This window comes from Myripristis murdjan, chromosome 21 (assembly GCF_902150065.1).
Source record: "Myripristis murdjan chromosome 21, fMyrMur1.1, whole genome shotgun sequence".
In the NCBI taxonomy this organism is placed as follows: domain Eukaryota; kingdom Metazoa; phylum Chordata; class Actinopteri; order Holocentriformes; family Holocentridae; genus Myripristis; species Myripristis murdjan.
The window spans coordinates 4,597,096-4,669,184 of record NC_044000.1 but is presented as its reverse complement, the minus strand read 5'-3'; the positions used below and the strand labels follow the sequence as shown (position 1 = coordinate 4,669,184).

At 40.9% G+C, this 72,089-nt stretch overlaps 2 protein-coding genes across 4 annotated transcripts; one reads left to right on the top strand and one right to left on the bottom strand.

Moving 5' to 3' along the window:
• Positions 1-12,555: 12,555 nt before the first annotated feature.
• Positions 12,556-36,114, bottom strand: itgb2 (integrin, beta 2). Of its 2 annotated transcripts, none has more exons than XM_030081533.1 (16): positions 36,075-36,114; positions 25,891-25,942; positions 24,658-24,746; positions 22,271-22,472; positions 21,859-22,029; positions 21,498-21,739; positions 18,527-18,685; positions 17,906-18,001; positions 17,689-17,778; positions 17,399-17,536; positions 15,638-15,828; positions 15,283-15,515; positions 14,563-14,782; positions 13,475-13,689; positions 13,202-13,368; positions 12,556-12,822 (listed from the first exon to the last, which is right to left on the bottom strand). In XM_030081533.1, exons 2-16 carry the CDS (start codon positions 25,937-25,939, stop codon positions 12,757-12,759), a joined length of 2,328 nt encoding a protein of 775 aa, XP_029937393.1. In that variant the 5' UTR covers positions 25,940-25,942; positions 36,075-36,114; the 3' UTR covers positions 12,556-12,756. The 2 variants fall into 2 exon arrangements, with proteins under 2 accessions (XP_029937393.1, XP_029937392.1); XM_030081532.1 differs by lacking the exon at positions 36,075-36,114 and adding an exon at positions 30,920-30,979.
• Positions 36,115-41,242: 5,128 nt separating this feature from the next.
• gatd3 (glutamine amidotransferase class 1 domain containing 3) lies at positions 41,243-47,294 on the top strand. 2 transcript variants are annotated; one of them, XM_030081091.1, is made up of 7 exons: positions 41,243-41,602; positions 42,413-42,465; positions 43,068-43,178; positions 43,809-43,928; positions 44,121-44,213; positions 44,888-45,044; positions 46,150-47,294. In XM_030081091.1, the coding sequence occupies exons 1-7, from the start codon at positions 41,489-41,491 to the stop codon at positions 46,276-46,278; spliced, it is 777 nt and encodes a 258-aa protein (XP_029936951.1). In that variant the 5' UTR covers positions 41,243-41,488; the 3' UTR covers positions 46,279-47,294. The 2 variants fall into 2 exon arrangements, with proteins under 2 accessions (XP_029936951.1, XP_029936952.1); XM_030081092.1 differs by having other exon boundaries at positions 41,245-41,457.
• Positions 47,295-72,089: the final 24,795 nt, after the last annotated feature.

Below are 72,089 nucleotides of genomic sequence, written 5' to 3'. Positions count from 1 at the left end.
AAACCTTTAGGATGACTACAGTAGTGTCAGTGTTTCTGAAAAGAGAGAGAGAGAGAGAGAGAGAGAGAGAGAGAGAGAGAATTTTTCACCAAAGCGAAGAAGAACAAAAAAAAAAACACATTACAGTAAAGTAATGCAAGATACAATAGGTTCATAATCACAAAGGGAGCATATTTGCCTTAGAATACACATTCAGGCCTTTCACAGAGAACCTCACCCACTGTGACAATGCACAACCACATTTCCACCTAAACATTAATTCCTTTAGTTGTGCATTTTAAAGAGGATTATTTGTGAGTTTAGTTTGCTTGTTTGTTTGTTTTTATTGAGGCTGTGCACACTCTTTAAAACAAACAGATCCAATACTTCTTGAATTTGGGATAAAGAAAAAATGCACCACAAAGTTCACAGCTGAAGATGCGTTGATTATTAAAAAAAAAAAAATTCTCAAGGGATAAAACTACATTACAATCTAGTTCTGCTCTACATTCAGGCATTTTGCAATGTTTCAGTGTTTGGTTAAGTGTTTCGAAAGTGCTATCTAAAATATAAGAGCTTTACACGGTGTCTTTGAGGTAAAGTTTTGTTTTGTTAATTTAAGTTAAAACCATGGTGCTTAAAATAGACTTTCATATTAATTATTACACTTATTACACTAGCAGTTCTTGAACCTTTTTCCTACTGCATGCTTTGCCATCAAAGGGAGAGAAGTCCAAGCCATCATTTCATCATTTAACCCTAAAGGGGAAAAAAAAAAAAAAAAAAAAAAAAAAAAAAAAAAAAAAAAAAACTCAGCCAGTCCTGACTCCTGTGTTCAGTGCATTCCTCCACTACACAAACTTTCAAAGACTTAGCAGGTACAGAGATAATGTCCTGTTTGTGCTTGTTTGTGCGTTTCTTCTGTTTCTTTTTGTAGGATTAATCTAAAAGCAATTTGCACGGGCATTCTAATCTGTAAATTACAAATTTGGTGCTGCATTTGGCAAATTACCCTTTGCACACATTTAATGACTACAGATGTCAGTGGGAGTTTGGGTCTTGGTGATATTAGAGCAGTGATTGCAGTGTCCACGTGGATATGTGTCTTTCAGCTTGGACAGCTAGGTGGTCTTCGCTGGAGCAGATAAATGACTGTTTCCAGCACACATCTGTATGAAAACGTACGTGCTGCTCACTGAAAATCGATTCATTAGTGTGTCATTTTTGCAGTGTTTCAATGTCATGAGATTTAGATGCTTCAGATGCCGTATTTTGTGCCAAAGAAAAATTTGTGAAACTTGGGGTCTTCCCTTTGCAAAGGTATTATTTTTTAGGTTATCATAAAGAAGACAGGCCTTAAATCCACTACAAGTCTCACTGCAAATGCTTACCACCTTAAAGTCTTGATTGTTGAAGCCGTCGTCCTCATAACAGATAAGGCACAGGCACTGAACCTGTCCCACAGGAATATCGTTAGTGACACTGGAGTGGAGGCTGTCAGTCTGTCCTTAAGATGAAATTTCAGTCAGTAACCTTCACATAAAAAAAGTTTGTTCTGCCAGCCTGCAGGTCCAGCCTGCATGGAAGAGGATGTGTGAAGCTGGGCCATTGGAGGAAGGCTGCCCAGACATCTGCTGTGAAGGGAGACTTGGATGTGGATCCTTAGACAGATGAAGCAGCATCTGGTCTTGTAGACTGCTGCAAAAGTTGGTGGAGGAATTCTGTGCATCTCTGCCAAAGAACTGTATTCTTGTCAGAGCAGTTTACCCCCTGTTTCTCCTGCTATAGTGGAGTGACAGGAGGAGAGGGGGAAGCTCCCCTCTTTAAAGGGATAATTCACCCATGTTATTATTATTATTATTATTATCATTATTATTATTTTAATTATTTCCCTCCACCCCTAGCTGTTCTGTAGGACAGTAGTGGTGCTATCTTCCTCTCATTGTTACTGAGAGCTGGATACTGGCTGGATACTCCAAATGCTAACCGTTAGCCTCCTGCTATTCAGGTGGACTTCCCCCCAGCTAACTTGTCTGTCTTAATCCACTCTAATTGTTGAATGAAAGTGTAGGTGAAATAATATATTTTTTTAATAGGTGAACTATCCCTTTAAACTTAACTTTAAATTAAGATAACTTTTACTTTCAAATTCCCCTGTGTCTCTGTAAATCTCATGTACATTAACAAGGTCAGCACCCATCCTGTTACTGATGTGCCAACAATGTCAAACAGAAGGTCACATCGCATCACTGGGCCACGCAGGGTTTTATTACCACCCAGCAGCACAACACAATGTCATTTCATGGCAAGCAGTTGTTGATTTTCACTGATGTCTAGGTCAAATGAATGAGTGATGGGGGGTGGGGGATTTTATCTCTAAGCTCAGTAAGGGGAATAGCAGCCTGTATCCATCATGAAAATGTTGGTTTGTTGCCTAATCTTTTTCACAGTGGACAACAGAAAGACCCAGTCGGCTTGAATCTATTTTCTGACAGTATCAAAATCTAAAAAAACAAAAATCTAAAAAGTCCATGTGCTTCTCTTTGTCCGATAGCCACAGTTTTAATTGCAAGACAAAAACTTTTGACATGTTGAACATGTGTAGGTGCATGTGTGTGTGTGTCAGAGGGCAGAAGTGTTGTATGGTTTTATTTGTAGTGTCTATGCATGCTTTTGTTTTTGTATTTATGCATGATTTTATTTGGATTTGGTTTTATATGCATCTGTTTTTTATCCTTAATTTTATTTGCATGGTGCATGATTTTTAGACACACTTCTGGCCTTAATTGGCACTTGATTTGAGATGGTTGGCACGTGTCGTGTCTGAGACTGACAGCTTGGACAGCCACTGAAGAAGGGGAAGGAGGCTCGCGGTAGCCAATCAGTGCCGGAGAGGTGGGCCTCTATGAGGGACGAAAAATGACAAAACAATAAATAAATGAATAAATAAATAAATACGCATATAAATATATAAATGCATAAATAATTAAATTAATAAATATTTCTACATTTATTTATTTATTTATTTCTGTTTTTATTCATGCATTTATTTATTTATTTGTGTATTTATACATTTATGCATGTATTTATTTATTTATTTTTACATTTATTTATTTATTTATTTATTCATTTCTACATTTATTTATTCATTTATTTATTTATATATTTATTTTTACATTTATTTATTTATACTTTTATTTATTTCTACATTTATTCATTTATTTATTCCTTCTTTTATTTCTACATTTATTTATTTATTTCTACATTTATTTATTTATTTCTACATTTATTTATTTATTCCTACATTTATTTCTGTATTTCTGCATTTCCACATTTATTTATTTCTGTATTTCTGTGTCGTATGTTAATAAGGTGGGCGGTTCTTACATTAGTCTTAAGCACGATTGGTTTGTGGGTGTGATCCTATCCACTGCTACTACCTGGACTGGCAGTAGCAGTGGATAGCAGTGGACTAGCTAGCTGCTAGGGCATTAACAACGCCAGACTTTTCCATGTCGTCGACGTTATGTCGACCCGTCAACACCGGGAGATTTTTGGGGGGGCCTAGCGGGGCTCTAACCGGAGGGAGGGAGGGGTTGTAGTGGAGCACCGACCGGGCGACCGGGGGGGGTGAGGAGGCTGTAGTGGAGCGCCGACCGTGTGTGTAGTCGGACTACTGGAAGTAGTCGGTGGGTGCATGATTTACCACATCATTCGCCAGTGACCTTAAATCACTGACGATGGCTCTCAAAACGCTTTCCATTGCGTTTTACACAGTAGCTAGTAGGGCATTAATGTAAACATCGACCCGTCGAAAGTCGAAGAAACACCCACACACACACCCCCACACACACGGTCGGCGCTCCACTACAGCCTCCTCACCCCCCGGTCGCCCGGTCGGCGCTCGTCTACGACCCCTCCCTCCCTCCGGTTAGAGCCCCGCTAGCCCCCCAAAAATCTCCCGGTGTTGACGGGTCGACGTAACGTCGACGACATGGAAAAGTCTGGCGTTGTTAATGCCCTAGCACCTAGCTAGTCCACTGCGATCCACTGCTACTGCCAGTCCAGGTAGTAGCAGTGGATAGGATCACACCCACAAACCAATCGTGCTTAAGACTAATGTAAGAACCACCCACCTTATTAACATACGACACAGAAATACAGAAATAAATAAATGTGGAAATGTAGAAATACAGAAATAAATGTAGGAATAAATAAATAAATGTAGAAATAAATAAATAAATGTAGAAATGAATAAATAAATGTAGAAATAAATAAATAAATGTAGAAATAAAAGAAGGAATAAATAAATGAATAAATGTAGAAATAAATAAAAGTATAAATAAATAAATGTAAAAATAAATATATAAATAAATAAATGAATAAATAAATGTAGAAATGAATAAATAAATAAATAAATAAATGTAAAAATAAATAAATAAATACATGCATAAATGTATAAATACACAAATAAATAAATAAATGCATGAATAAAAACAGAAATAAATAAATAAATAAATGTAGAAATATTTATTAATTTAATTATTTATGCATTTATATATTTATATGCGTATTTATTTATTTATTCATTTATTTATTGTTTTGTCATTTTTCGTCCCTCATAGGCCTCACCTGCGGGGCGGCAGGAATTAAAGGCCCCGGCAGGAAAGGACAAAGGGAGGCCCCGGGGACGAGGGAAGCGGCTGGAGCAGCCAGGCGGCCGGACCGGGCCAGGCCAGGCCGGGCCGGGCCGGGCCGAGTCAAGAATCGCGGCAGGGCGACCGGCGCAGGACGAGACCGGCCAGAGCGGCGAGAGTCGCGGGGAGATGCGGCATGAAGGAGCGAGGCACTCGACCGGAGTTGGGGGGAGTGGCGTGCAACAACCGCAGAGTTGACGCGGGGTTTCCCCGGACCAGGAGCGGCCGGTGGAGGAAAAGACCGGGCTGCAGTAGTGTCCGCCAACGCCAGTTCACTCCGGCCTGGGTCGCAAGTCTGGGACTGCGGCCCAGGAAATACGTGAGTAGTTGTTGGCGGCATGAAGTACTGGAAGTGGCTGTGTGCACGTACTCTATTGCCTTAAGGGCAAAGACTCGCCGGTGTCTCTTGTCTCCGCAGGGTATGTCGCCACCGCCAGGACCGTGATTGTTGCGGGGCACGGGTCCGCCGGAAGCCTGCAGGACGGAGCGGGCGGGTGCGACGGCGCCATGGCTCCACTATTTTGTGTGGACTCGGAACTGGAAGATCTCCTTTTTAAAAGAATGGGTTTGGACTAAAAAAGAAATTAACCCATTTCCTGTAAATAAACCCCTTCCTTTGTATTTTATTTGTCTCTTTTGGTTATTTTAAAACTCTGCTCTCCTGATTTAAAGAACCTGTTTTTAGAGTCCTAGGCTCTTTAACCCTAGGTGGCGTTGTCACCCTTCTTTTTAGGTTTTATCCTTTTTAAGTTATTTATTTAGTTTTTATAGTTGTTTTAGGCCCCGGACGGCCACCCGGGTGTGACATGTGTGTGTGGTCTGGCACTTCTATCATTGTGAGAACCAGTTTGAGTTTTAGATCCTCAGAGTCGGGCCATGAGTAATTTTGGCTTTTCATCATTTCAGCGTGGGCTGGGATCAGGGGTCAGAGTTAAGGTTAGAGTCTTCAATTTACAGTTAGTAGTTGGGTTTGGGTTAAGTTTAGAGGTTGGGTTAGGGTAGGGTTGTGGTTAGTGGTAATAGTCAGTGAAGGCTTTGCGTTAGAGGTTTCGACAGAAAGTTTAAACAGTTTGCATCTGATAATAATTCAGTTTTTATTTTGCTCCATCAATCATTAATGGAGTAAGATATTCCTTTCCTTAGAACAGAGATGTATTTATGTCTTTAACAGGCGATAAAACCATCCAAATGCTACAGCCTATTACTCTGTAGTCATACTGCAGTGATCATGAAATCTCATTGGTAAATTAATAAAGCATTGCTGATTTCTTCTGCACACTTATATAAAAATAACATACATAGGCTACATAAAAATAACATTACCTGTTTAGCTCTGAATGATGGAGGGGGAGCACTGTCCTTTCACAAACACATGACCTCCAAGATAAGACAATCCATCCTACTTGCCATATTAATGGACCATGTACCCCTCAGTCCATCAGATGGCCTCAACAATAAACATCCACCAGCTCCATTCTCTGTGCCTAAGCACATGCCTAAGATTCAGTAACTCTCTGACATTTATTTACATAAGAAAATGTGTGTCCAATCAGCAAATTGTAAATCAGTCCAGTCTGTGGTTCATATTCCACTCAGGTCCTCTCTCCTCTCTGGAACTGTCCAGTCTCAAGCCTTTCTTAACTTTCTCTTTTGACCGTGCTCTCTCCCAATTTCCCCTGACTCACAAAACAGGGAATCTGCTTGACCTTATCTTCCCCAGACCTGCTTGGCTCCCAACCCTGCTGTCAGCCCTCTTACCTTATCTGATTACTTTGTATCCTTCTCCCTTCCCATCTCAACTGCTCCCCCTTTCCTCTCTAGACCTCACCTGCCTACTTACCATGGGAACAGCTCAATCCTCTCCACCTACTCCTGTTTGTCTCAACCTCTGTGTAACCCATTGTAGGTACTCTACCGTCCCCACCTCAGGATATCCACCTGAGCAACAGGTAATGAGCCTGAGGTTTTTTCCTTAGACTACAGGAGCTTTGGGCCGATCTAACCCTGATTCAGCCCTACCAACAACTGTAGGAGAAGTCTTGTTCGGCACAGATTATATGTTAATGTGAGGAGTTTAAAGATCCAATCTTACACCTGCTGTAATGGTGTGTATGTCATTATTTTCAAATCTTGTAGTGTATGCAAGTTTGAGATTAGAGTGATCTGTGGACGTTCTCCTTATGTGCATGATGCAGCCTGATTTAAAAATGGGTTGGGATTTTAAGTTAAGTTAGCTTAAGTTAACTAAGTTGGGACACTTAGTTTGCCTGCCTGAGCCCTCCGAGCAGGGAGAGCCACAGCTGAGGGTCAGAACAGCAAAGGCCTGGCCACCTTTATTGACAAGTTGAGATTTTAGAACCACAAAATCACCCTGCCAGAGGATCTCAAGCAGCAATTAGGCTCACAGGGAGTTTGCTGATCACAGATATGAGCAGGACTCTGACCATTCAGGCTTTAAAAACAAGCAGTAATATCTTAAGATCAATTCTAAAACTCACAGGTAGCCAGTGAAGGGCAGCACTGATTGGTATAATGTGGTCACTTCTCTTAGTGCATTTTAAAAGCCTGGCAGCAGCATTTTGTATCCAGTGTAGTCTTTGGATGTCTCACTTGCTGATATCAGAATAATGTGCATTGCAGTAATCAAGTCTGGAGGAGACTGTAAAGGTAAGGAAAGAACGTATCTCAGTTAACTGTGTCAGTTGGGCAAAGCAGGACTGCAACGCTTTGGTCACCTGACCATCAAAAGACAACTGAGTCAAAAATTACACCAAGGTTGTGGGCCTCAGTTACAGCCGACCTCTGGGTGCTTTATTAGGTAAGGATTAGTAGAGAAATTGTTAATGCTGCCAGTGCTGGGACTGAAGGGGGTAATAGCAATTATTTCTGTTTTGGATTCATTCAACTGCAGGACGTTTTAGGACATCCAATTTTTAATTTCTGCAAGGTAGGCTATAATACAAGAAACAATGGTGGTAACAGCCTTTAGCAGGGCATACAACTGAGTGTCATCTGCATAGCAATGAATCAGTGCCATGTCTATGCATGATTTGCCCTAGGGGTAGTACGTTAACAGAAAATGACCCATTTTGACAGATAAAACCAATCCAAAGCCACATGACTAATGCCAACATGATTCTACAGATGGCTAATTAAGACATCATGATTCACTATGTCAAAAGCTGGGCTGGGAGCACGGGGTACCTGCCAGCGTCCACTGTGAGCAGTAAGTCATTGGTGACCTTAACTAGAGCAGTCTCAGTACTGTATTGGGAGCAGAAACCAGACTGGAATTCATAAATATGATTGTTGTTCACAATAGAATTGAGTTGAGAGGAGGCAGTTTTCTCTAAAATCTTTGGCTGCTTTTAATTCAGAGGGTAAAATGACAATAGACAGAGAGCAGTGGAGATTCTGCCAGGTGGATGGAAGCACAGGCAGAAACCCCAAATTTCTCTATCCAATAAAAATGTAAGTCCAAGGATATAGAGTAGCATTGTCAAGGCTTGGCCAAGCTAAGAGATTTTTGCTTTATTTGAGGCATCTCCCATAATTTAATGCCTAGTCTAGTCAGGTCATAGTGGAAGAGAAGCAGATTTCAAATGTTCCTAGGTAATTCTTGATAGTTTCTCTTTTGAATCTATTGTTTTCAGAGAGATGCACAGTGATGACATTTTCTGTTACTTCCCATATGCTGCCATTTGAATACAATGATTTTTGTATGTATGTTTTGTATGTATGTATTTTGCATTTCTGCTTTATTGGATGGTAACAGTAGAGAGAAACAGGACCAGGCCTTTGTACAGTAGTCTTTGTACAAGTTTTTCTCTGCGTTTGTTTTTTCTAAAGACAAACAGAGAAAATATAAAATAATGAAATGCAACACAAGCTCAAGGCAGTTTGTACAATAGCCATACAATTTAATTGAGACATTCATGCCAAATCAAGACAAATTACCTTTTTTGTTCATATGGACATGAATTTGTGTCCATGTAGACAAATTTTCTTTTAGTGGCTAAATTTCGGGAGATTTAGCCAACAGAAGAACTTGGGTAAGGTCAGGAAAGGCTAATGGTTAAAATTAGAGAAATGTTTGTGGTCATGGTTAAATTTAAGAAAAGGTCATGTTTAACATAGGAAATACTGATGAATTTATTTATTCAGCTTCACAACTACACTGAAATGCAGCTGTACCATTGTCCTCTAAAGTAGTGTTGCATTTTTTAACTTAACCTTTGCCTGGATTATCCCCCTGTAGGAGAACACAGCAATAAATGCTCAAGTTTCATAATCACCATTAAATATTACACGAGCCCAGTAGCCAATAAGGTAAGAATGGCATTCTGTTCAATCTGTGGTTCCTGCTCCTGTTATGACCTTGTGCATCCTCTCAACACCTGGGTCTCCTTGGCCTTCAGACTGTGTTGCTGCTCTGTGTTTGGACGTGATTGCATTCATGTGCATTGTTTCTCTTTCCTACACTTTTAAATCAGATGTGAAAGAAACCTTTTAGAGGGACCTTGAATCTTTTGTGTTGTTTCAAAGAGCTTTTTTTTCTTTTTTTTTCTTATGATTACACATGCAGACACACACATGCATGCACACACACCATTGTGTGTGTGCGCTATTGTACAATGGGAGTGGGGGGTGTGGGGGTGGGGTTGGTATGGGCTCGCAACTACCTGAGCATAAAGACATTCTCTGCAGATGTGTTTTCTATTCATCAGGTACTGTGCTTGTGCTTCTGCATACCTTTGTGCTGAAGAATGAAAGTACAGGGACTTTCTTTCGCTGCACTTCAAAGAGAACTGAAGACAGCAGAGACAGAAGAGAAGAGAGAGACTCAAATACATTAGCCATCTCTCACACTGACTACGCTCTGTGTACATCTGTTCAGGAATAGCTTTTCCTATACTGCCATCTTCTGGTTCACCATGAAACAGTTTCAGGAACATACTCATGGTGTCAGACAATTCAGGCAACTTGTATTCAGACAGTTTGATCTAGAGTGATTTTAAAATTTGCCATATATATATATATATGTATATATATATATATATATATATATATATATACTGTTTTTCTTAATTAACTTTTACAAATTTATCTAAAATAAGGCTAGATTGATTATTGATTAAAGGCCTGGATGGCCACCAACTTTCTACTATTAAATTCAGAAAAAAAAAACTGTTATAACTATACTGTTAATAACTGTTAAAGTTATCATGTTCGGCCCTAAATACCTTAGGGAATCAGTTTCTAATGACATAGCTACTCTGGATGGCATTACCTTGGCCTCCAGTTCCACGGTAAGGAACCTCTGAGTCATTTTCGATGCGGATTTGTCCTGTAACTCCCATATTAAGCAGATCTCTAAAACTGCCTTTTTTTCACTTGCGTAATATCTCAAAAGTCCAGCATATTTTGTCTCAGAGTGATGCAGAAAAATTAATCCACGCCTTTGTTACCTCTAGGTTAGACTACTGTAACTCCTGCTTGCTGTACCAGCAAGTCGTTAAAGACTCTCCAGCTGGTCCAGAACGCTGCTGCACGTGTGCTGACTAGAACTAGGAGAAGAGATCATATTACTCCAATATTGGCTTCTTTACATTGGCTACCTGTAGAATCTAGAATAGAATTTAAAACTCTTCTCCTCACCTATAAAGCTCTTAATGGGCAGGCACCATCTTATCTGAAAGAGCTCATACTCCCCTATCACCCTGCCAGAGCACTGTGCTTCCAAAATGCAGGTTTATTGGTGGTTCCCAAAATTTCTAAAACTAGAACGGGAGCTTATAGTTAGGGTCGGCCCAGGTTGCCCTGGACCAGCCCTTAGTTATGCTGCTGTAGGCCTAGACTGTCGGGGGACTCCATATCATGCTCTGAGCACTTTCCTCTTTTCTAATCTTCCTCTTCCCTCTTCCTTTCTTCCTCCTCCTCTCCTCCTCTATACCCCCCCTCCTTTTCACTCAGTGCATGTTATTGTTCCAGAGTCCTCTGCCCCTTTGCTTTCGTTGTGCTTTCTGTGTCTTGTCTAGGTCATACTGTCCTGCTCATCCTGGAAGGTCATCCAGCTGCAGACCAGAAGGCTAGATGCTGCGTGTCACTTCCATCTAGACTACCTGTTCAGGATCCCCTGCTGTTTCTGTTGTTGTCTGCTGTCCCAGTTTGTCCTTATCTCCCTGTCTCTGTCTCTTTGTCTCTCTCTCTCTCCCCTCTCCACCCAACCAGTAGAGGTAGATGATCGCCTGCCCTGAGTCTGGTTCTACCTGACGGTTCTTCCCGTTAAAACAGAGTTTTACCTTGCCACTGTCGCCAAGAGCATGCTCAGGAGGGAATCTGTTGGGTTCAGTGGCGGTTCTGCCTATGTTGCCGCTCTAGGCGAAATTACTGGCTTGCGCCCTTTCATGTTACTACTCCAACCGGGGCAGCATCAGTCGGCATCAGGCGAGACAGCACTGGCCGGCATTAAGCCGCTCACCTGTCAGATCCGGCAGACCAGACCGGGTGGGCGCGGTACCGGCTGGTGCCGTGGCCGGCCCGCCGGCCCGCCTGATGCCGACTGATGGTACTGATGGCATGTGCGGGTCAATACAGTAGTCTAGAAAACTGGCGATTTTTTTTTCTCGTGCGCCCCCAAGTAGATTGCGCCCTGGGCGGTTGCCCACACTGCCCATAGCAAAAACCGTCTCTGGTTGGGTTTCTTTGTTTTCCTTTCTACTGTAATTCGTAGAGTGTGGTCTTTACCTGCTCTACCTGTAAAGCGTCATGAGATAACTTTTGTTGTGATTTGACGCTATATAAATAAAGATTGATTGATTGTTTGATTGATTGATTATTTACAGAGTGACTGAACAAACTGCCATGGATTTCTGGCTGAAAATTGTATATGGATGGACCAAATGGCAGTACTGTATATTTTCACTGTAAAAGGTTTATTAGTAAAATAACAATAATTTACTGACAATAATTACCCAACAAGATTCACACCACATTACCATTTTCAGACAGACCAGTTTCATGGACATTGCAAAGCTGGTGTCTGCAGTGACATTCCTGCTCCAGTGCACAGCTGCATTTTATGTCAGGTAGACTTTGCAATTTCAACTGGGACTCTAACATTTAAATTATGGCATGGCTAATTACCTCTGACAAGGTCATTACTCTCTGGTTTTCTTTCCCTCCTGTTTTTCTACACATTTACAGATTGACAGGCATCTCTCTGAGCAACCCGCAAGTGTATTTTCTAAGCAGCATTTACTTTACTGGCACAGGAGTGAGTCAAATCATACTCCACTGGAAAGTTCCCTACTGCAGGTTTAAGGATGTGCGTGCGGCATGAAGAGAAAGTCTTATAAATTAAAAAGAAAACAAACAAACAAACAAAAAAAGATCTCGGATGACTTTGCATTGCATTGTATTGCGTTTGTATTGTATTGCACTGACACCCGTGCACAGATTGACAGTAATGTATTTATTTTCACTGAAAAAATCTCATGACATGCCTTGGAAATACACTGCAACAGTGCTGAGTGCTGATAATGGCAACAAGCAAAAAGTGTAATTTATATATTGTGTTATTATACACAAATATAATGAATATCACATATAGGAAAAACATGAAGGCAGTGCATCAATATATTATTTTCCATAAACAATACTAATAACCAAAGTAAGTAAGTAGACATTATTTACAGATAAAAATCAGTGATCAGGGCATGTGTTGAAGCTCAAGTATGCCAAGAACAAACAAATAAACCAAAAACAAAAAAATCAATAACAATAAAAACAATGATAACAAAATCAGTAACAATATATATATATATATATATATATATATATATATATATATTTTTTTTTTTTTTTTTTTTTTTTTTTTTTTTTAAGTGTGATCTCTGGACAATATAGGGATAAAACAGTAACATTTTCTCCTCTTACACAGACCGGCATTAAAACATATATTCTCTTGCATGTGCAAACACAAGCATATTACAGACAGAATGCAAATGTATTTAACTGAGCTCTTTCCACAAGTACTCAGTATTGCATGCAAATCTGGGACAGATTGCAATGAGAGGGATCATTCTCCAGTGAAGGTTGGATTGGTCACAGTGGTGGTGGCTTTCTCAAACAGCGGGTTGTCAGCCTGTTAACAGAGAGAAACCAAATTTTCATTAGTTTACATCATCAACACCCCCAGTTAATATAATTAAACATCATCAACCATTTGGCAAAAAAAAAAAAAAAAAATGACCCAATCAGAGGTAACCAAGGAACAGTATTCCACCTATGCTGAATTTTTGCATATCATGTTCCAAAAGAATCCAAAATCTTATTAAGGTGTAGTTTTTTTTGTAGATTTTTTCCCCATAAATTTTATATGAATATGTGAAATGAGTTTGCTCATTGGTATTAGCATTAGATATTATTCTACCCTTAAATGGAACTAACTTCTCTTTGAATCAGACTTGCCAACCTTGAGAGCCCAGAGATAGTGAGATTTTTAAAAAAGAAAGTGGGCTCACCTCTGCCCACTTGGATTTCTTCTTCTCACTTTCAAACTTCCTGAACTCTTTCAGGTCATTCATGTAGATCAGGCCTTTGATGAGTAACAGTATCAGGAGGCCAATGAGAGCCACACCAGCGATGGAGCCACCAATTATGGCGTAAATGTTTGGCAACTCTGGACATTCTGCAACAACAAAAGATAGACAAAGACACCATTTGTTCATATATTTTTTTTTGGAGCAGGCTTGTACAATATTTTGCATTTCTTCTGTATTTCTTCATCAGCTCACCTCTGCTTTCTAGGATCTCAGCTGTGTAGTTATCCACTCCAAGCTGCTGCTCCAGCTTAAATCTCATCCAGCAACCCTCGGAGTCCTTCTGCTGGCATGTCTTTTTTGTCTGGGGGAATGAGCTTACCATGTTGTGCGTAAAAATGCTCTTGCAAGCTTCTGTACAGTTCTTAGCAAAGGGGCCTGTCCCAAAACCAAGGCACTCAATGCATTTACTGAAAAACAAGATTGACATGGTGAATTACATCATATAAGTTTCTAGATCTCAGGACGGGTCAACTGTGTTATTTTCAGTCCCGTGTGCTATTCATTTGCAGTCCCAAGTTGAGCATATAAGCTGAAAACTTAGCGTCAAAAAGTGACTCAAGCATTTGATATTAAGGTGCAGATTTAAAGGGATAACTCACTCATATTGAAAAAAAATTATTTCACTTAAACAGCTGCCAGTAGGTTCAATGAAGATATCTAAACTTTTCGTGAATGTCAGAAAGAGAAGAGAGTTGTGCTGCTTTGGCTACTGGCTGGAAACTGCACTGAACGTCCACATTACTCATGCTGGGGAGAGCAGAGATGGATGTGGAGAGGCTGATCTTTACAGCAGAGAAGCGTCCACTTCTCTTTGATGTTTCCATCAAAAGGAACTTAAAAAAGAGGCATAGGTGGAAGACAGGTGAGCACTCATTTTTGTCAGGTAAAAGATGGGAAAATAGCGCAAAAAAAGCAAACTCCCACTCTGCAAGATGAGCGGGGCCGGTTTTTGTGACTATCACGCTGTTGTGTCAGATCGTGGTGGGACACTTGTCACTAGCATCACGTTAAACTGGGAGCGGCCATAACAGCTTTTGCAGCATCCAGCAAGTATCAGTGACAATTAGGGGAACATAGGACCACTACCGTCCTACATAACAACAAATAAAATAATACGTTTTTTTTTTTTTTTTTTCCAAAAATGGGTTAACTATCCCTTTAACAAGGAGTAAATTTAACTCAGGATGTCACCATTGCTTTGTTTTTCATGCGTATTTAACAAAAAGTAAAGGAAAAGGTTAAGCTGGCATTCATAAGAACTCGTCAGTCAGCTGCCTCACCGTTTGGTCTGGCAGGAGTCCGGGCAGCCAATGCATGTCTCACAGTAGGGAGGCTGGTATCCATCATTACACTCACACTGGTTACACTTGCAGACACCTCTGCCAAAGCACACGGTGTTGTCATCGGTGCGACACTGCTCATCTGACTTCTTACACTGACAGGCTGAGCCCTCATATCCGGCATTGCATTTACATTCGCCGCAGCGGCACTTGCCATTTCCTTGAAATTGAGAGGGATGAAAAGTAATGTTAATAGTGATGTTAGATCAATCAGCTACAGCTACATAAAAACGACACTGCAGGCTTTAGAGACCAGTCATGTTTTCTACTCTTCTCACATTTTGTTTATTAGTCATTAACAAGTAAATAAACTATTCAATAATGCTGTTTTTATCAATTATTTCACAATTTAACGCAGTACTGTTTCACAGAGTTTTCCCTACCAATTAACAGGCAAGGTAGGTCATCATGAGCTGCTAACATTAAATTAATTTCATCAGTAAGGGTTACAATAGATAATTTGTCATATGGTTTACACACAATTTCAGATCATTTTTCACTTTGACAAGAACACCGTTCTAGGAGAACCCTAAATTTCTGTTAGTTCTAGGCAAACAAAATAGTCAAATTTAACAATGGTCATATGGAATGGTCCTACAAAATCTAAGCTATTGACCTCAATCTGAAAATGGTGCCCTTGAAAGTATCGAAAAACTGTACCTCCACAGAGCTGATTCTGGTACTTCTCACAGTGTTCATCGTCACACTCGCAGTATTCGCCATAATAATTGGCGCCGCCCGGCATGGCATGGCACACGCACCTGCCACACACACAGTCTCCTCGACCTTCACATATAGTACCACCGTCCCTCTGGCAAGATGCCTTTAGAGCCCGTTCGTCCCTGTCACCAATGGAGCATCCACAGGTCTGACCCACAAAGCCTGGATTACATCTGAATAAAAAAAAAAAGACAGAGGTGGCAATACAAGCAAAACATAGCCGACAAAGTGTCAAGTCTATGATAATGTAAAATGCTACAGATAAAGCTGCCATCTATGTCACTCTCAGGCTTACCTGCAAGTACCACAGATGACTTGGCCTGTACCATTACAGTATGGGTGGCTGTTGTCAACAGGGTCATTACACTGACACTCACAGATTGTGGATATCGTCACTTTCAGTGTATCTTTAATGCCACGTGGTCTGATAATGAAAGCCGTCTCCTTCATACACTCGTCTGCTGTTACAGTCACGTTAAAATAAATCTGGAGAGTAGGGTTAGAATTTGGGGAGACAGAGAGTGGAATCAGCATAATCATCATTTTAGCATTTTAAATGAAATAATCAGTTTGTCTCAACATGTCTGTATGTCTAGGACAGTTTCAATTGGATGGCTTTGCTACAATGACACCTTTAATGGAAACACATCTCGGGTTTTCTCATTCATCAGATATTTTCCAAATTCACAGTTCTAATGATATTAACTCCGTGGAAAAGACCTACTTAAATGCAAGAAATGAATAGAATGTATTATAATGAGAAACAATGATTTGTGTGAAACAATGAACTTAGCACCCACAGTTAACATAAACTTTCAATGTGCTGTCTTGTATCTTGAATCATTGTCATCATTAGTGTTCCTCTCTATTTGACTGCTAAACATTCAGGGACAAAGCCCCGAGTCTTTGGCTCAAACACCACTGTGACAATAGAGGATATGGCTGATCACTGCGCCATCTGCTGTCTTGAAGGAAAACTGCATGCTTGGCTGCGAAATGAATGAAGTAACACATACTGGCAACAGAAGGCATTGCATAATCTACTTCCAAATGTATTTCTTGTGATTCTTACTAAATTTAATGGATAAAGAAAAGTCAATGCTGCTGTTGGTTCTAGATGAGTAAGTGTAAATATTTTCTAAATGTCACCAAAAATGACCACTGTTGTTATTACAGGTGCTAAACCCCTGAAGAGTGATAGGACACTATAGAATTTAATAGCAACAATCCGCAGCCAGTCATGCTGGACATAATCTGTGACAGTGTCTTCTGTTGGATGAATGTGATGTCAATCAGAGTCACATTTGCTTCAAGAGGTGTAAGGTAAAAAATCCTATATATAGCTTTTCAAGCTTTACTCGGGTCAAAATGGGACATATTACACCAATAATGTCCCTCTGATATAAAATCACTGGGTTCTTGCAGCTGACATCCTACGCTTTCAGAAGAGGTGCAGCTTGTTGACTGTCATGGATATTTACTGCTACAATCTTGGTTAAGATTACCATAGTTACCATACCATAGTTTAATGCATTTGCATTTTGGTTAAATTAGTGCTAAGTGTGATAGTAAGGTACTAATGAATATATTTTCTGACTGGTAGTGTGATTGATGATTTTCTTTTTTTTTTTTAATGTTAAAATTATATTTGATTTCATTGTTTAGCTACACATTGGCCTTTAAAAGCCAGCAGAGCATAAGGCATCTGACATGTCTTCCCTTGTGAACATTCTGAATATGAAATATGAAAAATCTGTTGTAGAAAGAAATATGTAGAAAGTTATCATTTGTCTTTGTAGCTTGTAGGTCCACCCTATAATAGCATAAAGCTTGTGTTAATCAAATAAATGAGTTTTCACAAAAGTTTCTATAGTTGGAGTATTGCCATTGGAGAATATCAGGTTATGACTGAACTAGTAATGTGCAAATAAATGTACTCACTATTCTGCACGGTCTCACCTCTCAGTCACAGCTGGATGGGAGGTCTAACTTATTAGGACAGATACCGACAGAACCTTAAATGTTAAAAGATTATGTAGGTAATTACTGAACTGACCTCCTCTCTCACAGCAACATTGTCGCAAACTCCTTCGGTGTCCCCTGCTGGTCCACCATGTTTACAGATAGGTTTGTATGTGACTCTGACATTTTCAGGGAGATTATCATGGGTCAAAGTTACTTTGGAGGACAACCTCTGCAAAGGGTGATAAAATTTAAGGCAAGATTAGAGAGACAGAATAACAGAATTGTTGCTAGATACTGTACTAGTGTGCTGAAATTATAGTTGGATGATATAGGTATAAGATGATATAGGATGATTTTATACATGCATAAAAAAATACTTACACGGTAGGCACTTTCAATCAAATCAACAACATTTCTCGAATCTGCTGACAGAACTCCCACTTCAGATTTTGGAATCATTTTCTTGAGTTGCTGTGATAAAACATACGAGGACATCACAAGTCAGTCATAATGTCAAAAGGGCTGCCATATAAATAATAATGTAACAGTTAAAAAAGAGAACCAGACATCGTATAAGTTATAATTTAAGCTTACTTACCGTGTAAACTCTCTCTACTTCTTTTGTCACAGCAAAGATGGGCTGAATATTGTTTCTTTCCAATTGTGTAGCCAACTGTCCAACCGATGGGTAGTCCTATACACATAGATGTTTTGGTTTAACAATCACAGTGGTTAAGTTGCAAGCTTAGAGTATCTTGCTAGAGTATATGATGTGCATATGGTAAAACAAACACTGCATTTACATGTACTTCAGCAATCAGGTTATTTGCCATGTGCGGGCAGTTAATCTGATTAACTGCCTGATTAAAAGCCGGTTTACATAATTGGGCCAAGTGATCAAGAGAAATCACTGAACTACAGTCGTTGAACTGTTTCCCATGGTCATTTGGCTGGTATAAAATAAAATGGCGATTGTGGCTCGCTGCAACGGTGACAACACATGTCAGTAGGGCCATAGAGTGCATCACACTACCTTGAGAACTGGGAAAATATGTTGTGCTGTTACTGCTTCAGACACGTTTCCTGCCATAACCTGGTTAGGCTATTCCATATAACGTGGGGATAAGAAATTTTGAAATGTTTCACCACCAGTGGCAGTGAAGCCAATTAATCACTGACTCCCCCCACCCCCCACCAAATATGAGATACAATCCCATACCATTTCATTGCTCTTGACATAAAGCTGGTTTTCAAGGTGGCACTGTTCATCATTGGGCTCCAGAATGCTTGCCAGTTTGCCATCCCCAGCCATGTGGAATCCAGCATCAGTGGTGAGTACAATCAGTCGGGTGCTGCTGTTCCTCCAACCTATTTTGTCCTGTGCAACATGTATCGACAGTTACATGTAGGCCTTGGCATGTAAACTGAAAAGGATCCAAACAGATGGAACTCAAGACAAGACTTGTGGTGTCTCTTCTGCTGTAAGTGCCTGGCACTTTGGACACAGTTCTTGGGGTTTTGGATGAGATATACACTACTCACAAAAAGTTAGGGATATTCGGCTTTCAGGTGAAATTTCAGGATGAACCTAAAATGCATTCTAACCTTTACAGGTGAACTTAATGTGACCTTCTGTAAACTTTTGAATGCACATGTCCAACTGTTCAGTGTTTCAGTACTTTTTGCACAAGTTGCTGTTCTCTAACAAGGAGTTTAACGGCAAAATTCACATCAGGTGTTTGATCCATGAATTGACCAATAAATTTCCTGGTTCAATTAGAATTGGTATTTAAACAGTCCTCCTCATCATGCTGTTCACATTTTGACATCATGAGACCAAGATGACACCTAACAGTTGATCAGCAGCACCTCGCCATTGCGAGGCTTCAAACAGGATGTTCTCAGACGGAAGTGGCCACTGAGCTTAGAGTGTCACAGAGTGTCATCAGCAGGTTGCAACAGAGATACAGAGAGACTGGAAGAGTCACAGAAAGGCATAGAAGTGGACGTCCTTTGGCCACATCCCACACTGATGACCGCTTCATTGTGAACAGTGCCCTGCGGAACTGGATGATGAATGCCATTCAACTCCAGGCACGTTTAAGGGAGGTGAGAGGCACCCAAGTGTCACGTCAGACCATTCGAAACCGTTTACATCAGCATGGTCTGCGTGCTAGACGACCTGCAAGGGTACCTGACCACACCACCAGGCACAGGTGTCATCGTCTTGCATGGGCCAGGGAGCATTTATGCTGGACGAGGGACCAGTGGGCTTCAGTGCTGTTCTCTGATGAAAGCCGATTCATGTTGAGCAGAAATGATGGCCGCCAACGATGTTGGAAACGTCAAGGAGAGCCCTATGCATCAGCTACTGTTGTCACCAGACGAGCCTTTGGTGGTGGTGGTGTTACTGTGTGGGCAGTTGTGTCTAGTCAGTACAGAACTGCCCTACACTTTGTGAATGGTACAGTGACAAGCCCATACTACCTGAATAACATCATTAATCCAGTCACTGTGCCCCTGCATGAACAACACAGGCCTAATTTCATCTTCATGGACGACAATGCTCCAGCTCATCGAGGTCGCATCATTAGGGAACGGCTGCTGGAGACTGGGGTACCTCAAATGGAGTGGCCTGCACTTTCTCCAGACCTGAATCCCATAGAAAACCTATGGGATCAGCTGAGTCACCGTGTAGAGGCTCGGAGCTCTGTACCCCAGAACCTCAATGTCCTGAGGGCCGCCCTTCAAGAAGAGTGGGATGCCATGGCTCAGCAGACAATAACTCGACTTGTGAACAGTATGAGACGTCGTTGTCAAGCTGTAATTGATGTTCAAGGGCATATGACAAGTTTTTGAGACAGTGACATTTTTTGTTGTGGTATACCCAACACTGTTGTTGGCTTTTGTTTCAATAAATTGTTTGAGATGAGGAAATCACCAGTGTATGCTTCTACTTAAATGCCCTACTTTCGTGATATATCACTGTAGCATGAACTTTTTACATTTTCCATAAATTTCACCCGAAAGCCAAATATCCCTAACTTTTTGAGTAGTGTATCTCCCTGGGGCATTTCAAGTCGAACATGTCTCATCTTTAACTGCACATCAGTGCATAAAAAGCTGTTGAAATGGGAACTATCTAGACAGAGCTCTACAACAAGATAACAAAAAGTCTTCATGCTCATTCCTTTTCTGAATTATCTCAATCCTTTTCTTTGAATGTAAGCAGGGAAAGCGATGTTTATATTTTGTCAATTTTTCCAATATTAGCTCAGTAGCTGTTGTCAAGCTTTGTGCTGCCTAGTAATGAGGCTGAGGTAACATCTTATATGCTTTAAGCTTTTTTGCTCTGTTACTAGTGACACTCAGAGCTGAGTTTTGCTTTTTTAGCTTGAGAGGAAATCATTGTATGTAATCGTGGCCTAATAATGAACCTATGTTTGGACTGAAATTCCCAGTGTTTAAGGACAAAGCCAGTCTTTTTAAGTTTGTCATATTTGTCAGATTGCATCATTTACATCATTCTTAGAGAGTGGCAGTGGGTGGGGCTTTGCACAAAGATGACTGTAGTTTCACAAGACCCGAGGGGAGGGATGGCTCAAGGCAGCACTGACCATCTTTCCATTGTTATGGGCCAAAAGATGTGTGTTCTATGTTCCTACATCAACAATATTGTGTAAAGAGGTTGGTGTCTGGAGCAGGGCAGGAGCTCCCAGCTGTGACCTGTGCTCTACTGAGTGCTTTATTGTTTTATGATGTTACTGTCCTCATGTGTGCATGAAATAGAACTGTCTGCCAGAAAATGCGTTATATTTTTACTTTATATTTCTTATAGTAAGTTTGTAGGTAAATACTTGTAGACATTAATCAACAGACTGTAACAACAGACTACCCCCCCAGATAACACAGTCACAACAACCTATATGTCTACCCAATGTTAAACTGATTAAATTAATCATAGTATCCTCATTAGCATGTCACACCTCACTTTTAGGTTGGGCTTACCTCAACTTTCAGTAGGCAAAATGTTTTTTTGTTTTTTTTTTAATGTTCAAGTGATTATGATCTTGGATCTTTAGTCTATGTAAGGCCAGCATGTGTACTATTTGGGTCAGAACTAGACTGGCGTTGTCCTTTAATACAGTACATTATTAAGTGCCTTATTATCACTTTGATAGGGTTCTTACACCACAGACGGCGGCCTGCATCATGGCATCAAGACTTCCTTCAGGAGAGTCCAAGTTCCCAGAAATGTACTGTTGGCTGACTTTTGTTCTGAACTCAGCCTCCTTCGATGTCAAGCTTAGTACATGCCTGTAGCCAAAGGCAGGCTGGCACTGATGCTCATCGTTATCACATGGCTTCTGCAGTTTCTCCTTGTTGGTGTTGGTGAAAGGCAGGACTGTCTTATCGACAAAAGAGCCAAAACCTGCAATATTCAGAAACAACTATTAGTGTTTGTTTGTTTTTTTCCTTTCAAGGAAAGTGTAGGTGGGAAAGCAACCATCCAGGTCATAAGATTGAAAATTCAAACATTGATCTTGTCACCTATTTGACCATGTTCAGTAATTCCCTTCAGAGCTGCAAAAAGATCTTGTCCAAGTTCTTTGACATTTTGCAAATCATCTGCCATGGAGTAGGACAGATCCATCAAGTAATAGAGATCAACTGGATAGCCCTCGACCCTTCTAAAAGACACGCTGAATGTGGTAGGTAGTCCTGGAAAGACAGTGAAAAAAAAACAGTTCCCAATCATGAAAAAGATGTAAGTATAATATTTTAGTATTTGTAGTACAGTAAATTTAGTTTTAACACTTAACAGATCAGTAACAGAACAGGTGAAAAAACAATACCAGACCCTAATTCAGGACTTGAACCCAGGCTGTGCAGTATTTCATTACTAGATGAAATTGCAGAAATCAGAGGACAGAATTATGCTACCAAAGTTAAGTCCACTCACCAGGTCGCACTTTGAGTTTAATCTCTTGAGGACGGAGCTGGACGGGCTCCTGCTGTTCAAATGTGACAGACAGAGGATTGTCTTTGACAACGGTTTCGTTATTCTTTGGAGAGACGATTTCTCCCTCCGAGCAGCCCCTTGCTATCAGTTGGGCCCTGGTGTCACACCGAACTGCTTCCTGTTCCCCCTTTTTGATGTAATCCTGAAAATGTTGAATACAAGAATAAAACAAAAGAATACGTTTTCACATTTAAATCGTGCTATTTCATCAAGGCTTTTTAATTAAACCGGTGAAGCAAGAAGACACAACTGTGTCTTCTTGCTTCAGTGGTTGTGTTTGCCCCCTTTATCAGTGTTTCACTAATGGATAGCTCATCTCAACACCGTTAAGATCTGTTGTTATGACTGGGCTTGTAGGTTCTGTGTCTCAGTTCTGCATTTTTAAAATTTCAGAAGCGCCAAGCCAACTGACCGATTACTGGAAGTGGAGCTGACTAGACGCAATTAGCTCCTTCAGCGGACTACAGAAGGCAGAACTCTTCTTCCTCCACTCCCGACCCAGCCGCGGTCAGATTGTGATGCTGTGTGATAGCATGTTCCAGCCTTTTACCAGTTTTGTCTAGTCGAGTTGGCGTGTCATTTCGGTTAATCTGGTTTCTCCTGTTTTGTTTGATGGGGAGGTACATTACATTGTATTTTGGTTCCTGTTTATTTTGTAAGGTTATTTCCCTATTTCAGATAGAGGGGTTTTGTTTGTTATTTTGGCCTTTGGCCACCTCAAAGTGTTAATTAGTCTATTAAGATGTTATTATTCTTAATGACTAATCATAATAACTTTATTTATATAGCACTTTCCAAAACAACATTTGCAAAAGGCAAGAAAAATATAATAGGGTTAGGAAATGATCGTTGTCAAGTTATAATGGATACACATATTTCCAAGGGAGTAAAACTACAATAAAACAACATTAAAACAGCAGTAAGTAGTAAGAGAGTAAGAGAGTTGTAAATAAAATTGTTCCTCTGGCAGAGCATTCTATCACAAACATGACATTCTTATGGCAAAAGTTTTGCACAGCTAGTTTTGAACAATTTGACATATCAAGTTGTGGGCACTCTGCAAACATTACACCCATGCTCTTATTCCCTTGACAATTTCAGTATTTAGTGTTTTAGCTCCATTTTTTATTTACCATTCATGTAATAGCAAATAAAACAGGATATCTGAATGACTTCAAATAGCTCCATGAAATACTGTGGCTTTAAAATTTACAAATTGGAACAAGGGCTACAAGATACTGTGAGCTGCTGGAACATGCACTACAGCAGAGGTCTGCAAGGGACTCATTAGCTGCCTTTCCACTACCACGCAAAATACAGACGACTGTCACTTCCAGTGTTTGATCCAGTTTCCAGGTGCTAATGACCCCGTCAAATACCCACCGGGTGCAGCTGATAGAGAGTAGAGATGACAGAACGATAACGGATATATGAAAAATGGACAACAGCCAACAGTAGGCCTATTGGTCAAACTAGGACATTAGGGCTCTGCTCACTACCTGGGCAGAGGATAATGTCCAATGACAAATTGACAGTGTCTGCCAAAATGAGGACGTGATGAAATATATAGTAGAACTGGCAGCAGCGGGGATCCAGCACACAACAGGTCAGGTCCATGAAAAACTAAAGAAAAAAAATGGGGTCTCGGCCAAAGGCAGTTAAAGCACACATCACACGAAACGGAATGGTGTCCAAGGAGAGGCCAGAGGCACATTCAGTCAGTGAGTTGTTTGGCGAAAATTATTCAGTTGAATGCACTCATGAACATCAGTATTTAAACACGTCTAATGTACACAATCAAAGAACAGAGACAAAGCATTCACACCTTACTCACAGCACACATTATCAATCAATCAATCAAAACTTTATTTATAGAGCACTTTTCATACATGAAATGTAGCACAAAGTGCTTTACATGTTAAAAACACCCCCTGCCCCCCACCCCAAACCCCTACACCCCCACCCCATTATTCTCTCGCACACACACACACAGATACAAACACACACACAAACATACACGCACGCGCACACACACACACACACACACACACACACACACACACACACACACACACACACAATGTTTGTTTGGCTGAGTACAGAGGAACCAGGTCAGGAAACGCTGCCATCTGCGCTGGGGGTTGCCCACAGCCCAGGCCAGAATGCCACAGCCCAGGGGCCCACCAAACTACAGGTAGGCAGGGGACCCATGGCGCTGCAGTGGGGCACCACCACAGAGCCACATTTCACTATGGGGGCACCACAACTCCATCGGCACATTTAAAGCAATGGTAAACTAGAGACTCCCACCAGAAGTTCTTTCTTACCAGTTGTTTGCACCATTCACAGTAAGGGCCAGATCTGATGCAGTCATCGCAGGAGTTGATTCCCGTCTTAATGCATTCCTGAGAAAACCCTACAGAGAAAAATATATACGTGTATTCATAAGCACAGACTCTTACCTACAGTCTCACAAAATTTTGTGAATGAAGCACAAATTCCACAATGCAAATAACAGACTACTGGCATACATGATATGAAAATGACACATCTCTGGTGTCTGACTACGATCACACATTTCTCACATGCAGCCACTGACCCCATTTTAACAAAGCCTGTGTGCCTGATACCGTTTGAGAGAGCTCTGGAAGTCCCAATACTGTGCTGAAATTCTATCTCTGTCTCCCCGCTAATGGTAAAAAAGTGTTTATAAGAGAGAGATGTGATGGTGGCAGTGACCACAGTGGTGAAGGCCTATCAAGAGCAGGAAGCAGAAAATACCCAGTGATGTGCTGCATGGAAGTCATCCTGCCACATTTTGTTGTCTCATGCAGGATAGAAAAGTTAACACATATTGTGCTGCTGCAGAGTTTCAAGCAAAGAAAAATAAAGACAATATTGATTTAATGTCTTTAACTGGAGGTTTGCAAGTACACAGGTGTTACTAATGATATTAATAATAAAGACCTAAATGGAACAGAGCCTTCGTTAATGTCTTCAGCACCACCTGGGTTTACCTGCCAGTTGGAAATGGCTGCTGTGAAAAAGGTGTCTAATGAGCACAAAGTGGGAACAGAATCCCATCGGTTCATCTCTGGAAATCAGTACAGAATTTGCGTTGCAGGTCAGCATTTGAATGTGCCCTTTTTGAGATGTTATATTGTTTGAGATGACAAACAAAACCACTGTCTGCTGTTTGACGCTTCCCAGCCCCTCCAGTTTCACTTCCATTCCAAAAACCTCACAAATAAGAGACAGTGCAAGAGATCTGCAACGTCTTAATTATGTAATGTAACTGAAGTGCTTGAGTTTGCTTTCACATGTGTTTGGTTTAAGAATACCATGCCAGATGTTATGTTCAAAAAGTAAAAATACATTTCATACGAACCATGTCATATAACCATTGCACTTAGTAAAATCAACCTCAATCAGTCACAAGCAGGAATTTTAGAATAAAAAAGATCATTTAACAAAAGGCAATACACAAATTCAATTTCAATTTTTTGAATTTACTCATTTATTTGCTAAATTATGTCATGTAAAAAAAAAAAAAAACTTACCATCTCTACCCATCAGCAGGAGCAGAAGGAAGAGCAGACAGTTATCCATTTCCTAGTGACAAAAAAACAAAGATAGCCACACTCAATAAAGTCAGCAAGGGTGGACCTGAATTTGTAGATGTACTTATACACAGTAATGTTGGGAATTCAGTCTGTTCATCATTTAGGTCATGTTATCTCAGGCTTACAGTTAGACTTCACTTTCAGCAGGAGGACAAGTTTGCAGTCATTTGCCCTTTCATAGTCCACTTGTAGCAATGCATACGTAAGGCCTACACTTCCCACAATCTTTGCATGCTGTTTTCCTTTTCTGTCAGAAGGTACAGACTGCAAACAACATGGCGTCGTCCATAGATGAAAAAGAGCTGCTCTGTCTCCAGGCTGATGATGGTAAGAAAAACCTTGCGGAGGTGGCAAATTTACCACTAAACGAAGGGATGGACCGAGAGGGGGAGCTCAGCATGTTGGTGGGAGGTATGGATCATACAGACTCACTGACTGTAGTATTCCTAAAGTATATCTACAGTTATTCAGTAGCGTCGCTGCTGCTGAAAACACATGCCCCAAATCATTCAGGGGACAACACTAACAGCGCACATCTTGATAGATTTTTTTTTTTATATCTTGCAAATGCAACTAGACAACTGGAGCTTTCTGCTTATACAGTATGCCTGTACATGCCACCGTTTCAGCAGCACATGCAGAGTTATGCCAGCCACAATAACAAATGGATATCGCCTTGCCATGGATATCGCTAGTGGTATGGATTCTTGGTGATCAATTTCTAGTTCTAATATTTCATATGCATTCCTCAACAAAATGATGTCATCACACTGCACTTTGCAATGTGGTGCTCAGAGCCCATTGCAGCGAACAAATTCAGAGAGTATGATCTCTGCCAGGATAATGTCATCATAAGTAATGCTGTGAATAATTATCCACATCCCACCTCCAAAGCTAGGTTTTAGACATAAACCCTGCGTAGGTGCCACATGACACTGGGTCCTTTTCAAAAAAGCAAGTGTATAGCAAGTGTGCTGTGAACTTCCTGTTTCTGAAAAGAGGATATGTCATAGTTTTAAAAGGCGTCAACAACTGTTCCCTTGGACTATGCAGCACAGTGGAAACAAATTTGGTATGATTCTAAATGATGCCAGACATTTTAATAAGGTCTAGGATTTCAATGCTTTAAAACTAGGAAAAATATTACTACAATATTATTCTATCCAGAATGACAGACGATATCCAGTCATGTATCACAACATTGATATAATATTGATTTATTGCTCAGCCCTAATCTGGGTCATAAATTAAGTCTTCCCAATGTCTTCAAAATGATTTATAAACTTTGGGACATTTAGTTGTACATGTCAAAAGAAAGATGTGTTCTCATTTTTTTTTTTCTAATCTGAAAATCAGTAAAGCATAAACATAAAGTTACATCAGTTTTAAATCGCTTACATCACAGACTGTGACAAGGATGATTACGTGAAAACATCATGAGATAATGTGTTTTGATTTCATAATTAGGCAACAGTTTGCGCTCCGTGTTGCGTGTGACTGCTGAGGCACTTTAACACAAAAAGGCTTTGACAGAAATTGGCAATGACTTGTTGAGGACAAAGACTATAAAACTTTTGAACCTTTGAAAAGTCATTGCACATGAAGAGCCTTTGATGACTTTGATGTTTCATAAATACAAATAGTAGCAAATAACAGAACGGGGTGACATTTTTCAACGATGCAGAAGCACACCATAAATGGCTATAGTTTGTGCTATGGCTTGCAAACCAAAGCTATAGTTAGTCATCAGTGCATTTCCACTTTCTGACTCAAAGAGCAAAAGAGCTGACAAGGCATGCGTAGGCACTATTTTTGATCTTTTGGTAACGCAGTCTAATTTCAACACCAGCCTACTGTAAGTGACAAGTCTATATTTTAACATCTCACTTTCACATGGCCACCGCTGAAGTGTATCTAAAACATACATAAATACATGGTATAATAACACTCCAAATTGCTGCATTTTTTTGCCAAATTGCTGTGGTCCTCCTGATCAGGGCTGAACCATTTAATTTTTAGTGACGTCCAAATTTGTGAAAATGTGACCAATTGTGAAAAAAAGTGCTGTACAATATCCAGAGTTGACTCAGAGTCAGTCTGTCGATACAGCTCTGAGTCAATACTGCCCTCGGCAATTCTCCGGTTGATTAATCCAATTGACTCTGCATCTACAAGTGCAGTCAGGACAACTCATGAAAGGGACATGTATTTATTAAATGACGAGGAATGACACTGGCTTTGACTTTGGTGGACGAGCTCTGCTTTTAGCTGCTGCACACATTTAGTTTCACAGATCGCTGCTGTGTGCACATATTTCAAAAACAGATGTACGCTGGGGAGGAGGTGGGTTAAACTGATGTTGTAATGCATGAGAAGCAGCGGCACAGCAGTTAAACAGTCAACCTGTCAACGTTAGCTGATGTGATATTTAATCCTATAAAGCCTGAACTATGAAAGAATTGGCAGAAAATTCCAATTTTTTGAAATTGAACCATTTATTTAGTCCTATAACAAAGTATAAAATTTTCAAAAAATATGTTATTACACAACCTTTCTGGTATATGATATATGATATGTACTTGAAGTGCTAATGGTATGGTCCAAGGTGAGCAGGGGAAGTGTTCAAAAGTATACAACAGTATTTTGGTCAAGTATTGATTAAACTGAAAACAAAAAACGGAATTGAAAATGTGTATCATATATAATACAAATGGCTTTATAGGGTTAAAGAGCTTTGACTTTAGGGAGTGAAATGATGATTGGTTGACTATGAGAAGTGCGGCAGTTACAATTGTACAAATCAGCACTTCCCCCCCAGCTGTTCTCTAGGACAGTAGTGGTATTATCTTCCTCTCATTGTTACTGAGTGCTGGATACTGGCTGGATGCTCCACATGCTAACTGTTAGCCTCCTGCCACTGAGGTGGACTGGTGGTGCCATGGTGCAATGACTGAACTTATCAAAGATTCACTATGCAATTTTTAATTGCATACTCAACTTTTGCAGTTTCCTCCTTGCCAACGCACAAGAAACAGAGATGGCAAGCTCTGATGTCATGTGACCTAACCACAGCGCATTACTGGCTACCTTAAGAACTCTCTCTCTACAAAACAGCTATGCAGTGTGGTTTCAGATAATAAGGAAAGAGGAAATGTTTGTGGCCAACACTCTACTGCATAATGTTGCCATTCCCAACATTATGCAGTAGACAATTAAGTGTCAGCATTTTCAAAGCGCCATGCAGTTACACACATTATCCAGTATGGAGATCTGGATCTGAAGTCTTGGGCACCCAGACAACTCTTGCATAAGTTCCCAAACTTCCTTTTTTCTAGAAACCATACAACCATACTGGCTATACATTGGCACATTGTTCCACACACACAAATACAGTGAAAATCAGCATAAATCTTATTCCCAAGAACGAAACTGGATGCACCATCTCGAGACGACCGTCTGCCCACGACAAAAATGTCATAGTAGGGGATGCACTGCTTGTGAAGGAGATGAGAAGAGCTGAATGAACTAATGTAGCCCCTTTCACTGCTGCACATCCTACAGACCTGAGGCTTTCTAACATCCCTGAGGCAGCCTTGGAAAACTCTTTGGAGTACGACAGTCACGTAACAGTTGGTTTTGCCCCAAGTGGATTTGCTGGCTCTGTATGTGGCCATTTCCCTGTTCTTCACCATAATATTATCAACACAGTGAGCAGTATATTTTTTGTTGGGGTGAGAGGGGGGCAACTTCAGTTTAAAAATGACTGTGTTGCCCCTTTAAAAATCACCATTATTATTATTATTTTTTTTTTAAATGTTCACCCCTTCACTGATGTAGTCATAATTCTAGCCTTCAATGCCATTCCGCTTGCAGAATTCAAAATCTTGGCTACTCTGACTGTTTCAACGTCTTCAGCTTCAGCAGGCACTCCACTCCTTTCATTATTTTACTCTTTCTACTGCTACTAATTTAAATACCTGCTTCAGTTCAGCTCATTCAAACCCCCCAACTACTGTTGCAGCTACTTCAGCAAAACATTGTGCTGCTGTTACTTACGTTTCCAGGGTCACATAATATAATTCTAACACAATTCAGTTCAGTTCAGTTTAATTTTATTAGTATAGCGTCAAATGTGTCAGTGTTAGGCTGGTGCAACTGAGATGCACCTTCAGTTCCCTGCAACTTAGTTCTTAGACTTCTGATGGAGAGACATCCAACAACAGGCATGAACTGGGTTTCCGTCATTATTTGTGAAAGTGAGGCGACAGTAAAAATGCCATTTCCAGTCTGCAGTTACTTGCACCAAAGTTGCATTGTGTAAACCAAAGCCTTAACTCTGCTCATGCTGGGAACAAAAGTAGAGCAGAGGGTTTCTCTTCTTCTTCTGCTTCTCCTTCTTTTTCTGCTTCCTCCTCTACTTCTTCTACTACTTCTTCTGCTGCCCCTCTTTCTTCTTCTTCTCAAGTTTGACATTCTCATTTGCAAATCGAATTAAACTGGCTCGGATTTTAGACAGCAAATGAAAAGTAGCTGCCAGTTACTGAAGTCTGTCTCATGACAATTTGTTCATCAGTGGTTAATTTAGTCAAACTTCCTCTCAAACGACAAATAACTGAGTTCCCCTTTTAGTGAGCTATCAAACTGTAGACTGTTTTACATTAGCAGAGTTTGTCCGTGTGGAGATGTTTTCCCTGTTCCACTAACATCTTACTAGGCCAAGCTTTGTCTGACTTGATACAACACTGGAGGGAAAAACCATATAAGGCCTACAAAACTGTTTGATGGTAATATTTGATGACCTATTTTTTTTTTCCCTTGATTGTTTACTTGCAGCAAGGACAATCTGCAATCCTAGCAACAATACCACCCTTTTCCTGTATCCATACATCAGTATGAAGTGAAAAGAGGATTAGAATAGGGAAAAAAATCACTTTCTTTAATAATACACAAAGAGGTAGTGACTTACAAGATCCCAGGTGCGGCCGCTTGTCTTCTCTGTGGCTGACAGTTTACTGAGAATCTCTAACTTTTTGTTCAGGCACCACCCACATGGCAGGAAATGTGAAGCAACCAAAGCCAGAGAGCAACAGGAACCGAAGGGGCGAGGTCTCAAGACAGGCTTTAAACCACACTTATCTTAAAGTTTCTTGGGTATAAATATATACTACATTGAAATTTCCTCTCAGAAGTGGTGTGAGGGTAAATGACAAGGAGCCCGGGTGAGAGTGACATCACATGTATGATTCTGATTACATGTGTGTTTTCATGTGTTTTTTTTTTTTTTCTCTCTCTCTTTTTCATTTTACTCCTGGCCCATACTTTCAGTGCTATCACAAAATGGTTTAATCAAGAATATGTGAAGGGGCTACAATTCACTCAGCCAAGCCACACACACACACACACACACACACACACACACACACACGTACACAGCACAACCTTGAAAACCACAACCATCTTGTCTATTTTGTCTTAAGGTGTTGAACTTCCTATAAAGCTTTCTGTCACACACAGGCCTGAGTGACAGCAGCACATCTCACAGTTCTGTAAGGTCACAGCAGTGCTCCTCACACCTCTGATCTCCTGACCAAAACTGAAACACACGGCGCTCTCCTCTTCTGTCTCTTCTCTACATAAAGTACCATTACATTTCCTCCCCAACTTAAAACCCTCTAGTGGGGCGGCTTAGCTCAATATATCACAACAATCGTTCATTTTGTGATAAAAGCATAAAATCTGGTAGATGTGTTGGTGGATAGGCTATATTTCAAACAAATCTGGATATTGGGCCATCACAAAATCGCCCCCTAGTGGCCATAGCAGGCATTTGATTTGTTAAACGAATAAAAATATTAAAATGATTCCTTAAAATATTTTAAAAATGTAAATACACATTAAGTTAAGAAAAAATACAGTTACACACACTCAGTATCTCAAACACTTTCTGCCCCCACCACCACAACCACCACTGCAAGCCAGCTAGCCAACGAGCTAGCTAGCATATGTAATATGTAATAATAATATGCTTCCCGCGACAAGCAGTGCAGTGGACAGTCCATCAAGTTAGGCCTAATTTTATTTCAACTGTAATAATTATGAATAAAATATGTTAGTTTTTGGATATATACATTTTGAACATCATAGATGAAGGTTAAAGAGAAAAAGAATTATTGTGGGGAACAGTGGAGAGGTCAATTTTCAAGCTAGCAAAACTAGGTAGTTAGGCTAGGTAGTTAGCTTGGAACATGTAGCTAGCTTGGAACATGTAGCAAAGCTGTAGCTATGTTGTATGTTGTATGTAGCTATGTTCTGTTCTGTTACATTGTAATAAAGCTTTTTCCCACTTTAAAATGTCTCTAAATTATATTTGTGGTGCTGAAAACATGAAACAGCAGCTGTAGGGAAGGCAAAGCATTCCATGCCAGTAACCACTGGCGGCCAGTTTTAAAAATGGCTGCCACAGTCATCAGAATAAAAATTTGCAGTGGCCCAATATCCAGATTCATTCAACATATATTTAGAAATGAGTGTACCAAATTTGGTGCTTTTATCACAAAATGAACGATAGTTTAGCTCACACCAGGACTCCTGTGATAATGACATGGTATTATAGTAGAAACTAAACACATTTTCCAGCAGATCATTTATATGCTCACAAAGGTCCAATCATCAAATGGTTTTGTTCTATTGTTTTATACTCATATAGCCCTACCTTCACTCCAAGGAACTGTTCAGTGCAGTACAGTACAGTAACTACCACCAGGCTCTCCATACATCACCACCTTCAGTACATTAGTGCTGGCATAATAAGAAATCTACCTCATATCATGTCATATATAAAACATGTAGTGGACAGGGACCGGATTATTCAAACAACATCAACAATAATAATAATAATAATATTTTTTAAAAAATAATAAAATCAAAGGCTCCGACATTAAAATCCGCCTTCCTGCAACCAACACATTGGCCACATCTTATATCGTATACATATATTTTTTATTATTATTATTATTTATGCTTCATAGTATCTTCTTCTTCTTCTTCTTCTTCTTCTTCTTCTTCTTCTTCTTCTACTAATACTACTACTATTTTGGCACAAATCCTCCCCTAGAGGAACATTCATAGTTGCAAAATGTGTAAGTGATGTGAAATCTCATGCACTGTTCACTGAGAGCCATCTCTGCATAAGAAAGAAAAAAGTTTTAAGTCTCATTTTATTCAAAGCCCAAAATCACTGTTTACAGTTTCAAAGGGCTTTACAGGCCTGTGAGTGTACAGCAAACAAAACAGGGCCACATCCCCGTGACTTAATCCTCACAGCAGGCAAGGCAGCACCACAGAGAGAGGAGACTCCACTCCTGGCCAGACAGGTGTGCCATACATGCCAACCCAGTGGGCAAATTACAAACAGTACAGTATTATATATTTTTACATATTACATAAGAAAACACACTAGCTGACAAAATAAAGACAGCAAAAGCAGCAGGAGGCCTCGACTGACACAGGCAACAGAGCCCCAGCGGAAAAGTTCATGACTGCAATGTAGCACCTGCATCATCACTTGCCTATATAGAGAGCATATGTGGACCCAGTATCAACATGCTTCCCAACAGCAATGTTTAGTCTCTGGATGCATTTGTCCCCTTGGTACGGTTCAGTTGGGCACATGTGGAAACTACAACCACCCTCAGGCGCAGCCCAAACCGGCTAGACCAGCTAAGGACGTGCTCTCGTTTCAGTTATGAACCCGCTCGGAAGGGGTTCGTCTGTGGTGTGAGTGTGAACTGACAGCTGCAACAGCTACAGGTGTTGCACCCACAGGAGGTGGTGTGCCAGCTCTGCTGTGCATGTGTCACTCATAATGCTCAACAATAAACCTTGAAATGGTATCTAGCCTGAGACTGAGATCGCTGGTGTCCATAAAAGTTTTTCCATTTCGCTTTTGCAGCAAGTGTTACTGCATCAAAATATATTTTAAAAAGGGGAGAAATGCAGGTCCATTTCAGTCTGTTAACTTTTTGTCATAAAAATAGGATATTATTTTTTTTACCACCATGTCCTATAAAGTCATATGCATGCATGCTGTGTATCTCAGAATGACAAGCCAGAAACGAAAGAGCTAAAATTGAAACATGTGATGCCAACAGCTGTAAAAAAAAAAAAAAAAAAAAAAAAAGAGGATGGAAAGAGGATGTGGAGAACATTCATGGAGATTTTCTGAAATGGGTTTGTTTTGTGGTACTAAATTATAGAGAAAAACTCAGATATTACATAAGACCACAAAATCTATGTCCATTTTCCCCTCTTTTGAGAAGCTTGACACTTACAACTTAAACTTCCTGAGATCTTTGGCAGAGCAAATACCGAAGTCAGGTGGGGGTGGGGGGTGGTGGGGGTGTCGGGGGGGAGGGGGTTATATCGCCATGCTGACCTTGAATGTATATTTTATCTCTAAATTAAATCAAATTAATTTGTTAATTAATTTATTAATTAATTTATTAATTTATTTATTCAGATTTTTATTATCTTTATAAATGTCATGTCACCTGCCATGAATTTGCATCTTTGCCTTGACGTTGCATGTAATCCCAGCAGGTTAAAGACTGGCTTCACGTTTGGTCTGGACACAGTTACGTGGATTCAGCTGCTCAGTCTGCTTCACATGGAAAGAAGCTCTTCCTAATATTTTGTACCCTTGGGGTAGCTCGCAAAGCAGGATAGGAAAATCAGTCAAAAACCTAATATTCAACTTTTTGCTCATTGTACAAATTCCAATCAGTATCCAACAACAAACCAAAAAAAGTAGCAAGAAATGGCAAGGAATAAGCGACTGTAATCCTTTTCTAATCTGTTATGAGGCGGGGCAGAGGAGAATAGTCCCAGGCCCATTTGTGTGTGTGTTTGCTGTATAGGTGTGTCTGTAGGTGTGTGTGTGGCTGTGGTCTGGTTTCTCCACTATCTCCTCCCCTCTCTCTCTCTCTCCTCTCCACTCCACTCCACCTGTGCTCGCTCTGCTCTCCTTGCCTCTCCCTACAATTCCAGGAGAGACACATTCCACACATTTGTAGGTGAAGCTGTCTCTGAGCATTAACCACTGTCGGCACCACATCCAGCTCAGGTTACAGCTCCCTCTCGCTCTGCCTGGCCAGCTGTATCTGCTCTGCTCACTCACACAATACCAGCACCTCTGCTTGTCCAGCTGAGGTTCCTCTGTCTTTAGCTCCCTGACCCCCCATCAGAACTTTGCTCACCTGCTCCACCACGCTACGCTCACTGTGCCTCCCCGCCTGGATTCAGCCTCTATGTCCAAATCGGCTCCAGAGTTATTATAGTTTTGGATTTTTCATTAGTTGCTGTCTTTTGGATGAGACATTAAGTCAAGGTCCTGACTCACTGTGGTCATTAAAGATCCCATGTCATGTATCATGAAGAGTAGGGGGTTCCTCAGTGCCATGGCAAAATTCCCAACCTGGCTGTCTCCATCTGGCCACCTAATCATCCCCAAGTGTAACTGGCTCAGTCCTTCCCTCCCTCCATACCTCAGGCTGATGTGTGGTGAGCGTTCTGATGCAGCATCACCCAGGTGGGTGCTACACACTGCTGGTGCTGAGGTGAGTCCCCCCTCTGCAAATGACTTCAGAGACTTGGGGAATCTACTCCAAGAAGCAGTGAGGCTGCTCTGGTGGTTCAACAGCTTACTGAGCCACTTCGTGTGAGTTTTGCTTTAATTTGCCACCCGTCTGTTCCTCTTTGCTGCGTTCGTGGCGTTGCCTGGCCAGCAAGGGTGTGGCAATGTGTCGGAGCATCTGGAGGACCTGAATGCATTTTGTTTTTTTGTTTTGTTTTTTTTTGCAGTATTTTTTTTTTTTTTTATTCAAGATTTACTTTAAGTTTGTCCGTGGCCCATTCTTTCTCCGATATTTATGAAGGACTAATGAAAAGTTTGAAAACTGTGCTTGAAGTTGCAAAAGTCATACTAGTTCGTTGCTAAACCCCCGAAATGTCTGACTTTTTCCCTAAAATGGGTCTGGCTGCACGGGATTCTGTCAGAAGGATCCCACACCGAAGCTAAGCCTCCGTTTGCTCTGATAAATATTTTTTTTAAAAAATCCTCTTACCGTGGTGAGCCGCCCGGGAAGCACCGACACTCCGTGCGTCTGAAACCCGAAGTGTCCCAAACGAAACTGGAAGCGTATGCTGCGTTCAGGTGCTGTTGGATTTATCGGATATTTCGCTTTCCCAGCAGAGCGCGCACATCAAAGCCAGAGGCTGCAGCAGTCAGAACCCTACACAAGCAATTTGATTTCACCTCCTCTACTCACTAGAGCCTACTAAAACCCACTGAATATATTCCAATTATGAATCCATGCTTGTATTTTACATTTAAAAATCTATTTTGCACAACACATTTGTAAAATCCTTTGTAACAGATCTGTGCAAGAAGTGTTTAGGCTTCAGTATAGTGATACCCGGTGCCTGTCTCCAGTCCATGAGCAACTCGCATATATTCCAAGCCTAGATTAAACAAAGCCGAAATCTCTTCGAGTGCAAGTCATTCAGAGGCTTTAAAATCTCATAAAACAATCCACTGTGGCTGTGCTCGACACCACCTGCATAGCAATCACAGCGATATCACTGCCGTCACTGTGAAAAATAGACTATGTTTAGAACGCAACAGCTCTCTTTACCTTTGTTTAACTTTTATTTTTATTAGGTGTCTCCTGGTTGTAAACGTTTTAAACTATGCCAAGTCAGCTTATCTCAAAGGGCTTTCAGTACCATGTCACATCATTGTCATTATCACAGTATCATTCATATGCCATGTGCATTTGGAAACACTGTAACTCACATAGGCCTGTGAGCCCTTTCTTTATTATCTCCTGCCTGTCTTTCAGGTTTGTCTCCGGCCTAGCCTTACAAGCCACTGAATCTCACAAGTAGGGGCCAGCTGCAGAGTTGGAGACGCCTCTGCTGTGACACAACAAGTGCCAGACGAGACGGCTGTCAATGCTATAAGCCCTCATAGGCTCATCCAGCATAACCCTGACCTCAACCAAGTGGGCATCGCTTGCCCAAAATCGGCTGGATTCATAATAACACGTTTTCTTCTCACGTCACATCAGAGGAGCTTCAAGGCTGGCCTCTTCTCCAGTCCAGCAGGTGGTGCTAATACACCATAACACTGGTTGCCAGCCGCTGTTGAAATTGAACAAAGAAGGAGAGTGGCTTCCAACTTAGAAAAGGCTGCACCTCTGGCACCAACATTTAGGAAAGGAGGAGGCCATGCAATAAGGCAACGGAATCTCAAAGAAAAAGCTCAGAATGTGAGAGTAAAGGCACATGTCAGGAGATCTGTTAGACCTGCCTTTCAGTCTGTTTGAATAGAATAAATCAACATTTAATGACATTTTTTCATAAAATCCTGATTAAAAGCTATAAATCTTACATATGCTATTTTCACATTTTTTTTTAGCAATATGACAACTTACAGTTTAAACACAAATGATGTACTGTGTGCCTTCATCAGACCCAGTTAGGGCATGTCACACAGTGTTTGTATTCACACAGGGCTCTAAAGATCCTGACACATGGTGTGCAGTTGAAGCAGTATGTAGCCCAGTGAATGGGTCATGCATTTAAAAAAGGGCATCATAGCCTTTATCTGTATATACCATAGAAATACTGGCATTAGTATTGGCTCTGCAGTGGACTGAGAAGAAGGAAATAAATTATGCTGGAGATCTGACAGATCATCATGCAGCATAGATATTATAAATGAATTATCTTTCTCATCATGCACAGACTGAAAGCTAACGGCATCTATGACTACATCAGACCTACAGGTTCCACTAAGCAGAGCTGAGGATGTACTATTCACCAGGGCATATGCACAAAAAGGCTGTCAGGAGGATAAGGACAATGGAACAGGGAGACATTTGTACATTACAAAAATATGCTGATGCATTCAAAAGGGTGAAAATATCATAACTCTCTAAGAAAGGTCATCCAAGTGTCACAGAATCGGTAAGCACCCTGGTGCACCAAGCACACACTGCAATAAACCGGGAACAGTCAAACATGTACTGATAGATTGCAACAGATATGATGAATAAAGGAAAATTATTATCAGGACTAAATGATGGAAATAACATATTAGAGTGGGGAATCTGTTAGGGAGGACATCAAGGAATATACGGAGACTTCTAATTAATTGCTTTAAAAGCAACAGGAATGCTAGATAGAATTTAGTTTTTTCTTTCTTTCTTTTCGTATTCTGCCAATCTACCAAGCCACACTCTAGTCCAATAGATGGTGGTAATGCACCTGCAAGCTGGTTTGCCAACCGCTATTAAAACTTAAAGAAGAAGTAGCAGCAGCAGCAGAAGAAGCTGTCCTGACCGGGCTGACCTGCAGGGGGCGACCGGCCGTGTGATTGATGGAGGATCTCGCGAGAGCTGGTGGTTGGCGGTAGTAGGATAGTATTTGAATTACTTTTGAAACCTTGGAAAACTGGAATAAATAAAGGACTTTGGCTTTGGATCGTGGACATCTGGACTTGGTTACAGTATCTGTGGGTGTTTGGGGGAACAAGGATTCGGAATATCGACCGACGGCCTGTATAGGTCCGGATCGGTATTCCGGTTGTTGTTCCAAACAAACACTGACAGGATGGCAGCCTTGGAGGGGGAGGTGGGAGATAATGTCTGTGATATGTTTAGTGATGAGGGTGAGATAAGAGAGAGCGAATGGCAAAGGGTGGAGAGGGGGAGCAGAGGAAAGAAATTAAAGAGGAGACGCCAGAATCAGGACGCTACTAGTAGTTCACGTGGACGGTCAGAGAGTGAGGGAGGAGGAGAGAGGGGAGAGAGAGAAGAGAGAGCAGGAATAATAAATGTTATTGTAAGATTTGAGAAAGAAGGGGGCGTCAAGAAAATGGATCATTTGAAGCTAATGAAAATCATTCAGTCACAGATGGGAGAAGAAAAATATGCAATAATTCTAGGTGATGGGAATCTGTTAATTGGATGTAACTCGGAAATGGAGGTGGCTAAGGCAAGAGTAATGAGGAGTGTTGGGAAAGTCAAAGTGGCAAAAGTTGTCAAAGTGGGAGAACGAAGGGATGGTGGATGCAAGGGAGTTATTACCGGAATACCACAAACAGTTACCATGAAGGAGTTGAAGAAAAACTTGAGGGTGGGAGTTAAAGTCGTAGATGCAAAAAGAATGACGAGGGGAGCTGAGAAAATTGAAGCTGAGACTATACTGTTAGAATTTGAAGCTAAGGTTATACCAAAGGATGTATACTTTATGTGTTTATACTTTATGTGGTTTATGTGCTACAGGGTAAGGGAATTTATACCAAAACCACTAAGATGTTTCAACTGCCAAGGGTTTGGACATGTGGCTAAGGTGTGTAAAGGAAAGAGAAGATGTGCTAAATGCAGTAGAGATCATGCATATGGAGAGTGTGGAGATGGGTGAGGCCAAAGTGCTGTAACTGTGGAGGGAATCACAGTGTAACATATAGGAGATGTGAAGTGATGAGGAAAGAAATGGAGATAAGATAAGATAAGATAAGATAAGATAAGATATTCCTTTATTAGTCCCACGGTGGGGAAATTTCACGCATCAAGTGGATAGCAAGATACGAAGCACAATTTACACAATAAACAGTATATACAGATAACAGTACCAAAGAGCAATATAAACACTGTAAACAAGGAATGAGCAATATAAACACTGTAAACAAGGAATGAGAAAAATACTCTGTGAACAATTTAAACCACAGAAGAAAAAAAAAAAAAACAAAACCTGGGGGACAACACACTCCACCAGAGGTTCAGGGTTAGTGTGAACCCATGAGACCAAGTGGCAGAACCTGACTCCTGGACCTGGGTCTCAGGTTTCAATCCACATTACAGGCATTAGATGTGGTTCAGAATAGGGCCCTCAGGATCTGCAGAGGTGCAATAAAAACATCACCAGTGTGTGCTGTGCAAGTTGAGGCAGCAGAAATGCCACTTTGTAACCGCAGGAAACTACTTTGTGTAAATTATTGGATGAATTTGGCGGGACATGGTGATAACCATCCAACTAAAAGAGTGCTGCAAACATGCTGGGAAAAGGAGAATGATAAGAAATCAAGTTTTGGATGGACAGGAGACTTAATGGCAAGAGACTTAGGGGTATATGAGCATGAGTTCTGCCCAGCAGTAGTATGGCCTACAACCCCAGTGTGGGCATTAGAGCCATTAGAAGTAGATCTGCAATTATTACAAGTTAAGGAAAAGAAGAAAAATGTAGATTTGGTAGAAAAATTCTACGCATATATTGAAAGGAAATATATAGATTATGTACAAGTCTACACTGATGGATCCAAAGACCCTGGATTGAATAGGACTGGTTCTGCAGTGGCAGTTCCTAGTTATAACATTGGTATAAGTAAGAGAACGTCAAGCTTCCTTAGTGTATATACAGTTGAAATGTATGCAATTAAGATGGCAGTAGAGTGGGTGGAGCAAGCCAAATTTAAGAGAGCACTTATATGTAGTGATTCATCAGCTGTACTGCACAGTTTGAAGGATGGAATAGTTAAAAAAAAAAAATCAAGAAATTGTTTATGAAATATTGGAATTGTACACAAGGGTGACGAGAGGGGGCACTGAGGTAATGTTAATGTGGGTCCCGGCACGTGTGGGTATCTTTGGGTTAGGGTTAGAAAACATAGAGGTTAAAATGAAACTGTCAAAAGCAGAAGGGAAGACCATTGCATGGAAGGGAAGCATGAGAGAATAGCAGCACCGATGGGATCAAGAGACAAAAGGAAGATCGCTGTATGAAATATATAAAAGAGTGGGAACTGGAAGGAGCAGGGGAGGAAACAGAAGGGAGGAGGTGATCATGACAAGGCTGCGTATAGGGCACAGTTATCTTAATGGGACTCTCCACATGATAGGGAAGCACCAAACTGGACTGTGTGAACAATGTAAGGAAAAAGAAAATGTAGAGCATGTAATGATCAGATGCAGGAAATATGAACTGGAAAGAAAGGTCATGATGGAGGGAATGAAAAGAAATGGAGTAGCAGGAACAGGCTTAAAGAATATAATTGAGGGTGGTGACAGTGGAAGTGGGAGAAAGTTACTAGTTAACTTTCTAATAAAGACTGGACTGATAAAAAGAATATAGAGGACGGAATATTGTAGGGGTTGAATAACCCCGATAGGTGGCGGTAATGCACCGATAAGGATGCAAGCTGCCTTTAAACACCAAAGAAGAAGAAGGAGAAGCAGCAGAAGAAGAAGTAGGCATCTATTCCGGGTTGTCCTATACGTATTTAGTCTACATTCATATTGTAACCCTGTAACAAGTTTTTGCTTGTACCGTGTGTGACGTCAGCGTTATTAAGGCATTTATTGTTCTTCTTTTTCAGTCACATTTTTGCAGGTTACTTGACGTGGTCCTGACAGCGGTGCGGCGTCTTATTCCACCTTGTCCAAAGTTGGTACTGTTTTTTTTTTTTCTGCGTAAAATGTTCGCATTCAGGACATCCGTTTTAAAGACAGCCACTTATCTGGCGAAAACCCACGTATGCAACGCCGGTTTCCATGTGGGGGCCGGTGTCTGCGCCCCCAAAGTGGCGGTTGTAAGTACCGACATGTGTAACTTTTCCTCGGTTCTGCAGTAAGGTCACCGCCGGCCTCCGGGGCCGCTCTCGGGCCCTGGGGAACAGGCTTCACCAAAGCCCAGTTTCTGTCTGGCTGTTCGGTGTGTCCGTCCATTTACAGCCAGAGCCTCAAACCCCGCAGAAAACGAGTCGGGACTTGTTAGTCCCTAATAAACGCTCTTCCATTCGGCTGGCCCCATGGACTCCAGATGGCGCTGTTGAGTCGAGTTTTTATGGCATCGTTTATCTCCCCAAGTGTTAAAACGTGTCCAGAGGCCTTTTAAACACCCAGAGATCCAAGCCATAATGACACGAAAACGCAACTTGGTTTTTATGTAACATCTGAATATCAAACCAACATGCTATATTCACATGAGACCCACCACACACACACACACACACACACACACACACACACCTTACTTTAGTCATGCGATCTTGTACAAAAATACTCAGGGCTTGAACTTCCCAGCCACCATGCCTGGGAACGTTTAGCTTCAATACATGTTCAGTTTTTTATTATTATTATTTTAAACCCTGTCTAAATCTAAAACATTTTACCGAAATCGAGCACTGCTGTATTTATTGCATCTGCAGCTTGTAGTTTTATGTCACATTTTATGAGGAATATGTGCTTAAGCAAGTAAAGTTTCTTAAATGTTTGGTTTGCCCTTCTTTTAATACCGGTCACCTAATTCCCCTCAGGGATCAATAAAGTATTTCTGATTCTGATTCTAATACAGGGCTAGAAGCTCAATGTTTGACTATGTTTTGCATTAATGTTGACAGGTGCTGTCAGGCTGCGGGGTGTTTGATGGCACAGAGATCCATGAGGCGTCAGCGTGAGTCCGGCTCACTTTGTTGTGCCCTGTTTGTCTTCTATGGATATTTTGCCTACATCATAACCTAAAGCAGTGGTTCTCAAAACCTTTCAGTGAAGGGGGTATCCTTGGAAACATTTCCTCAGCCAAGTTCCCACTGACCACTGCAAAATAAATAAATAAATAAATACTAGAAAAACGCCTATATGCACATGTGCAGCCCAGCTCCATCAGTATGTTAGACAGCAACCTGATACTGAGGAGAGTTTGTTGTTTCTGTTTGTGCTTCTTTTTCTCCTCTTTCTCCTTGTTTTCAGCTGTATCGCTGCTACGTTTCAACCACCCATCCATTTTCTGGATTTTTGTCTTGTCTTCCCAATTGAACTTACATTTACATTTTTATTTAATTTATAATAGTATAGGCAAATGATTTTAGGAATTAAATAAATTAACATTAAAAAATCTCACGTACCCCCTGCAGTACTCCAATGTACCCCTAGGGGCACACATACACCCATTTGAGAACCACTGAACCAGAACTTGTCTTGCACACCATAGGTCTCCACTACTTAGCTTTATTGTATTATATAGGCTCATGGTAGTTTGTTTTTTGTATGTGTCAGGATCCTGGTGCACCTTAGCAGAGGTGGGGCAGAAGTGCAGATGTTTGCTCCTGATGTGTCCCAGATGCACGTGGTTGATCACAGTAAGGGGCAGCCTGCCGAGGAGTCCAGGTCAGAGCCTGTTCTTATTCTCTGAACTTACAGCAACACCACTCACAGGTACAGGAGGACTCTTACATCAGATGATTTCACTTCAGTTGGATTACAAGTGTACTAAAACCATGCTTGCATTTGTTACGCTAGAGCAAAATTATTTTGTCACATGTGTCCAGATTCTATTACCAACAGAGGTGGTATGGGATTCACAGTTAAAAGGCTAGTTCACCCATTTTGAAAAAAATTGATATTATTTCACCTTCGCCCCAGCTGTTCTGTAGGACAGTAGTGGTGCTATCTTCCTCTCATTGTTACTGAGTGCTGGATACTGGCTGGATGCTCAACATGCTAACTGTTAGCCTCCTGCCATTCCGGTAGACTTCCCCCCAGTTAACATTGTTAAAAATAACTGCTTTAATCCGCTCAAAGAAGGTATAACATCACTTTACAAGTGTTGATATCTGAAACTGAGTTAGTTTTTTTTTTATCTAACAACTCTATGTACTTCAGACAATCTAGCTCTGCCTCTGGACTGGCTGATGTCTGCAGAACAGCAGCTTCCTGCCACTACTGCATGTGTAGGTCATTGGTAGTGACACCGTCAAATGAATGAGTCAAGTAAACGACTGTTAATCTTTCTGTCAGGAACGTGTTGTCAGAGTCGGCACGTATCGCTCGGGGCAACATAACAGACTTGGCTAAACTCAGTGTCAGCAACCATGACGCCATCGTCTTCCCAGGAGGCTTTGGAGCAGCCAAAAATCTGTAGGTGACGCAGCTTATGTTTTGATTTTGTTTCTTATACATACATAGCCCACAGCTGTGTGAAATGTGCCATAAGGCGTTACTGCTTCATTCTCCTGGACTGCTTGCATGTGCATAGCCAACAGGGTGCTAATTTATGCGGCACATGTCTTTCTGTTCAGTTGTACTTGCATTGTTTTGATTGCTTTATAGGTCAACGTTTGCTGTGGATGGGCCAGACTGCAAAGTGAACAAAGATGTAGAACGTGTTATCAAGGACTTTCACAAAGCAGGCAAACCCATTGGGTAAGTGACATGGAAGGATCGACAGTATTTTTCCTCTTTCTTATCATTTAATTCTTCTCTTGAGAATTGAGCATCTGTAGCTGACCCAATTTCCGCTTGGGGATATATAAATGATAATTCTGATAATTCTGGGTGGAGTGTTGGGTTGTTAACCTAGGTGGTTAAATGGTGAAATATCCTCATTAGCTTTTTTTTTTTTTTTTTTTTTGAGTAAATCAAATGTCTCTTTTGTTGTTATTTTCCTGTTTGAATTGACAAGTGGATCCAGCAGGAAATTTCCGTGTAGTAACCTTGAACTTGTTTTTTATATTGGAATAAACCACTTTGCATTGGTTTATGTGCTAAAAGTGTGATTTTGCTGTTACTGTTGTGCTGTTTTGCTGTGGAAGTGAATGGAGAGACAGAGGGTAGGATATTTCACCAACATGTGGATTCATGACGTCCAGGTGGCTATACATGTTATCCTAGAGTAATGTAGTGATGTACAAGTACTTTATTTCAGACACATATTCAACTATAAATGTTTTTATTCAATTAAAAAAAAAAATTCAAGTCCTGTGATCACTGGTATTTTACACTTATTAGGTTCTGTCCCATCACAGCAGTTTACAAACAAAGAGTAGGAGCCAAGCTATGAGATGGATTGTGATGCTGACTCTCTGTGTGTCTGTCAGGCTGTGCTGCATCTCACCTGTCCTGGCCGCTAAACTGCTTCCAGGGGTCGAAGTCACAGTGGGCCACGAGGAGGAGGAAGGAGGCAAGTGGCCCTATGCTGGAACTGCCCAGGCCATCACGTCTCTGGGCGCCAAGCACTGTGTGAAGGACGTGACCATATCCTTTACATCCCCCTCAGTGTTTCAGGCTGGCTGACGGGATCAGAGTTTTGAACGGCATTTAAAGGGAAGCCTGCCTATCTGAGTACTGCAATGGCTGTTTGACACCAAGTCACTGTACGCACCTGCTGCTTATGAAAAGTGCAAAACCAAACATGGCATCCAAACCAGTCACTGTCTCAAAAAACTGAATGACAAGCCGGACACTGTAAATAAAAATGCCAAAAGAAAAGAAACGATATATTAGAGTGGAACGTTGCTGACGCGCTGGAGACCATGACACTTAAAGTGGGAGGGATTATTATGGGCCTGCTCAATTAGAGTGGGCGAGTGTGTTGTTCATTACATAACAGGAAGGCTGGATAAACTCGCTTTGGAGTGCAGTCTGTCAACAACAAACACGTCATTGTCAGCACGCTGGACAGCTGGGTGAACAAACAACATGGAGACATGAAGCAGCAGCCGTGGTTGTAACTGGTCTTGTTCACTCAGAAATGTCCCTTGGAATACATTTCCATAGCTGCTATAATTCCTGGTCGTAACAGATCAATTCACTGTTTTACTCAGCTCAGTTGCTCACGTGCCCTTAACTCAAAACCGAAACATGCACTGTAGCTGCATTCCATTCAGATTGAGGCAGCTGTGTGTAGAGAAATCTGTTTCTCTGCCTCTTCTACAGTGGATTTCTCTTTGTATAGTTGTAAAACATCAGAGCAAAATGGATGATTAAGAAAAAAACCTTATTCCTTAATGATGAGAGGTAAAAAAAAACAAAACTGAAATTTATTAATAACTATATTAAAAAAAATCTATCAAACTGTAAATGTAAGTGTGATGAAAATACTTCCACATGGTATCTGTCTCTACTCAGGAGTAAGAAGCAATACACCTCCAAACAACAAATGAGCTCAGAAATGCAAGATACACCGCAAGTAGCTTTTTTACATCATTACATCATGTCACTTCCCGTTGAGTTCAGTATTTTCTGTGAACAGTTTGGTGTATGTTTACATATTGCACTAAATTTGAGCAAGATAATGATGCCTATACTACATTATGTGAACACTTTTTTCTCTGAAAGGCCCTTAACTGTTGTGCATCACGAGGTCCACATAGACCACAAGAACAAGGTTATCACGTCTCCGGCGTTCATGTGTGAAACCAAGCTGCACCTGATCTTCGATGGCATTGGGGCCATGGTCAAAGGTGTCCTTAAACTCAGTGGCAAGTGAGAAGCAAAGTACTGCCCGCCTACCTTCGCGCTTCAAAAAGCAACATCATCCAGCATAGATGAGGATCACCAAACTGTGTGTCGTGTTTAGCATGCTGTCCTCAGGTAGAATCATGTTGATCTCCATGAAAATGTTGCAGGTATTATCTTTATTTCATTTCAAAATGCCATAGACAATAAGCATCACTTTTTGTGTTTAACTGGGGTTATATTTTACCGTGGAAACAAATCTGTCAGAAATGTGTTTGATGTTGCCTGAGACAGGAGCACTGTCAGTTCCTGTGGTTATACTGCAGAGGGCACCAAAGGACTAGTAAGTACTGTTGCTAAATGTGCACTGGCTCCAGTGAGGCTGGAAATGATGTATGAATCAGTTGAGCTGTATTTTTGCAGGCTCTGTAAATATTTAAAGTACATAAATGCTATGCTGTTTTCAAAATAAATGATTGCCCTGTGATGAAGCAGTGTTGGAGTATTTGGACATGCTCCCTTAAATTGCAGAATATTGCGTGTGTGGACAATAAAATGCTGTGAAACACTCTCAGTTGGTTGACCTCCTCTGCATGAGGGAGCAATTAGGTAGATCAGATTTGAATATTATCCCAACTCTTTACAAAGTGTAGAAGATCTGTTGGAGGTTTGTGCGCGTACGTCTCCCATGCCAAGTTTGCATTAACAAGGAATCACAGGGCATGTTATGTGTAGCCTTGTTGGCTGATCTGGGTAGTGAACTGTCTGAATGTATTAGCATTACACTTACTCAAAAGGACTTACAAAAATGTACAGGTTGTAAAACATTGTTTAAAAAAAATTTTTTTTAAAAATTCCAATATGTTGCATTAACTGAAAGCTACAATGTATAGCGCAAAATAAAATGCCTATATCTGCAGGTAGTTATGGCATCGTTGATCAGTAGCAACGATTAAATGATTATTTGGCCAGCCAGCTTCTTGCTTTCAGACCCAATTTCCAGCCCGTAGCCTGTTTTGGATCAATAAATCTGAGAGACAACAGTTATTTTTCCAGTGTATTTGTGAAATGAGGGGGGATGATGTTTGAAGTGAGCAAGCAGATGCACAATTTATTTCTAGCACACCTGGAGGCTTGTACACAAGTTATTCACCCTCCCACGCTTCCCTTGTACTCTCATGATATATAATTCATATTTCAACTTATATGTTATCTTTACCTGCTGCTTTTACCAGAGGGTTATGTAATTGCCCCTGTCTATCAACTACTCAAAAATACTGGACAGATACTGTATGTACAAAACTTGGTGGGAAGGTTGGTCATGAGGAAGTAATAAATCTTTCTGGCCAGTCATCCAGAAAAATGGCGATGGGCAGTGCTTTAAACAGATATGGTGCATCTAGCTCACCCAGTTGTTCCCCTGGGACATCTGCACATGAGGCATTTACAGCATTTATTTCACCAGGGTATGCTCACATCTGAAACGGCAATCTCTGCTTGGTAACCATCCCCCTAGTGGTCAGAGGGTACCTGTAATATTTGGGGAACCCACAAAGATAGTATCAGGGACAGCCTTTGGCCAAATGGCACTGGGTTCGATCTGCACCCCTGTTGAGAGCAGCAGGAGGGTCGGCCTTTGTGTCCCATGTGACCGATGTCACAAATCCAAGTGGAGCAAACCACAAATAAGTGAAGAGCATTTCTCTTGCAGATTTTAGATCTGCAAATGTGTTTACCTGCTTTTACATGTCTTTTTTTTTGCTCAGGAACATTTTGCATTTACATTGGAAAACCACTCTACTTTGTGGGTATGAATTTATTCAACATAAATAAAAAATGCAAATTTGTGATTATTAGTGGAATGTTTGTGCAATATGCTACACATTGTGGATTGTCCTGTATGGGTTACAATTATTAAAGACCAAGCAAAATTCGTTATTACGCCCCAGTGGAACAACAACAACAGTGGACTGGAAGCCGCTACTAACACTTGTAAAACAGGTTGGAAAAATATGGTGCAGATGGAGATAAAGAACTGGCCTGATCTCATTGCACCTGCTGATTGATTTGCCGTTGGAATGATAATGTGGGACTGAAATGCCCAATAAACATTTGTGCAGCAGGTTAACAACATGTGACATGGATCTGTGTTTTCAGCCCATTTAACCACACCTCTTGGCCAGCCACAGGATTCCTTAACTGGCCCAACAGCGGGGGCCCTCAAACCAGATTAGTCACAGATGCAGACTTGAGGCCTGATGGTCGTATGGTGCCACGCTACACCAGTCACAACACAAAGGGTGCAGGATACAGCCTGCCATACTATCATTTCCTCAGGGTCAATCCTAGTCTTTTAAAATCTAAACACACACACATGTAGAGCACAATGGATCCTCAACGTGGTGTTTTACTTAATTCTTCTCCGCAGGACACCTAGCCTCCAGTGGAGTCCGAAGCAACAATGTCCTGCCCAGGCATGAGTGGATCCAGCCTCAATACCTCTTTGCACCCAGGGGATCCGGGGGTGTGATCAAGAGGAGAAGGCTCTATTTGAGGCCATCCAGTCAGAAACAAGATTTTTGTCAACATTACAAATACCATCAGCCACTACTAATCACCTGTTGACACTGACTTAGGGGCACTCATTTTAAAAGGACACTATATTGAAACTGGACAGCTATCAGAATATAGTGGAAAAGGGTACCACCTTACACTAAGACTATCCATACAAAAGATTTATGAATTGTCTATAATTAGATTATTAAATAGGTTGTAAGCAGAAATTTCATCTTGCCAAGGAAGCAGTAAGCATTATTGTATGACAACTGTGTTATAACTTCCTTATGATTGTTTACTAATGATTTATAAAGTGTTTAGAAACTAATAAATAGCCTAATTATAAGCCATTCATAAACCCTTGATAAGGGTAGTCTTATTGTAAAGTGGTACTGAAAACAGTTCAAAGCTTGTACAAATACAAACAAACCGAGACCTTACATATAGGGTGGCTTTCGTCATGCTAGGAGATAGCTGGACCAAAACAGGAGTTAATGTCTAATAATTTAAACCCTGTAGTCTCAAGCCCAGCACAAAAACTTAAGTTGACCATGAAACAGCATAGTAGCTGCCATACTGTTTTGTTGGACAATTGAACCTTGAAGACATGTTTTGAGAAGAATAGTGTAGATTTGGCTGCTTCTTTATAAATGTCCTCCCTTTTAAAGTAGGAAATTACATTTTTTTCCATTCTGAAAACCCTGGTTGCCAGAGCTTCCCACTAGTACATGAATACAGAAGAAGACCTGCAGACATTTAAATTACTTATGCAAAGGTAAAGGAACCTTGATTAAAATTGATTCAGGTGAGATAGGGCCCCATCCACAGGGCCCTGGTGCCCTGTGGATGGAGGTGTTATCATCCTGGAGGAGAGCACTCCCATCACGATAGAAATGTTTCATCACAGGATGAAGGTGATCACTCAGATTAACTTTGTGTTGATTTGCAGTGAGCCTTCACTCCAATGGGACAAGTGGAAAATGCCCCGCACAACATAACAGAGCCAGCGGACCCCATCACTGCAGGCGTCCAGCATTCAGGCCTGTAGCGTTCTCTCCTCCAGCATCTGATGAAGGAAGGTTCATCTGACCACATCACTTTTCTCCACATCTCAGGAGACCAGTACCCATCAACTCTCAGATGTGCATTTGTCTTTGTAATGAGGCTTTATGCACTGCAGCCCTGCTGTGATATCCCTCTCTGTACAGGATTTTTTGGGAGAGTGGAGCTCCATCCCTCCAGGAGAGTTCAGAGACTTGGAGAATCTCTGCCAAGGAGCACTGAAGCTGTTCTGGCAACCTGTGGTGGCCCAACAGTATATATAGTATGCTGTTGAGCATGCTATGGGAAATGGTCAGTAGTAATGTAAAGTATGCATGCATTGTAGTAAATGGACTGCAACATGCAAAAACTTATCCTGGAATTGTTCTTTAAGAGGTCTTAGGAGGCCCCTTTTCTGACCAAGACATCTATTTATTCTGTTCCCATGAGTTGTGCTGTTTGGAAGGGGCATTCCCTACTGCCCCCAAGCCCTCTTCAGCAGGCCAACAGAGCTAGGCAAACAGGACCTGGGGTCCAGTCAATTTGTCTGGACAAATGTGGGGATTTGGGGCCACCACAGGCTACGCGGGGATGAGTGTTAATTGTGTGCCAAGCAACTCCCCTCAATCCTCTGGTCTCTCAAAGTCAGTCTATTCACACTGCCCTTTGTCTGGTAAGTAAATTGAACCTGACACATTGGACCAAGGAAATTGTATTGTAATTCAATATAGTTGTTTTTTTATGTTCTCATTTACTACTCCATTCTATGCTTTCCTCTTGTTTCACATTCCACATTTTGAAAGGACCGGTTCATTGTCCACATACGAAATGTGATAAAAGTGTGATTTATTCCATTTACTTCCCCCTCTCCCTTTTTCAACCTTTGCACATTCTTTCTGTTCCGTGCTCTCAGCTCAGCGGGGTTCAGTGGGTGAGTGGGTCACTGTATTTGGACGGATGGAGAGGTTGGGGAGCGGATGGGTGGTGGTGGGGTGCCATGGCTCCAGTGCCTCCACCCCCCTGGTCAACAATAAGCTGAGGCCACAGTGTATTAGCACAAGTGGCTGAGACAATCTGAAAATGTGGCTGGGGCCAGGCGTTGCCTCAGGCCCCTGTCTTCCATCAGTCCAGCATGCTGATCAGAGGATTAGGTCCTGGGGGTAGAATCCAGTCAAGAGCATGCTGGAGAAAGGGAAAGGCATGCAGGGAAGATGAGGTACATGGCGGTACCACACACACGCACACACACACACACTTGTGTACATGAACACATTGGAAAGTAAATCACAGGCAACACACACATGCACATGGGTATGCAGAAACATACACACTGAATGATGTGTCTTTCCAACCACTTGTCCCTGGCCTCTCTATGAGAAGAGAACACAGAGTTGGCGGGGTCTACAGCTAGACTCCCATCCATTTTCCTCCCTTTCTATCCACCAACCATTCACACCAGGTTGCAATATTACCACTCTCTGGGGACATTTGCGCTTTGCTGCCATATGTAACACTGTAGATGTAGTCCAGACTCTAAAGGTTTATGGAAGGCGTCTGGACACAGATGGATTTAAATTTGATGTCAGTCCAACATCAGTGATCTGACATTTAAATATGTAATTTTAATTATAAATACAGTTTCATGGGATTTTTTGCCAGAAAATTAATTTAATTTTCTTGTAAATTGTTTTGATCTATTCAATGGCCAGCGGTACAATCTAATCCAATCCAATCCAACTGTTGTGCCCTAAAGTTTCCTCTCCTGCTGCCTATAATGCTCAGCTTTTCTTGTTGTCACAGTAACAGAGGTGTTCATTCACTTCTATGTTTGGCATTGAGCTCATAGTTAGTGCTGCTGTTGGACTGGACTGCATTTTACTGAGAACTGTTTCTAATATTCTGTCCCCCTCATGCATATAAATGGGGAGGACAAAAAATTTGAAACACCTCTCAATCTAATGTAGTCCAGTACAAGAGCTCTGCAAACTACAACCTCAGTAATAAATACAGAATTAAATGTACAAATTCTCCACAATGTCAACAAAAACTGAACATTACATACTTTGTTAAAAGGTAGCATTTATGGCAGAGCTGCTGAGCTGAACAGCATTAGATTGGACAGGTGGACCTAATAAAGTGGACACTGAGTGTATGTACACACACACACACACACACACACACACACACACACACACACACACACACACACACATTTTTTTAAACTCAATTTTCAGTAATATTTTTGCCTCTATGCCAATCACCTTTTCCCTCATATTTTTGTAAGTCATCAAGTTAATTTGCCTGATATTGACATCAGGCAAATTAACTTGATCACTGGCATCACTAATCTGACATTTTAGTAGATCATTTTAATAAGTATAAATACAGTGTTATTTTATATATTTATTTGGTAAATTTGCATGCTAAATCTTAGATAATGGTCCACTAATTTTCATGGAGTTTTTTGTATTGATGTTATGGTCATGTCCTCATATAAATATTTTTACTAATCGATTACAAACTTCCTTGTAGTTTTTTGCAAATTTTTTTTAAACAACATTTTTGACAGAAATCAAGAAATATCAAATTGTCTGATGTCGATCCAGCATCACTGATCTGATGCTCATTTAAAGTCTGCGAACTGAGAATCTCTCTTCCACTTTTGTGCTAGCAAGATACAAAGAAACAGCGACATGCCCTCATTTACAAGCAGGATAAAGGTTGTGCTAAAAAATGACAAACCACAAGATACCGCGAAAGGACATGATTTTGAGTGGTGATACGAAGGATAGACAACACTACAAACTATTTTGGTTTTACTTACATCCTTCAAAACATTTTTTTTTTCAGCTTTGGGTTGCCACTTAAAACCATGCTGTTTTCAGGTCTGAATCTACTTCATTGATTTTGGAGCAGTGCACTCTTAGGAGCACGGAAAGATTCAATGGATCAAACTTAGTGGATGTATAACACTCACATGGAGCAGCTAATACCACTATATGGTTAAGAATCCAAACTATCATTTTAATAGTCATGTTGAAGCAAAATAAAACTGTGAGGTGAGATGAAACTACATTTAACCATGCCTTTTTATAGTATGACTTTTACTCAATATCATATGCTCCAAAATTTTATTCCATTTTAAGGCATTTGTATTCTTATTCATGTCTGATTTTTAGCTGCGTTTCCTATGTTTTAATGTAACACACTACCTCTTATTTTTCTCGTTTATCCCCTTTTATTCCTGCTGTTGATGTTCACAATTATTTACTTATTTGTTATTTGTTGTTTTTATCTATCAGTGTGTATGTATGCGTATATATATCTTATTTTTATTCTTTTTATGTGAAGCACTTTGAGCTGCATTCTGTATGAAAAGTGCTATATAAATAAAGTTTATTATTATTTATTATTATTATTAACCCTGAGCAAACTTATGGAAACTTTGGAGAGTTAGTTAAGTTGTCAGGTGTGTTAGGTGTGGAGTCAGGTCAACAGGCACACGGCCATGTAGACATACATGCATTTACACACAAGCCACAAGAAAAATTCTTAGCAGGGCTATTAAAAATGGACCCTCCAGCAATTTGTAGCCCACTCAAGCTCCCTGCTTCTATATGGACGGTTCCGCCCTCAGATCAGGAGGCAGGTGGTCAGCAGAGTGGGCTGAACAATTAGGGGGTGGGGATGGGGGATGGGGGATGGAGGAGGGGGTGGCAGGAGAAACTTAGGCCAAGAAAGTGTGGCCTCTTCCTCTCACACTCATAGGGCACGTTGTTAAACTCAGCAAGGGGTCACTGGCTCTTCTAGTGCTGGTTGTGGGGGGTCTTCCATGCGGGCAAAAGGTGGGAGGCAGCAGGACACTGGCAGATAACATGGAGCCTGTGTCCTAATCTCGTCGAGTGTTAAAGACAGGCAAGGCCAGCACAGGTTGATTTCTTGTGACTGCGTGTGAGAAAGCGTGTGCTCTACGTGTGTATTTGCGGATCCGAGTGCATAAGTCTATTTTAGGAGTTGCAGGTTAGACAGGCACGCTACAATATGGGGTTTAATTCAGGCTAGGGCCTCTCTATCAAAAAGGAGGGTGCAGAGCAATTAGCCCTGGGGAGGAGAGAGCGAGACAGAGGGAAGAAAGCCACGGAAGAAGGGAATTGTGAATTTGACACATTAAATGGTGGCCATCATTAGCATATGGTTGTGTAGAGTTGGGGTGTATTCATTGGATGTTTGAATGCATATTGCTTCACTACCAAGGCTATACCTCCCTCCCTCCCTGCTTCTCAGCCTCCATCCATCATCCCATGGCTACCTTTCAGTTCTAATCACCCTATTTTGCCTCCTTTTTCATTTTGTCTCTATGGCTTTTCTATTGGCCTCGTCTTTTTATGCCATCTTGCTGATTGGCATGAATGGATTCCGCCCGGTACTCACTAAATCAAAACAAATTAAGCTGAATAATTTGATGTAGCAAACAATTGAACTGTCGGACACCAGTTGGTACACTCCACACCAATACTAACATTAGCTAATCTCTTATATTAGAAGCAAATATAAATGCAATGAAGTGTATATGGACTGGCTGACCAAAAACTACAGCTGTAACAGTTTTTCTCATTTTAATTTCTTTTATGCTGTGAGCCCTTGTTGAACACGAATATGTTATTTCACAACATAACACAACAACAGTGTGTCAAAGCCCCAAGATGTGCAGTGGTGCGCCCAGTATACTGTGAATATATTTTGACTTGATTCAGTGTTTATTTTACTTAATTCAGTGTTTCATTTTAAAAGCTGAGTTTCACTCAGCTTGGTGTCGGCGATGTGAGCCTGGAAAAGAGCAAAGTAGCAGGCCCAGTGTGGTGCCTTTTCCTCCTTTGTGCTATGTACTCCTCATGCCAGCTTTCCCCTGTCACATTAGCACACATCAACACAGTGAGCAACACACAAGCCACACAGACGCTGCTTTCTCTACCCAAACTCCACACTCTAGGTTTTAGGACTGGGGGTGTAATGATTCATTCTTTGCATCAATAAACTGATTATAAATTCCAATGATATATCAGTTTGCAAAAAGAAATAAATACAGATTAAGAGCATGGCCTGAATCTGTATGAAAAGCTTTGAATGAATCATGATTCTTAAAAAAAGGGAACTTTTTAATTCTTTTATTTAGTCAGGATTATCTCATTGTCTGGTTGTTTCCACATTTGAGCATTTAAGGAGAAAAAGGATAGGCTAAATCAAACAAATAAATGGTTTTGTTGTCATGGCAAATGAGGAGTTAAAAGATGCACAGGTATGTTACAAAAATCTATCAGTCAAAAGAGGCCTCCACGAAATAGAAAGTTTCTCAAACAAAGCCTAAAGCTGCACACATTTATTTTGCTTGGGAGTTATTTATGTAAAAGTTGAGTCAGTGAGTGACACACCGACTTATTTCTTTCAAAGAAAATACACAGCATTATCAGAACATACATTTCTTGGCCCATTCTGTTGTTACATTGTACAAAAGTTACTCTACAGCTGGTTTTCCTCCCAAATTACCCTGGTAAAGTATTACCAGCATAGTTTTTTAAAGAACTAAAAGGTACCTTCAGACTGTTGCTGTTTGCATTTCCACCATGATCTTAAGACCTGCAAAGATTAGGCAAATTAGTCCACAGACGTATAAAACAGCAACAGCTGTTTTGCCCATAATTTGTTACATTCCTGAAGCATCAGCACTGCAAGCCTCATCCCTGTTCCTGGGCGATTTGAAAGTCCCTACACTCAGGCAGGGACTCTTTCTGGTAGAAAAAAATATCTCTGGAAGTACATTTTTACCCTGGTCCCCACGACTGAAGTGCAGGCTGTTCCTCACAAGGTTCCTGGTCCTTGAGGGAGGGTAATTTGTCCATTTTGGTGATCCTATAACCATCATTGTAAGGCCACCAACAGGTCATATTGTTAATGTTGCACATTAATATGTCAACAGGTGATTGCACTGCCATGAAATCTGGTGACAACATTCAGACTGCCCAGAGGAAGAACCCCGGCAACATTAGTGATGTTCAGCCTAGCGCCATCAGCAGGAGCAGCAGGGCATCTGCATTAGAAACAATACACTTGTTTTTTTGTATTGTTTTCTGGATCACTGAAAGATTGCTGGCACAGTCCACTGAATTTGTCACAGTAAATGTTGATCTGTGACAAAGCCTCCACTCTACATGAGGCAGCAGTATGCCTGTAGCCATGGAGGCAGACTCTCACAGGCTTGTAAACACAACATGTGAGCCGACTGGTTGAACAAAATGAAACAGCTACCCAGTACAGATTTTTTTCCTTTTCTGACTACAGTTGTGTTTGCCACATTGGGGGATACCAGTGTCTTTGAGTTATATCGATGTCATTTGCACAGGCACTTTACAGTATTTTAGGGCTATGCAATATGATACAGAAAAAAAAAAACGTCTATTCCATGTTTTGCTCTATTGTTTACTGCAATGTGTCACAAATCAACTTGCTCTGGTAATATATTTTCTGCAGTTTGGATGATGTGTAGTGTCCCTGAGCATTGCAGTATGGGAGTAGGCAACATAAACTGCATAAACAGCATAACATACATAATCAAGTTAAATCCTATGTGGAAGTGTAGCGGCAGCGGCACTGTAATGGTCTACAGAGGTGTGAGCATTTGTTGTTGAGTCACTAATCACTGATCACTAAACACTGACAGCAGTGTCACTTCATTAACGCTGTGCTAACAAAGCTCCGATAAAAACAGCAGAACTCGTCCACTGCATCCACTGAGACAAAACGTCCACTCCAAAGCAAAGTTTTGATTTATTTCTCACCATGAATTTTGTGACTCCTTGCAGTCTGTCGACTTGTCTGTAGACATTTGCAGATCAATACTCCTTTCATCATTACATATTTTACATATTTTATAGTTTGTTTGCCATTGAATTGAAAATTTGCACAAAGGTTCCAAATAAAAGGAGAAAAATAATAAATGTCAAGTGTATAATTCAAAACATAATATGAAATAGGCCTCTCTGTGTGGACATTGTATTTAAACTATTTATTAATGTATTTTACTAAAAATTTGCTATATCATGATATACTGTATATCATTATCGGGATGTGAAATGATCTACATCAGGATATGAGATTTAGTTCATATTGCACAGCCTTGATTTTTTTTTTTTTTTTTTTAATCTACTACACATCATCAAACTCAGACTTTGTTTATTTAACAATCTGTTTGAGTTGATTAATGCAGTTATTTCTTCACCTCAGTGGCAGCACTTAGAAATGATGAGAGGCAGACTGAACTATTTGAAGTAAAATAATATCAAAATGGGTAAACTATCCCTTTAATAAATTACATTATGTGCAAGCAGTGTAGATGTTAAGAGTCTTGCAAGGTGCTATTCTAGCTTGATGGTGTGTTTTTCATATTCTTTGTTATGGATAAGTGTCCAAATGCAGATGATACAGCTACAACAGACTTTAATGGGAGGAACATCTCCAGTCATCTCAGACATCAGGTGTTGGTGTCAGTCCCTGAAAAGAGTGTGAGAGCGTGCACTTTCTAGACATTAAATTGCTCTGATGTTCAACAATCACATCATAGAAGAGGAAGAAATGTATCTGTTTCCATGTTTGATACACCTACAGTCTGAATAACACTGATTGCACTCCTCACTATACTGTTTACTTCCACTGCAGGCAGTCTCAGTGTTGTTCTACTAGCTTGTTCTACTATTGTGCTCCTAGGTGACTGGAAAAAAGTCATCTAAATGCCTAAAATACACACATATATATAATAGGTAAAATACAACACAGCCCTTCTGCACCTCGCATGATTGACACTGGCTTTGTTTACATGATTAAATAGGAACAAACCACAGCCTTCAGGCTGATAATGACCCATCTCATTATTTGCAAAGTTCACATCGAAACAGGCTGAAGCCTGCTAGTAGGTTTACACCAGCTGACTTGTATTACACAGCCCTGGTGAATGGCCCAATCATTGACAATAAGACCTGTCATTTATACAAAACCTCTCATAGGACAAGTAATGGATTAATGTTGTTTTAGTTTGTGTGCACGTGCATGTGTGTACGTGTGTACGCGTGTGTGTGTGTGTGTGTGTGTGCGTGCGTGCGTTCATCAGACTGTCAAACGTGCATGTATGTCAGATTTTGCAGCTGACATGTCTTTCCCAAGAAGAGCAGTCTAATCGCTCTCCTCTGCACTGTGCACCTGTAATGGATTTACTTCCTTATTCATGCCAGTATGCAACAGTAAACAGTAGGTTTTTATTAAGTAAAGCTCCTCGAACAGAATGACCTGCAAAATAAAATACTTAAGAGAGTTGTTAAAACATCTTATTTTCAGCCTGGACAGCCTGTTAATGTGGCTCACAGGCTCACAGAAACCTGTTGTATGAAGAGCCAGAAAAAGAAGAACCCTGTGTTATTTTGGTCGAGTGAGGCATGGAGACGTGCTCTTTACAGTGCAGGGACAGGTCACAGAGGGAAAGTCACAGGGTCAAAAACATTGCCAGGTGTCATCCTGCTAACATGAATGCTGGTACCAAATTTCATGGCAATCCACCAAATGGATTTATATATATCAGCAAACTGTAAAAATGAAAAGTTCTTTATAAATAAGGCTAATGTGATGCTTTCATGAAGCTGCCCTGAAGGCATCTAAGGTCCAAAGTAGGGCTGTCAAACTATTTATATCTATATCTATATCCATGTATATCTATCTATATATATCTATATCTATATTTGTGTGTGTGTGTGTGTGTGTGTGTGTGTGTGTGTATATATATATATATACATATATATATATATATATATATATTTTTTTTTTTTTTTTTTTTTGAGGTTTTTTTTATTTTTGGAGTTTTTTGCTGAATATGCAAACCTTTACTGGATGTCACCGTAGAGATGAAGAAAACAATGGCATGTATAGGCCAATAAAGGAGTGGATTTGGAGGGAAATTTGTCAGGTTGCAAAATAAATTACTCAGGAGTCTCTGCAGAAATGCTCCAACCACCTCCAATGAGGCGGCTTTTTTTTTTAAATTTTATTTAGGCCACAGTTGATCTTCTACAAGAAAATCAACATCAAAACGTATGGTTGAACACGATAACCTCATCAGGATAACCACATGTGGATATGTCACAGAAGTTGAACCGAATTTTATGAGCTTTCACATGGAGCTTCGCAAAGTCGCCACTAGTGAAACTCTGCTCACCGTCCCCCTCCAACAATTTGTGATGTGGTGAACTGTTTAATCAAGACCTTAGCCACAGGAGTAAAGGCTTTTATTCTCCTGCTTCCTCCCAATCTTGTTGTGCAGGATTCTTGATTTGGTCTATGATCACTGCGCAACCCCACTGCTGGCCAGGCAGGGTGCACCCCCTCTTTCCACCTGAGACTGTCACGAGATTTTCCAGGAGGGTGCAACGCGTGCAGAGCTTTCACACTGTTCTAAATTTATGGAGACATTTTTATTAGGGCTGCAGTGATGAAGAATGTGTTTTGATGAGTGTGAGTGAGCCATTTGCTAAATGTGCACCCAGCATGCACGAGACACCACTTCACTACTTCATTCGCTCCATTTTTACTCCTTCCTCTTTCTTGTCCTCTGGTCTTACTGACTGGCCTTCAGTCCCCCTTTCTCTCTTCCACTCAGCCTGTCTCTCCTCTCCCTCTTCTTCCCACCGCCTGTTTAGGCCAGTCCGGGCTGTCAGAGCAGCACAATGTCAGTCCATTAGTATGGTAATGAGGCCATGGGCCGACAGGTGGCCTGCTAGACAGCTCAATTAAACTGCTCATTAAAGAGGAAAGCTAACGAAGCAGCCAGTCCAGTGCCAGTACAGCCAACACACAATGTGATGTCACAAATTGCTGGGGAGTGAGTGCATGTGTGGGTCTATGTGTGTGAGTGTGTGTGTGTGTATGCGCAAGGTGTATTTGTGTGAGTGTTTATTTGTACACATGCATTCTCTTTAAATGTGTGCACACGTTTGCATTGCATGTGTGCGTGTACGCTTGCTGGACATGCGAGTATGCACTGAAAAAGTGTGTGTTTGTGTGTGTAAGTGTGCGAAAAGAGCTGGCCGGAGATAGAAATGACAGGTCGGATAAGTTGCGGAGCGGTGATGGACATGACTAATAAGGCAACAACGTGGCTTAGTGATTAGTAAAGATGAGAGATGGGGAGGAGTTGGAAGGAGGGATGGAGAAAAAACAAGTCATTCAAACTCGGCCTTTTACTGTCCCATCAGGCTGCCAGTGTCCAAGTCTTCTACATCATTAGCTTCACAAAAACATAGGAATAGTCTAATTACTACAAACCAGTCAAACACACACACATACCAGTTATACGGGTATACAAACTCTCCCCATCTCACTTAACTGTGTTTAGATTGACCAGACCTGTAGGTAGGCACTTTTTGGTACCATTTAACCCTTTGAAACCCCGAAGCCTGTGGGTTTGAAAGGCTTTCTTTCACCCCCTTAACAGAATTGACTTTATTTCTTTTTATTCCTAGTCTTTTGGGGGGGATTTTACAGTAATTTTCTTATAATTTTTAACATACATTTTTGCAAATTTTCCATATCATTTAGGATCCCAGCACTGACAATCTGGCCTGCTGGTGGTGCTAGAAGAAAAGTCAAGGGGTTAACAAAATTGACAGGTTTTATCCTCTAGGCCAGTCATTCTCAACCTTTTTTGGTGTCAAGGATCCCTATATTAATGCATATCATTAATACATATCAGTACATATCGTACTTGGTAAGATGTTGTCTCAGGAATCCCCATCGGATAAGATTTAGTTATTCCATAACTGTCTAAACTGTAGAGTGGCAGATTAACGGTGAAGAGTGTGAAACCTGTGAATAGAACAGACATTCTCTCAGTGGGCTAATTCCCAGTCAATGAAATAATAGTGAAATTAAAATGTCTCCCATTTTTCTGGAACCCCCTCCTTGGACCCCTGTGGGCCCCCAGACCTACAGTTGGAGAACCACTGCCCTAGGCAACTGCTGACAGACCAAGCGGCACAGTGATGTGCAGGCCCTCGCATCCCAGCGGGGCAAAAAGGTTAGACTATGGACTAGGGATGTTTTCTCACCTGTTGGAACATAATATTAGCAAAGCCTCGTCAGTAAAACCTGTTGACTGGGTATTTCTTCAATGTGTTTTACTGGAAAGCTGCTGGACAGAGCATAGAAATGTACTTCTAATCTGATCTAATCAAGGCCTTCCTGTCTGAACAAAGCCTGAGACAACTACAAGATCTTGGCATGCTTACTGTGCTCATGCCCACCCACTATGTTCACACACCAGCACAACCCAACAGACAGAGCTCTATCTGTGAATAATTGTTTGTTTTCTGAAGTATTGCTGTAGCTCTCCTCTAATAATGCTGGGAGCAGCTACCAGCAACAAGTGAACCTTTGAGGAGTGGACATGACTGACTAAAAAAGATTTTTCAAACATAATAAGATTTCATCACCTTCTTCATCAAACAACAAGACCTGGTACTCAGTTTTTGAGGAAACTAAACAGCTCCTTTCTTGTTATTTTCCAGTTTTACATGGAAAGTAGATGTGGCAGGTTGCTTTTGCAGGAAACTCCCACACAGTTACCTGGCACCGGGAAGAAGGGATCAATAGCACTTTCACAGGTAATAGCAATAACACACATTAAAAAATGGGTACTGAGACTAGTTGTTTTTTATATGCTAGGTAGCTTGCCATTGATGTGAATGGAGAAACAAACAAACAAACAAAAAAAACCCCAGTATTGTGGATTAGCAACCCAGGGGAGCACAGAGCAGAGTTTTCACCCCCATGTGGACTTAACTATACAACCCAGCACTCTAACACAGTTAAATTTTGCTTACATCTTGTACAGTTTCTCCAGCTTGACTGGCATGCAAGATATTATGAGATGAGAAACATTACACCCTCACTAGACGTAGATATAAATAGTTTTTATTCTAATTTGGTTTGTCTGGATTAGGGCTGGGGTGGGGGGCCAGGGGCACTGAGTGCACCATGTTTTAATAGTTGCTCATTGTTTATTATGTGTAAGAATAGAGATGTAACACGACATGGTAATCAGTTTCTAACCCCTGACCAATTTAGCCTGTAATCCGGGGGCGTGCTCTCTCAAGTGTGAAAAGGGAGCAGTATGTGTCTTGCCACGTCTCTCTCTCTCTCCCTCTCTTTCTCTCTCTCCCTCTTTCTTTCCCTCCGTCTGGATCTGTGACATTAAGGATCACGCACGCTAATGGGGTAGGACTCTGGCTGAAAAATGGGGTTATGTATGGGCAAAAATAAAAACACAGCAAGAAAACAGATCTGTCAGATTGGCTCAAATTTGTCTGAAAGCTGTCTGCCCTCATGAATATGCTAATCCCAGTTTAACATGAACAAAAAAATGCTCATTAATTAATCAGCAACAATGGCCTGCTTTAATGACACAGTAGTCACCATCAGTGATGAGACTGTGTTTATGTGTGTGTGTGTGTGTGTGTGTGTGCGTGTTTGGGGAGAGGTCAGCAAAGCAAACTAGCTGGTCAAGAGACCTGTAGGGTGTTGATTTGATGACGACCAAGACCAAACGTGTGTATCATGTGTGTCACTGGAAATGTCATTATTGACATCACACTAACCTGCAGCACACTATGGAGAGGACATTTAGTTCTTTTTTCAGGATTTTGAGGAGACGGAGCAGGAATAGACTTACGTTACATAATAGTCTGCATTATGACTTATGTTAAACAACCAATTCCACCAGAGCAGCAGCATTTTTTTCTTTCAAACTGACACAGGAAGTCAGTGGGATGCACGTGGGTGGGAAGGGTGCATCTTACGCAGTGTAGGAAAACCACCAGATGAAGGCTGCATTTCTCCGCTGTATTTGAAGGATCCTTCCTCAAGCAATGACTGCTTAGCACCCACAAAACCAGACAGATCTCAGAGATTACCCGTTTAAAAATGAAACTGGACACAATAAAATGCTCTGACAGCAATCAATGTGACAGATGGTGATTGACAGGCAAACAGAGACAGACATGCAGTCAGACATATGGGTTGTGATGAGGTGTGCTTTGTGTATTAACCTACATAGGATGGGCCCCCTCACAGCTTATAATGGAAGTGCTGGATAAACAGAGTTGTGAACTACTTCCTGACAGACTGTGCTGTAACTGAGACCATGCAACATCCAACATGCATGCACCAGTGCACAAACCGTGAGCTTCTTAATATTTAATTTTCCACAATGAACTATAACTCATGGTCCTTATAGGACCAACCTCTGTTCTAAACCAGCCTAATCTCACAGAGTTTGGTTAAATGAACACAATGCAAATAGGGATTACATGAAGGAGACATGACTAGAAACAAGCAGCAGATTAACACTGAAATAGTGAGGAGGACATAAAGAAGGTGGGTAGGTGGATACATTTAGTCTGAACTGCAATGACGCTCAATTCTGATTTCTCTAACACTTGGTAATTTCATGCTAATATCTTGCATTCATTTATTAAGTTAGTTTTTTTGGGATAGTTACGTTATTGCTTCAAATCATTGTTACAACTTCTTCATACATTTCTGAAGAGCACTGTTTGAAATGAATGTTTAAAATGTTTAAAATGATATCTCAGATGGGTCAGATCACCTCTCAAACTTTTTGACCTTGGCATGGGAAATCTGTGTCAGATCTCAAAAACTTGTCTGAGTCTGCTAAAACAAGCGTGTAGTTTGCACCTTTCTCTCTCTCTCTTTTTCTCCCTCTCTCTCTCTCTCTCCCTCCCTCCCCATGCCTCTGTCTTGTTCCACTAAAGCAGCAGTGGATGATTAAGGTCCAGGCAATCAGCGTGCCTCAGCCCGCTGGCCCTATTATGTGGATAATTGGTGGCGTGAGGGAGACGGCTGTGATATCAAAAGGCAGAAAGTGAAGGTCAGAGGAATGCGGGAGGGTGAGGAGATGGAGAGAACGGGGGAGGAAAAGAAGACAGAGAGACAGAGCAAGAGTGAGCAAAATGGAGAAACTTGTTTTCATTAGGAGAGGGCGTGTCTGTTCTCCATGTACGAAGCAGCTTAGGTTGACTGAGAAGTGACAAGTTTTGTGCATGTGTGTGTATTTGTGTGAGACTGTATGAGCGCTTGTGTGTGTGTGTGTCAGCACAGAGGGTTGTGGTAAGGAGTGTTTTGTATTTGATGGACAGGGGAACTATGGGGTTGAATCTGAGGCTTTCTGATGAGATCCTCTCATAATACTCACTCTGGTGGTGGGAAACAGACTCGGTGTGTGGGAGCTGTGGGAACTAAAAAGTGAGCTGGAAACAGAGAGAGAGGGAGAGAGAAAGAAAATGCTAGACAGATGGAAGCAAAAAGTGGAGGAGTATTATAGTGATGTGCAACTACCAAAAGCTATTTCTCAGAATATTATCATTGAAACAGGTGACATTTTTATCACATGTGACAAGTGAAAAAAGAGCTTACCTCTCCATGTTGTCCTTAGTGTGAACTGTGGGCTTGCATCTTTCCAACAAGTAGGTTGATATCACGCTCCATTGAGGTCATAGCCAATCTCAATGAAAGGTGCAAATGTTCATCAGTGAGTCTTGACCTCATCTGAGTTTTCAGAAGCTTCATCCTTGAAAACGTCTGCTTGCATATATAAGTGCTGCTGAAAATTGTGCCCATCTTGATACTGTGCATTTTAACCCTTTATAGGACACTTGTTGAAATACTTTGAAATTCAAATAAAAAAAAAAAAAAAAAAAAAAAACCCTAGACTGTTATTAGAGAACATGACAGGACTTTATTACTTCTATAAAATTTTTCTAAAATTTTCATTTTGTAATAGAAAATCAAAGCCATTGAGATTGGTCAAAGGCCACAATCATGTGACCTGGGATGTAGAGCGATCTTTGCTGATTGGCTGGGTGAAGACCAAATGATTATTGAATTAACTGAGACAGGGGATGGACCTGATATGTAAAATTTCTGAAATTACCAAAAATAGTCACTTGCCCTATAAAGGGTTAAGGTTTGGATAAATGTTACTGGGTAGAGCGGCATAAAAGTCAATCAAACTGTCCAATGCATCTTTCAGTGCATCACAGTTTTGTAAGTTGGCCAACTCGAGCTGAAGAGATGGCAGAGCCTATTGATGTGCACAGGTAATGGGTTCTGAAACAGACAAATGTCTTTTGCGTTGAGGTGTAGCTCGCAAAATCTCCGTCTTCAACATTTCCAGTGCCTCCACACACAGGAAAATGGTATCTGTAGGTCCTCAGCGGCAACATGTTGCATTGTAGGAAGATGAGTAAAGTTTCCCTCTCTCACCTGCCGCAAAAGCAGCTGCAGTTTCACCTGAAACATTCTGATATGGGGGTGCATGTCACAGATCAGTTTACCCTGGCCTTGTAGCGGCAGATTGAGTATGCAAATGCGTGGACCTTGGGAAGCAGCTGATAGAAGCCCTAGAAGCACAAAATCTGCCGCGGAACATCTCCATGATCACTTTCTAGCTCCGAGAGAACTTCTTGGAACTGCCTATGGGTCAGTCCATTTGCCTGGATGAAGTTCACACATGACACCATGGCTTTCACAACAGATTCCCACTGAACCACTTTGCAGCACAGCGCTTGTTGGTGGATAAGGCAATGAAACTGCAACAGTCGTGCTAGTCCTCGCTCATCCATCTCCCTGATAATGTGGCCAAACATCCAACCATGCTTGGTGCTCCATCTGTTGTAATGCTAGCTAGCTTTGCCCAGTCAAGTCCCAAGTCTCCAATGGTTTGACAAACCTCGTCAAAAACGTCTCTGCCAGTCGGTGAACCTTTGAGGCTTTGTAGTGCTGCAAGGTCCTCAGACTGTTTTATGAACTCACCTTCTGTGAGGGCCCTTCCATTCCTAGCTATCAGTTTTGCCACATGAAAGCTAGCTTGTAAACGTGACTGGTTCTGTTGAGCTTATTTTAAAAAAGGTGTTCTGCTGAGAAGCTACACCACTCCTTTGTTTTTTTATCTTGTCTGGCCGTGCTTGTCCTTGCAGTTTATATATTTATCCTTGTGTTTTGTCCCAAAATGTCTGCGCAAATTGTAATCCTTGAAAACCGCCACAGACTCCTGGCATGTCAGACAAATAGAATGAAAAAGTCAAACTATAAAAACCAGAGTGCCAGATACAATATAAAATATGCAATCATCCATTCAGGATTCTTGGAACTGAGGTGCTAGGTTTGTATTTCTACCAGTTTGGAATGGAACTGTTGTGTCATTGATGGTGGACACGGGCTAAACTCAGTGCCCCACTCTGCTGGTTTGCTGCTCTATAACCCAGCACACTGTTGAGGAATTCATAAGACTCCCCATAATACCCCATCCATCATCACTTTTCCCTAGGCCCTTTTTGGAGTCTCTCTCTCCCTCATGTTTGTTTTAGCTTGTTGATGATTTGGTTGTGCTCTCTACTAAACCCAACCTTGGCCAACTCCTCAATAATTTTGAGATACAGTTTACTTTCAGGAAATTTAAGAGATGTCCAAATTTAAAGCAAAGGTTTTGTCCAGTTATTTTTGGTTCCAGCTGGGAACCAACTGTTTGGGTTCAGAACCAGTTCAGGTTTGGACGAAATGCTTGGAACGGTCCAAATTAGGTTCACGAGCTCAAGTGGAACTAGTTCCTTGCGAGTTGAAAAGGCCTATATGAGTCCAAGAAGTGCGCTTCCCAGTCATAATCAGTAGATTTCAAACTTGGTTCTCCTAACTTTGGAAAAGATTTGCCCACAAATACTGATGGACCAATCTAAAATATGACGTCAACTAAGCACTATGTTTCAGTAACATAAGTCGTTTTTTTGGTGTGGGAAATGTAACATTAATACCATCGTGTCCAACATCCCCACCACCCCCTCTCCCTTGCCCTGAGGGCTTTTTCAGCAGGCTCATGTATCCTAATCGTCCCCCTCTCCCCATTGCCTCTCCGGCCCCCTGTTGTGGAGGGAGAGAGCAACGTTACATCTTAATCTCCCTGGCTTGATGGAGAATGCTGGTTCGTGAAAGGCAGCATTTTCTGGTTACATGAACCCATTGGGGGTGGATCAACCATATGCCGATTGACATGGCTGAGGCTGAATGGCCAACGTGGATAGTAACAGTTCCCCTTGGACAAAAAGCCCCCCCTGGGGTGCCACACCTCCACCAGCACTGAACAGACGTCTGAGCTGCTCCTGACACAAGGCCAACTCCCCCACCCCACCCACACACCCACCCTGATTGTCATACACACATAGACACATGCACACATATCATGCATGTTCACTCACTCAGACACACACACACACACACACACACACACACATACACTGACCCCTGACTCCCTTTCTGATGTTCATATGGTGATCCATTTGTGGGGAAAACAAAAGTGTAAGCTCTACATGCAAGTATTATATAAGTTAGTTACAAATACACAAAGATAGAAACACAATGTGCACTCGACATGTTGTCATATTGTAGTGATCATGCAAATGACACTGATCAGCTGGAAAGATATAATTTATACACGCAGTAACTCGAGCCCATGTGAAAGTTTTTATATCACTCTCTGGACAAGAATAAAATAAATAAATAAACTATCTATCTATCTATCTATCTATCTATCTATCTATCTATCTATCTATCTATCTATCTATCTATCTATCTATATGTACATATACATATTTATATTTATATAAATTTTATATTTATATATATATAATTTTCCTACATGATTCATTCTCTTTATTTTACATTATTTTATTATTTATTATTTATATGACATTTTTTGTATTTTTGTGGTAATTCAAATTTAAATATTACAATAACTAATTATAATTTCCTGTTTGTTTGTTGTTTCCTATTTTTACTTCACTAATTTTATGGGGTTTTTTTGTTGTTGTTTGTTTGTTCTTTTTTGCTAATTTTAGGTAATTTGCTTGCAATTGGTTTTGCAAAGTTTGTGATAATTGTCTTGGAATTTTTGCTTTTTTTGTAATTCTCTCATAATTGTCTTATAATTTTCCCTTATTTTCCCTTTTGCTGTTTTTTGTTGTTGTTTTGTAACACAAGAAGAAAACACAAGAAAAATTGTGATTAGCAAATTAATAATATGTGAAAATTAACAGAAAAGTAAAAAAGTAAAAAAAAATAAAATAAAATAAAAACATTTTTAAAACTTGCCAGTTAACACAACAAATGGCCCAAAAATATGAGAACATTACCAAAAATATTCCCCACAAAAAAAATTAAAAAGAAAAAGAAATAAAGCAAATGTTATTCAGAGGGTTAAATTGACCTTTCAAAATAAAAGCCCATCCATGGGGTCCTGGGATTCAAAGAGTTAACACAGATCAGAATATATACAAGATAACTGTAAATGTACCATCATGTTGTAATCATATGGCACTTAAGTGCGAGGACAGCCATCCCTGTGACAAACAAACAACACAAACCTCCTCTTTTCTACACCAGTGATCCTGCATAAGAGAGTGAGGCCATGGGCTTTAGTGAAAATGCAGCCTGTTTGGAGAGTCAAGCTGTCACTGCCACTCCATAGACTGTACCACTGGAGAGGCCAGTGCGTTAACCATATGGGACAGGGATGGACAATAGGATTATGTCCTGCACCTCTCCTTCTCCCTCTTTTCTCCACCACACATAATCAACCAGGGGATAAGATGCTGCCCCACTAAGCCACCACCAAAGCAGCCCAGATCCCCTGGTTCCTACTTGGGAAGGGAGAGCGTGACGGTGGGGGTCTCATGGACAGAAAGGGAAAGAGAGGGAGAGAGAGCGAGAGGTGGTAGGGGGACCACCAGTGGGATTTACATATTCAACAGAAGTAGAGATCAAGCTTTTATAGAGAGTAAGGGCAGAGGGAGGCCTTCTCTCTCCTTTTCACACATACAGAGTCTGAGAGAAACTATCACACAAATGACTGTGAGCCATTTTGTCAAGTTTTCATTAAAAAAATGGTGAGATAAATGGATCAATAACTCACATATACAGTATGAAAATGCTTCATCTATGCCTTCACACGCTGACATGCACGCACAAATGCAGGGATACTTGTGCATGTGTACACACACTCACACACATACACACACACACACACACAGTACCACAGTGCTGCGTGCGAACTCATGGCCCTATCCCAGCATGGGCACTAGATTAGAGGCAATGTGTTTTTTGCTGGTTTGCTGTTCACATGAAATGTGAATGGCCAGTGAGACAGTGGACCAACATTGTCCTGCACATTCATCTCCACATCAAACATGAGCCCAACGGCTAGAGGAATACCACCCTATAAGAAAGCAAAGACCGCGCAACCAGGGCTGGATTAGATATCTAAGAGCGGGGCGTAGCTTTGTCTTGAGCTTCCCCTGAGTGTCACTGTTGATGTGTGCTCTGGCTCAGTTCTGCCCTCTTTTACATTTATCTTGCTTAAGGGAATAATTCCCCCACTTTGAAAAAATTTGACATTATTTCACTTCCCCTAGCTTTTCTGTCCACTCCAGTGTCTGATGGGTTCCGATTTTTGTCCACTGGTTGGATACCTCTGCTTGGTTCCTTGGCTTGTGATCTGAACGATATTCTGGATTTTGTTTGTTGGAAAATTAAAAGATCGTTGAATTTTAAAATGGGAAATACCCTGGATAGATATTCCCCTATGGGTGATTTAGGGCACCTTCATATATCAAATCTCATTTTGCTTGGGCAGGCGATAGCAGCCTAACTAAATGCTGGTGCAGATTTTGGAGTGAGAAACCTTCTGGGCTACAGTTTTCATGTGGATATAATTTGTTGTTGTTAGGAACAAAGTACAAACATTTCGTATTTCCTTAATTGCCAAGCTGTATAAGCTGTAGCCTTCCTCACTCAGTTTCCTTTTAAGCCAATTTCAAGATCATGATAATGTCACACACTCCCAGCTTTCTTCATTGATATCAGTGTTATCAGTTTATGTCATGATTAACTGTTATATTCAGTGCTGTCCTCAAACCGAAAATGTCACAGGCCAATTATTGGCTTTGTCCAAAATTAAGTTTTTGGCTCATATGCCAAACTGGAAATTGGAAATTTGTAATTGTAACTGTAGCAGAGACAGAGACAGAGACTGAGACACCATTCTACTCATGACATGTCAGTGTAGCATGCTGTCAGAGTTGTTATTTTAAAGTAAAAATGTTACATACGGTTGCTTTACGCCCAAGCCTGTCTACCCACAATGGGAAGAAGCAGGAAAAAAACGCGACAAACTGGAAAAGAAGTTGCTTAGCTTTGTTCATACAGACAGTTTACATCATTAGACATTTCTAACTCCATCTTGTTCTTTAATTTGTTGGGGTAAATCTTAGTAAAAGAGGGCTGCCCTCTGATTCAAATCATCCATCACTGGCCAGCTGCAGGTGACTGAGAAGTTGAGCAGTCCTCATTCGGTAGTGTCGCTACTGCTGAAAATCCACTCCACATGCCATGCTGCTGCTCATCATATCATCATAATGAACGCCTGAATCTGGATCAACTGAGGACAAAATCTTGAACACCTAAGAACACCTATTTTGAAAGTGTATTTACAGTCAGCTGTAGTCTAACCTAAAGTCTAGTAGTGTATAATCCTAGTCTGCAAGCTTTTTCTCAAAACCAGTAATCTGCTTTTTTGTGCAGTGCAGACTAAACTACTGGTCTGAATGGTCTTAAAGTCTGGCCAAGGGTTAAGCAGAGGATGGATGAGTAGGGGGCACGGATGTCTCTGAGGAGGAAGTGGAAAGGAGCTGTGCTGGGGAGAGAGGCTGAGCAACTGAACGAGAAGGACTGATAAAGGATAGTGCAATCAAAGATATTCGTTTGCTGAGAAGTGACAAAGAACACACTGATTTGTCAAGTTTGGCATCCCCACCAGTCAAAATCAGGGTGCCTTCAAAAGGGGATGAGAGTAAGAAAAAGGACATGACTAGAGCAAGAAAACGAGGGTGGCATAATGATGAAGAGAAAGAGTGGAGGAAGACAATACAACGAGAAAGAGGGCGAACCTGCCCTCTTTCTCTGGTGTTGTGATTGATGAGGTCACTGGAAGGGCTCCTTCAAAATGCGGGGTGTCTTCGAACGGTCAGCCAGAGGTTGGGTAGAGGTCAGAGTGCAGCCAGAGGGGAGACACTTCATAGGTTAGTATCACAAGTCCACCTGACGCAGGGTCCAAACTACCACAAAATGCCAGTATAATCACTCTTGGTGCACGGATAAATCAGTTAGGGTCACACACCACATTGACCACACTGAAACTGAACTGTTAGGCTAACTGCATTAGCAAGTTTTAAAATATGGAATGCTTCAAAACTGGAAGGATTATTTTCCAACAGGTAACACTGCCATAACATTAACGCCAACAACTAGCTGAGTTAGCTGAGCCATATTTTTTATAGATATGTCTTGAGAGAGGAGGAGGTGGGGCAAAATCTAGCACCCAAGAGGCTTTGCACACACAGGTTCACCGAGAGTTCCGCTGTAGAACGCACGTTCCATTTTTCACCCTTTCATTCACGAGCTGCATTCACAGAACGACTGAAAAATATAGTTCTATCTAATGTATGAACAAGTGACAAATATGACTCAATGAGAATCACACAAGGAAGCAGAGGTCTATTTATTTATTTACTGAATTCTGACTGCTGAACTTTTACAATACAGTAGAACCTTGATTATCCAAATCTCTTGGGAATGAAGGTATTTCAGATAACTAAAATTTTGGATGATTGAAACATAATCAAAAATGCACCAAACCTTTCGAGAAAAAAAAAATCTATTTAGTGAAATATACAATTAACATGTTTCCAAACATTTTTGTGGTACAAATAACACATAACAAATACAGTATACAGGCCAGGCAGTAAAATTATGGTTCTCTGCAAATACTTTGGGACAATAGCAGCATCAAAGAAATCACTTATTGTTGCTATGGTACACACATGCACCCATGTAGGAACAAACTGACCAATGAACAGACTCATTTTCTGGAGAATAAATAGTCTTTAAAAAAAGCCCAAACAATAGGCTGTACATCACAAATATGGTGGCCTGCCAGTCAACCAGCAAGCTTTTTACAAGCACTTTGTGATAATATGAAATCACTTGCAGGAGTGGTGCACACACACATTCATGCATGCCAAAAAAAAA

Bases quoted from the DNA above. Each gene is read 5' to 3' on its own strand.
- itgb2 (XM_030081533.1), bottom strand. From the start codon at position 25,939: ATGGATAACTGTCTGCTCTTCCTTCTGCTCCTGCTGATGGGTAGAGAT. The intron at 17,537-17,688 runs GTAAGTATTTTT...CACCCTTTGCAG, and splicing joins TGATTGAAAGTGCCTACCGT to AGGTTGTCCTCCAAAGTAAC. The intron at 14,783-15,282 runs GTACAGTTTTTC...CTCAATTTCAAG, and splicing joins CCAGAATCAGCTCTGTGGAG to GAAATGGCAAGTGCCGCTGC.
- gatd3 (XM_030081091.1), top strand. From the start codon at position 41,489: ATGTTCGCATTCAGGACATCCGTTTTAAAGACAGCCACTTATCTGGCG. The intron at 44,214-44,887 runs GTAAGTGACATG...TGTGTCTGTCAG, and splicing joins AAAGCAGGCAAACCCATTGG to GCTGTGCTGCATCTCACCTG. The intron at 45,045-46,149 runs ATATCCTTTACA...GTTGTGCATCAC, and splicing joins ACTGTGTGAAGGACGTGACC to GAGGTCCACATAGACCACAA.